At 36.5% G+C, this 71,724-nt stretch overlaps 3 protein-coding genes and 1 non-coding gene across 40 annotated transcripts; 3 read left to right on the forward strand and 1 right to left on the reverse strand.

Moving 5' to 3' along the window:
- The first annotated feature begins 11,833 nt into the window (after positions 1-11,833).
- On the forward strand, positions 11,834-13,687 carry LOC114323093 (uncharacterized). Its single transcript, XR_014329898.1, has 2 exons — positions 11,834-12,540; positions 13,064-13,687. It is a non-coding gene; the product is annotated as an uncharacterized LOC114323093 (transcript).
- Positions 13,688-14,192: 505 nt separating this feature from the next.
- On the forward strand, positions 14,193-26,215 carry LOC145789179 (putative LRR receptor-like serine/threonine-protein kinase At5g10290). Of its 27 annotated transcripts, none has more exons than XR_014348007.1 (9): positions 14,193-14,813; positions 14,910-15,011; positions 16,164-16,210; positions 18,253-18,532; positions 18,635-18,731; positions 20,775-22,284; positions 22,424-22,525; positions 22,864-22,931; positions 25,726-26,184. XR_014348007.1 is itself a non-coding variant. In XM_082901006.1 (9 exons), the coding sequence occupies exons 5-9, from the start codon at positions 18,642-18,644 to the stop codon at positions 25,733-25,735; spliced, it is 417 nt and encodes a 138-aa protein (XP_082757132.1). In that variant the 5' UTR covers positions 14,196-14,813; positions 14,910-15,011; positions 16,164-16,210; positions 18,253-18,532; positions 18,635-18,641; the 3' UTR covers positions 25,736-26,215. The 27 variants fall into 27 exon arrangements, 17 of the variants coding, with proteins under 17 accessions (XP_082757157.1, XP_082757155.1, XP_082757132.1 ...); XM_082901006.1 differs by having other exon boundaries at positions 14,196-14,813; positions 20,775-20,873; positions 22,424-22,573; positions 25,726-26,215; XM_082901038.1 differs by having other exon boundaries at positions 14,196-14,813; positions 20,775-20,873; positions 25,726-26,215.
- Positions 26,216-30,746: 4,531 nt separating this feature from the next.
- On the forward strand, positions 30,747-42,820 carry LOC114296708 (uncharacterized). 2 transcript variants are annotated; one of them, XM_082900909.1, is made up of 12 exons: positions 30,747-31,160; positions 32,047-32,343; positions 32,472-32,530; positions 32,628-32,696; positions 33,293-33,395; positions 33,494-33,579; positions 34,180-34,282; positions 34,381-34,452; positions 34,833-34,897; positions 38,882-39,233; positions 40,354-40,667; positions 41,718-42,820. In XM_082900909.1, the coding sequence occupies exons 1-12, from the start codon at positions 31,086-31,088 to the stop codon at positions 41,926-41,928; spliced, it is 1,806 nt and encodes a 601-aa protein (XP_082757035.1). In that variant the 5' UTR covers positions 30,747-31,085; the 3' UTR covers positions 41,929-42,820. The 2 variants fall into 2 exon arrangements, with proteins under 2 accessions (XP_082757035.1, XP_082757039.1); XM_082900913.1 differs by having other exon boundaries at positions 34,836-34,897.
- Positions 42,821-45,563: 2,743 nt separating this feature from the next.
- On the reverse strand, positions 45,564-55,458 carry LOC114297160 (K(+) efflux antiporter 2, chloroplastic). Of its 10 annotated transcripts, none has more exons than XR_014348054.1 (8): positions 54,341-55,458; positions 49,799-50,994; positions 48,578-48,631; positions 48,339-48,397; positions 47,519-47,735; positions 47,237-47,293; positions 46,097-46,171; positions 45,564-45,998 (listed from the first exon to the last, which is right to left on the reverse strand). XR_014348054.1 is itself a non-coding variant. In XM_082901076.1 (7 exons), exons 1-4 carry the CDS (start codon positions 54,494-54,496, stop codon positions 47,723-47,725), a joined length of 282 nt encoding a protein of 93 aa, XP_082757202.1. In that variant the 5' UTR covers positions 54,497-55,458; the 3' UTR covers positions 45,564-45,998; positions 46,097-46,171; positions 47,237-47,293; positions 47,519-47,722. The 10 variants fall into 10 exon arrangements, 4 of the variants coding, with proteins under 4 accessions (XP_082757202.1, XP_082757198.1, XP_082757220.1 ...); XR_014348053.1 differs by having other exon boundaries at positions 48,578-48,703; XR_014348056.1 differs by lacking the exon at positions 49,799-50,994 and having other exon boundaries at positions 48,578-48,703.
- Between the last annotated feature and the right edge of the window lie 16,266 nt (positions 55,459-71,724).

Genomic DNA, 71,724 nt, shown 5'->3' on the forward strand with positions numbered 1-71,724 from the left:
GCTTGCTGCTTTGTGTTCTCTGGTTCTATGCTCGGGCCCGACATATAGTCGATCATAATTGTCCTTGTTTTTCCAGTCTGCATTGAACTTGCCAGGTTAGCCAACGCGTCGGTGTGGGTGTTGTCATCTCGGCTAACTTGGAGTAGTCGGCAGTTCTGAAATAGGGCTGCCAATCTGATGACCTCTTTTGCATATGCCGACATCCTTTCGTCCCTGGCTGCAAATTCACCTGTGGACTGGTTAACAATAAGTTGTGAATCACAAAAAACTATTACCTCATCTGCTTCTGCTGCTGCTGCCAGTTTTAGCCCTGCAATTAATGCTTCGTATTCCGCTTCATTGTTTGAGGCCTTGAACCCCAAACGGATGGACTGTTCTATTATTTCTCCATCTAGAGATATCAGCAGTACTCCTGCCCCCGCTCCTTGTCGGTTCGAACTTCCATCGACGAACAGTCTGAATGAATCGCCGATGTAGATGCTGCAGGGTCTGAGTTTTTCCTTCCTTTGTTCTTTTGCCCTAGGCTGGGATTCTTTTTGCTTGCTGGGACAATGCTCATCCTGGCTCAACGGAGCCCGATGTTCGATGGTTTCGGGTGTGAATTCTGCCACGAAGTCGGCCAAAACTTGGCCTTTAATTGCTGTTTGTGGCCTGAACTCCAGGTCATACTAGCCCAGGGCTACTGCCCATCTTGCTACCCTTCCTGTTAAGTCTCCTTGTTGCAACAAGGACTTCAGTGGGTGCTCTGTTAGGACCACAATCTTGTGCGCCTGAAAGTAATGGTTCAACTTCTTTGAAGCCATTACTAAGGCTAGCATTAATTTCTCCAATGGTAGATACCTTGTTTCTGCATCGGCCAAGGTTTTACTAACATAATAAACAGTTTTTTGCTCCCCTTTTTCTTCTCGGATTAGTACTGCACTTACTGCGTGTTCTGAAACTGCCAAGTACAAAAACAGTTCTTCCCCTAGTTCTGGATTGGAAAGAACCGGAGTTATGGTCAAGTACTTCTTTAGGTCGGTCAAAGCGGCTTCGCATTCTTCTGTCCACAGAAAGTCTGTGGCTTTTTTCACCAAGTTGAAGAAGGGTCTGCATTTATCTAAGCTTCTGCTGATGAACCTGTTTAGGGCTGCGGCCCTTCCAGTAAGCATCTGAACCTGTTTTGCCGACGTCGGGTTCTGCAGCTCTAGGATGGCCTTGATTTGGTCTGGGCTGGCCTCAATGCCCTTTCTCGTTACCAAATACCCTAAAAACTTACCTGATCCAACTCCAAACGCGCACTTTGATGCGTTGAGTCGGAGCCGGTATGTTTTGAGTATATCAAAGACCTCTTTTAGGTCGGCAAGATGACCCTTAGATTCCTTGGTCTTCACAACCATGTCATCGATGTAGACTTCTACCGTTTTGCCAATTAGGTGCTTGAACATTTTTGTTACTAACCTTTGGTAAGTTGCTCCTGCGTTTTTTAACCCAAAAGGCATTACCTTGTAACAGTACAGGCCTTTAGGGGTGATGAACGTGGTTTTCTCCTCGTCTGGAGGGTACATGGCAATCTGGTTATACCCCCTGTATGCATCCAGAAAACTCATCCTTTCATGCCTTGAAGTAGTGTCTACGAGCTGGTCAATATTGGACAGAGGAAAGCTGTCTTTGGGGCAGGCTTTGTTGAGGCTGGTAAAGTCTACACAAACCCTCCATTTGCCATTCTTCTTCTTCACCACTACTGTGTTGGATAGCCAAGTTGGGTAGTGAACTTCTCGGATGGCCCTGGCCTCCAGAAGTCTATTTACTTCTTCTTCTACTGCTTTGACGTACATCAACGTCGGTCTTCTGGCTCGTTGAATCACAGGTTTTGCCGACCTGTCGACATTCAGTCTGTGGCAAGTGACCTCGGGGTCAATGCCAGGCATCTCGTAAGGTGTCCAGGTGAACACCTCAATGTTGGCTCTCAAAAAAACTTCCAGTTCTCTTTCCTCTTCTTCGGCTAAGCCTGAGCCGAGAAGAAAGAAGCGTTCTTCGTCGCCCTCCTGGACAAGGATTTTCTTTAGTGTCTCTTCACTCTTTTCGGTTGGATCCTTGCCGACATTATCTAGGACCTCCATGTCCTCGTCTTCAATCTCTGCCTCTTTTGGCTTTCGAATGCTGCAAGTAGTCTTCATTGCTGCCATGGAGCAAGTTTTTGCCTGCAGTTGATCTCTTTTGACTTCTTCAATCCCATGCTCTGTTGGGAATCGTAGTAGTTGATGCAGTGTTGAGGGAACTGCCCCCATTGCATGCAACCATGGTCTTCCCAAGATGATGTTATATGGCGAGGGTGTGTCAATCACCATAAATTCTGTCTTGATCTTTTTAGTACTAGCTTGTACTTCCACGCTTGCTGCGTCTAGTGGCCATGTCGGCGTTCCATTGAAGTCGACCATAGGGTTGCTGGATTGTTCCAGGTCATCAGGGTGAAGGCCCAGCTCCTTGTAACATCTGACGTACATGATGTCACAAGAGCTGCCTTGATCTATCAGGATGCGTTTTAGTTGGCATTCCCCAACCTGGAGGGATACTACCAAGGCATCATTATGCGGATGTTGGACCAACTCCAGGTCGGCTTCAGTGAAAGTTATCATCGGTCCTTGGCATTTTTCAGGCCGAGGTCTTTTGTATCCAACCTGGTTCACGTGCTGCAGGTGTTTTACTCTTTGGGTTTCTCCCCGAATGTCGCTTTCGTTCACCTTTGAGTGGATTACATTAACCACCCGTGGTCCTCCTGCCTGTGGTTGCTGTGCTGAGGGAGGCGGTGCTGCTGGTGCTTGAGGCAATCTTGCCTGTTCTTCTCTTTTCCTGGCCTCATCGACAAGGTCCCTCAGATGGCCTTGCCTTACTAGGTATTCTAAGTGTGCTTTTAAGACTCTGCAACCCTGAGTTGGGTGTCCTTCTTCATTATGGTAAGCACAACGCCTACCAACGTTTCTTCCTATAAATTCCCCTGGTGCTCTTGCCGGTGCCCTGAAATAGGGTTGATTTCGTATTTGATCCAGGACTTTATGGATAGGGATTCGGAACACCATCGTCACTGCCTGTTTACCCTTCAATTCTGTTTCTTGTTTGGTCGGCCCGTTGGTACCTCGGCCTCGCTTCGGCGAGCCATTTCCCTTCTCCTGCTTCATCTCTTTGTTTCCCGACGTATCTTCCTCGGCTCTGGCGTACTTCTCGATTCTCGCCATGAGTTCCTCCATGCTTTTTGGCAATGTTTTTGCCAAAGACTTCCATAGTGGACAGTCATCTTTCAGGCCATTCTTGAAAGACACGACCGCCACTTCTTGGTTGCATTCGGGTATTCGATTGAACACCTCGTAGTACCTCTTCGCGTAGGCCCTAAGGCCTTCTTCCTTGGTGATTCTTAAAGCCATCAGGGCGTCGACCCTCAAGGGTTGTAATTTATTCGTTACAAACCTGGCCACAAACATCTTGGCCAGGCCTTCCCATGTCTTTACGCTTCCCTTCGGTAGTTTATGGAACCAATCAGATGCAATTTCCCCAAAGGATGAAGAAAATACTTTGTAGAGCAACGGCTCGTTCCCACTGTATAATGCCATTGAGTTCAGGTATAGTCCAACATGAAAGTTGGGATCTGACTTACCATCATAAATTTGGAACCTTGGCATACTGAATCTCTTTGGTGCTTCAAATTTGTCCAGTTCCACCAAGAACGGTGTTCTCGGCTTAACTGGGGATGTCACCTCGACTTCAACATTCTGCTGCCTCCTTTTGAGGTAATCCCTCAAGTCTTCCTTACTCCTACCTGGAGCTCGGCTATCTCTGGACTTCAATCTTTTTGGCACACTACTTTCGGCCTCGTGGTGGGCCCGTTTCGATCTTTCTCCATAGGTTGTGTCAAAGCAGAGTGCCTGCCCTTGAACATGCCGATGTTCTTTGGGCCCTAGATCCTTCATTCGATGTGTCCTTCGGGACTCTTCTTGCCTCGGCTCCTCTCGTCCGACTTCCCTGGAAGGTCGGTGTGAGTGCCTTCCACTCCTGGTGTGCTGAGGGGCTTCGGGGATTGCTTTCCTTCCTCCCTTCTGGGTGTTAATTGCTGGCATCGGCGTATCTTGCAGTGGGTATGGTGGCTGCATAACATTGTTTTGCATCATGAAGTTGACCACTGACTGTAGGTTTGCCAACTTGTTTGCCAAGTCTTTTACTTCCTCATCTCTCCGTAAGCACCTATCCCTCCATACCTGAAGGTTATCTTCGTTATAATACTTGCTTTGGTCTGTTCGCTTCGAAGTACCGCCCTCCTGGCCGACGTCTTTCTCTCTGTGACCCTGGTCATGATTTTCTGTACTGTGGTTGTCTCCTTTAACGTCAAGATCAATTGGTCTGTCGCCCCCAATGTTTTCCCTCTGTCCGTCACTGGCCATCTATTCTTCTAAGATTCCCACAGACGGTGCCAAATTGTGTGGGTAATTTTCTGACCACACTGCCCGCCTAGTAATCAGCTGGAGAGCACCGGCAGAATAGATGGCTTCAGCAAACCTGTAACAGAAAGAAAAGGCTCCGGCGGTGGCTCTTCCACCCGGGGGCACTCCGACGATCAAGTCAGTATATCTCTCAAAGATAATCAAGTGCTAAACTCACAAGCTTAAGTATAAAACTGTGTACCTTAGACCCGCGGGGGTGCCTCTCTTTTATAGTTTACTCAATCCAAGTCCCACTAGAAGTCTGATTTCTATGGACTCCAATTCAATGTTAATTTTGGACTCTTCAAAAGATAAAGATAAACTCCCTACGAGCTTTATCCTTATCTTAGCAAAGTCTTCTCTTTTATCTAGGACTCTTACCCCGTATCCATCTATCCGCCTATCTCGGATTCCGATATCTTCGGAGATCACCTCGGCCTCGCCAAAGATAACCTCGGCATAACTACCAAGACACGTGGCACCTCGGCTGACACGTCGGCGTCACCATGCCACGTGTTGGTATTCAGAAAATACATCCCCACAGTATGATAGAATGTGTATTGGGTGAAAGTTTATAATTTAAATTTACTTAGTGTGTGTATTGAGAAAAGATGTGAAAAGAGAGAAAGTAATATGTGAAAATAGAATTTCCCAACTTTGATAGATGAAATGTACCCAAAAAAAAAAAAAAAAACGAAAATGCCTAAGACCCCAGCTGGGGGTGCTGGGGGTCGTGCGTGTAGCCCACTGATTGGGCCAAAAAAAAAACAATTTTTTTTTTTTTCAACGAATAAGGGGCTGCCACGACATTGGGAGTCGACCCCCACTAAAGGTATGAATCACGGCCCTTTTTATATTTGTCAAAAACCTTACAGATAATTTACCCTTTTACTCTTGTGTTTTGTTAATGAGTGTGTATATACATGGTGCACGTGCAATGGAGTTTGGGACCCACAATTATTAGAGAGATAAAAATGGTTGGCATCCGGAAGATCCACTAAGCTAGCCAGCTGACTCCATATCAATTCAATTCTCACCACTGCAGTCATGGCTTCTCAAAAAGAGTCCATAGACATACAATTTTAAATTTTGGGTTCCGATTGGTAGCTCGAATAACACGGCTCGAAATTTGGCTCGACACCAAAACGACTTCGTTTTGGTGTCGAGTTTTTTTTTTTTTTTTTTTCTTTCTTCCCTGGTTTTGTTGCAGAACGAAGAAGAAGAAGAAGAAGAAGGGAGAAGAAGAGAAGGGAGAGGGAGGAGGAGGAGGAGGAGGAGGGGAGGGGGCCATAAAAATCGGTTGGAGGAGGAGGGGAGGCTGGGCAGACGACCGGGGCTGGCAGACGACGGTGGTGCTACGACGTCGGCGGGGCTGGGCGAGGCGACGGTCTGCTGCGATGATCGGCGGCGGCGGTGGCGGTGGCGGTGGCGAGGCTCTGCTTCTCCTCTGCTTCTTCCCTTCCTCCTCTCTTCTCTCCCTCTTTCTCCTCTATTTCGTCTCTTCTCTCCATCTTTTTCCATTTCGAGCCGTTTCGAGCCTCTAAAAGTCGAGCTACGAGGCATTTTCCTTAAATTTTTGTGCTTTCATTTAATTATTCAATTACACTAAGAATTTCTCAAAATGAGTTTATTCCATCATCTGTAAAATTTGTACATTTTAATTTTTTTAATTATAAAAATTAATCTATTCCGTTTTATGTTTTTGCAACTTATATGGTTTTATAAATAATGGGATAAGCATATACGTTATAATTAAGGGAGTGTTGTTATAATTAATTTTTTTTTTTAACTCTTTTTTTTTGGAAAATTTTTTTTCTATAAAATTTATATGGAGTTCTATTAACACATGAATCAATCTCTTCACATGGTATTAGATTGATTTCATATATGGCTTCATCCTATAATTTAGTGCAGGCTTAATATTTCTTTTTTTTTGTTATCTTTTGGGTTAAGTTTAATGTTTCTTTTTTCTTATTTTGGTCAATGTAAGGTTAGAAAATATCTATATATTTTTATTTTATATGAAAATAATTTTCAAAAATTTTAAAAATTACTTTTTTGGAATTTTTTAAAAGTGGGTTATTTAAAAAAAAATCTTAAAAACAATTTGAAGAAACTAATTGGTCAAACAGTTTTTGAAGTTCTTAAAAGTGGCTGCATAGAAAACAAAAATTTTGAAGGAAAAAAGTTAGGCAAAATAGAATCAGTGGTGGATGAGTTCTTTTTTTTGAACTAGAGTGGTGGATGAGTTTGACTTAGAAATGTTATGAACAATAATGGCTTTTAATTTTGAATAGGACTAACTTCTTTAAAATTTGATGAACACTTGATGCTTTTCATGACGAACACTTGATGCTTTTCATGACGATATTTATTTTATAAATTAATAATTTAAATTTTGTCGAACTTCTTATAAATCAAACTCATTATTTAGTGAGTTAATAAGTGGATAAAATTTAAATTATTGATTAAATACAATCAACACTTGTTTATTCTTTCTCTACATATATAATTAACGAGGGGTTTCGCAAGTGTCCGTTGGCAGGGGGATGGATTCAGGATTATAATTTTGAAGACTACTCTATATAATTTTAAAATTATCTAAAAAAAAAATTTGAAATACGAATTTTTATAATTTTAAATTTTTTAATATAATATATGATGTTTTTAAAATTTTTAGAAGTAGCCCCTAGATTAATCATTGTCTGTCGGGGTTGCAATCATATCAGACATTCTTTTGAAATCATCATTATCATATATCATATCAGTGGATGTTTGTTTATAAAGCCATTTGTGCATGGGGTTTAAGCCTCTAGGTCCTGCGTTCAACTCTACTTTGGGCCAATCTCTTGGGTGTAGCACAGTTGGTTAGGAGGTTGACTTCAAGGATGTCTTATCAGTTACTTGGTGTGGGTTTAATTCTCCCCCGCTGTGCGAGTCCTGACTTAAGCGGAGCTTGTCTTGGGAGGTCGGGACAAGCTTCCAGGTTATAGTCTCTTACTCGGAACGGACAACAGGACACCCTGGTGATCTCCTCAAGGGGCGCTACCTTGAACCTGAGGGAGAGTGGAAGGATTTTCTTGTAAAAAAAAAAAAAAATCATCATTCTTTGTTTTTGTTGTATGTTCTATGTTGTTGTTGAGTTATACATACAATTCTATTTGTTAATTAAACCTGATGTGTCTTCTTCTGGTTAAGGAAAAGAAAGAAATAAAGAAAGAAAAAAAAAAAAAAATCTTAGGGGTTGTTTGGGATGATCTAAATAAGTGTACTTTTTATCTTTTTACGAAAAGATGTGCAAAAAAATAGAAAAGTGATGTAATAAAAAAAAGATCAAAAGATGGATTATATTAGAGTTGTCAAACTTGGCCTTAGTATCTTATAAACTCAAAAAATATATTGACTATGTTTTTAGACTGAAGAGGGCTATCTGGGCCGTGAGGCTCATCACGTGTCCCATTTCAATAATTTAAATTATTTATTTTATTAGGCACTTTATATATTTCATTCACAAAAAAAAAATTTAAGTTGATTGATAATAGTAATTTGTTTAATTTATCGTGTTTTTTATTAAAAAAATGGATGACAATTGTGTTTTTAAAAACTAATTAGTGTGTTGGATTTTAGTTTTTTGAATTCTGTTTTTTGAAATTTGAGTTTTTTGTTTTTAGTGAATATTTTTTAAATTTTAAATAATTTTTTTACTTTTTTTAGACGCACCTTACTTAGATGTTTCTCAATAGTAAAATATTTATGAAAAAATATTTTAAAAATTTAATAAATATACAAAAATACAAAAAACGTATTGAATTTTAGTATTTTTTTTAAATATGTTTTTGGGTATTTAGTGTATTTTTTAAAGATTTTTTTTCATAAATGTTATACTTTTAAGTGTATTTATGTTAAGTGTGTCTAAAAATTAAAAAAATTATTTAAAATATTAAAAAAATTATTTAAAATATTAAAAAAATTCATTGAAAACATTAAAATACGAAAAATAAAAAATTAGAATTTTCTGAAAACTCTTTTCTTAAAATTAGAACCAAACAAGCCAAATCATACTCTTTTTTTTTTATGACAAAAGTAACAAATTGAACAAGTGACAGTTATCGGATCGATCTATTTTTTTTTTTAGAAATAAAATATATGAAGTACGAGACATAATGAATAGTACGGTTTAGATTTTAGACTGAAGAGAATCTAACCTCCTAAAATTTAATATTTATGGCCAAGATTTAGTCAATATATGGCCCCACAATAGTAAGTTCAAATTTACACCGTTGATATAAAATTCTTAATACTTTTTTGATTTTTTTTTTTTTCTAATACTATAGACCTTATTGGACACATATTCCGTTAATATAAAATTTATCATTGATGTATAATTATTTTTCTGCATTTACACTTAATAATAATTTTTTCTTAGTATTTAATGTGCAAAATCAATCACAGAAGTTAAAGCCCCTAGTCATGCTGTTGATTAGTCAACATTTTCAAAGCCAATTGTGCAAAATAAGTTCACTCTTTGCCGGGGGTTTTAAGATGAAAAAAAAAAGGTAAATTGCACTAACATTTTTTGAGATTTGATTCAATTATATTTTATCTTTTGATATTTAAAAAATTACATTTTTCACTTCTATGATTAATAGTCTTCTTTTACAAACTCTCTGTATATATAAAAAGTAATAACTACTAATAGAAAAATAAAGGAAATCACATTTAAAAAAAAAAGTAAAGTAAAGTAAAGTAAAGGAAAGGAAAAAAAAAATCCAGAGAAAGTAAAGTAAAACAAGAAAAGAGAGAGTGAATGAGTTCAATGTTTTCATTCCATCTAAATAATTACAATGACAAGAGATTAGTGTAATTTCTCAAACGTTAGGAGATAATATGTATTAAACCCAAATATCAGGGGTGTAAATGTAATTTATCTAAAAAAATGGGTTTGTCATACCCGACTTGGCCCAATTGACCGATGTAATGTAAGCATTTCAATCATAGTGGGCCTAAGCAATGGATCGGTCTGTGCTTTAATTCGGCCTGAGAGCCAGAAAAGGATTTGTGATTTTGGTACACTACTGCAATCCTGATAAAAAAAACTGAGATATCACAATATATAATAAATATAATTAAATAAAAGGGAGATTTGGTGATAGACCCTTCAGTGTCTAACTTGTCCTTCAAAAGGACAATAATTATATAAATTTTTTCAAAACCCTCTAGTAATTTAAAACTTATTTATTTTACTATAATACCCTCATATATATATATGTGTGTGTATTAACTTGTAATCACTTTCTCTCATTTCAATCTCTCTTCTCTCTGTCTTGCATTTATCACTATTCTCTTCATCGGTGCCATCGCTACTCTCTATCAGCACCACCGCCGCTCACCATGGAACTCTTTCTCTACCGTTTTCATCACCACCATCATTTGTTGCATTCACAACTTCAGATCTGAGATCATTCACAATTGTCGTCATTGGAAAATGACGATTTGCGATGGTTCGCAAATCTCAAATCTGAGATCCTTTATTTTCTCTCTCTCTGTGATTTTGATGGTTCGTGCTCTCTCTCTTCTTCTTCTTCTTCTTCTTCTTATTCTCTTGATCCTCTGTTTTCGAACTCTGTCTCTCTATCTTTCTTTCTTCTTCTCATGATGCTTTGTTCTTTCAACAGTAAAATTTTACTCTGGTTCATGACCCAAAACTCTTCTGTAAAGCCATCATCGTAGCTTGTTTCACAGTCAGAGTAAAATTTTACTGTTATCAAGCAGATTAGTATGATATTAACCAAAGTAAAATTTTACTGTTACGAAATAGAGTACATATTAAATGAACGAATCAGAGTCAAATTTTACTTTTAGATCTATGAACAAACAAACGAAAAACTCTTAATTTTTCATTGCAATATTTCAATTTCTCATTTTTCTATCAAATCTAAGGTTTTTTAATCTCCGATCTGAAGTTAATGATCTCAAATATGAGTTCGTAGGTATCAAATCTGAGATGGTGGTGGTTTAACAGTAAAAATGGTAGTTGCTGGCCGACGATGAGAATGAGTGACACTAATAAATGATGAAGAAATGGTATAATGGTCAAATAAAATATTCAAATAACAAATTTTGTCATTTATATAGAATTTTATAATTATAAGGGGGTTTTGAAAATACTAATTTTTTTTCTGTCCTTTTAACAAGAAAATGAAGCTAAGAGGGGTTTATGACCAAATCTCCCTAAATAAAAAGAGAAGAAACTATAGATCTCAAAGCGCAACCAAAAAAAATAAAATAATGATAAATAGAAGTTTCAGAGAGGGAGAGAGCAGAGCTTTTCTCTAGGGAGATTTTCAGCGATGTTTTGGTGGTTGTGTGGCGATATTTTGATGATTCTTTTTATATTTTTAAAGTATAGATTTACATTCTTAAAATATAGATTTATAGTTTTAGAGTGTAGATTTAGATTTTTTATATATAAAATGGGAGTTTGAAAGTTTTTTTTACTCTATTTTGACATAAATTTTTAAATTTTCTAACCCTACAATGGTTCCCTCATCTCTTAAACCTTCTCTCATACCATTGTGGGTGTACCTTCTTCTCAATTCTACCTTCTGACAGTGTTCGAAGTATGGCGGTGGTGGTGCAAAGTTGGGCAACAGCGATAGGGACGACGTTGATGGAGACATCGGGTTTTCAAGCAAATCTTACTTGATTTGATGTAGATCTTGCTTTCCAGATCACATCGTAGTTGGTCTTTTTTAACGGATTTGTTATTTTTTTCATTTTATTGTATGGTTTGTATGCCCTTTGAGATCTTATTTTGTATATTGTTGATTTTAATATAAATATTTTTCATATTCTCCACAAAAAAAATAAAATAATAATAATAATAATAATAAAAAATAAATAATACACACTATTTTTGACGTAGACCACTTATAAAATGTCACTTCGTAAATAAATTATGACTTGAGAAACATCTATCTGACCATTTAATACGTCTAACCTAATCTACCCTGACGTCAAATAAGCAGCTTCGATGTAATGGGTGACGAATGGATATAGGTCTAGTAATTTTTTTAAAAAAAATTGTGCTTCGATCAGTTGGCACATTTAAAAGTTTCAATTTGTCAAATTCGAATTGACTGTGTGGAATTATAATTTTTTTTAAATATTGATACATGTATGTATTATTTATCTGTTCAATAAATTAAATATTAAAATCTGAAAGGGATATTTTTCACCTTTTAGTAAAAATATAAGAATTATTTTTGTAAAATTAAAATTTATTAAATCAGCCAATTCAATTCACCTAATCCGTTCACGAATTTCGAAACCAAAAGTAGTCGGATGCAAATAAGAATTTCTCAGCCCAAACTATAATCTGACCGAACCCAAGCTCTCCTACTCTCACCTCATTTCAGCGATTTACACCCTATTCTAAAAATTGCGTTAACAATCCAGATGGTTGTAGGCCACTTATCTCTCACCTTCACATATTGAAAAACTTCATCAATTATCAAAAGACTCCATGCTCACCCTTCATCCAAATTACCTCAAGCCATGGCAGTGTCACCCATCAACACCAAACCAACCCAGAAATCCCCGCTTCTCTCTCCTACCCAAATCCAGAACTCTCCATTCAAGAACCATCACATCAAACACCCTCCATGAAAACAACCAAACAACACAACCCTCCTCAGCAGGCAAAATCAAACGCCTAGTTCTCAGCCCAGAGGGCAGAACCAAACTCAACACCTACCCTGACCGAGATTTCTATGCCTTCCCTCGCTTTGTCACCCATGTCGACGACAACTTTATTGCCACATTGACTGAACTTTACAGAGAAAGGTTGAGCCCTGGCTCAGAGATTCTTGACCTTGCTAGCTCATGGGTTAGCCATCTACCCAAAGAAGTTGAGTACAAAAGAGTGGTGGGACATGGGCTCAATGCACAAAAGCTTGCCAAGAACCCAAGGCTTGATTATTTTTTCGTCAAGGATCTTAATTGTGATAAAAAACTTGAATTGGAGAGCGGCTGTTTGGATGCTTTGTTATGCACTGTTAGCGTGCAGTATCTTCAGCAGCCAGAAAAGGTAATTCACGAATCACGATTAATGATAGGAACACAGAATCTGATCATAGAACTGGACATAGAATGCTATGCTATGTAACTAATTTATGTGTATGTGTAAAGTTCAACTGTTAATTCACCAAAATTGATATGTGATGTGGCTTTAGTAATTCAAGGGGAAATTGAAGTTCATCATTCTCTGAAATTGCTACCCTCGACAATTTTCTTCTCTGTCAGAATGATAAATGTAAGAGAGACAACTTTGTAAGATTAACAAATGCCTACAATAGAACTGAAACTTGGGAAAGATTTGGGTGGTTTGGATCTTTTAAATTCAGAGTGTCAGGTTCATTGTAAAGCAAAATATTTGTATTTACGATTTCCATGTACATATTTGGTTCAATATAAAATCTACTTTACAATTAATTTGAATACGAGTAATTCACTGCAGGAGTAAGGCCTAGCTGAGTTGAGTGCAAGTTTTGGAACTGAATTTCAAGACTAACTATTAGATGTAATGTAGACTAAAGTTAAATATTTTGCAGGTGTTTGCATAGGTGTTTCGGGTGCTGAGGCCAGGTGGAGTGTTCATAGTTACCTTCAGTAACCGAATGTTCTATGAAAAAGCCATCGGTGCATGGAGAGAGGGGACTGCGTATAGTCGGGTACAACTGGTCATGCAGTACTTCCAGTGCATTGAAGGATTTACAAAGCCAGAAATTGTTCGGGAATTGCCAGCCACCGGTGGTGCTCAAGAGGACAGATCGCCTTTCGGTTGGATCATGAGATTGTTGGGATTGTCCTCTGGGTCAGACCCTTTCTATGCAGTGATAGCTTACAAGAACTTCAAACCCATACACGAATGAATCCCTTTTATTTCTGAGAACACATATCAGATTGCTCATCGCTGAATACAAAGTCATGTGTCATGTGTATTTATTAATGTGTGTGCTCAAATATCTTTTGTGTTTAGTGTTAAAAAAAAGTCGTGTAAAATTTCGTTTAATGTATAATAGTACTCTTAAATACTTGAATGTTTCTTCATTGTGGGAGAGATTTTGGCATTAACCATCATCCAACCTCTGCTAATAGTTCAAAAGCAGACAATTATAAGCTTAACAAAAAGCAGTCATGACCAGGAATGCAATCTTCATGATTGAATGTAAAAACGAGTCCATGGATTGAGGAACACAAAGTTTTCGTGTGCCAATCAATGTATTTTGTCATTTGTTCATTGTTATTTCCATAGTTCTAGCTATATAAACATACTGTCCTTTTTTATTTAAGGAGTACATGATTAATATGACATTTCAAAAAATTAATAAATTAATCGTCAAAATGACCAATAGTTAAGTAGTTTTAACGATAGATCGTGCAGGCTTCAAGAATGACTCAATGATATGATGAGAAGCACATTCTAAGTTATGGGAATGCAAAACTCATTTCAAACCCCTGTACATGTTTTCACAGTAGATTATTCTCATAACTGAAGTGTTAGGGAGAGGGAATGAAAAGAAAATTGAGGGCTTGTAATGAGAAGAATTAATATTTCATGGGCCTTCAAAGTATTACTCATAAATTACGGGTCTTTTTGAAAAAAAAACAAAAAATTGGGGGTAGGAGATCATCCCTCTCCAAACCTAGAATATCTTATCCCTGCAGTCCAAACTGAGACCAGACTGTGACCCTCCCTCCCCCTTATCTTCTCCCTCTCTCTCTCTCTCTCTCTCTCTCTCTCTCTAACCCTCTGTAGAAATGACTTGTGGTGCTATCAAACCATTGTCAATGGCCGAGTGTTGTATAATAACCTCTGTTCCAGCACTATTCACTTCCAAAACCCAACACCCATTACTCTCAATCCCCTAAAAAACAATCAAACTCACCCATCTCTCATGCTCATTATCATCTCTTTCTGCTTCATTCCCTTCATCTTCATGGGTCTCTCTCAGACCCAAGATTACATCATCATCATCATCGGGTGTGGTCTCGTTCGTTGCGCAGACCTCAGATTGGGCCCAACAAGAGGGCGAAGAACAGAACCCAATTGATGGGTTCAAGTGGGGAGAAGAGACTTTGGCGGAAACGGAGGCCACTGCTACTTCTTGGGAAGGTGAGGGTGGAGAAGATAGAGGAGAGGGAATCAGAGATGGTGGGGTTTTGGAGGAGAGTGAAGAAGAGTCCTATCCTGAGCCATCTGAAGAGGCTAAGATTTTTGTTGGGAATTTGCCTTATGACATTGATAGTGAGAAATTGGCTCAGCTTTTTGATCAGGCTGGTATTGTTGAGATTGCTGAGGTATAATAATCTCTGTGTTTCTCTGTGTGTGATTATTGGAAATTGGGAATTTTGAGGGATGTGATTATGATGATCATTAGGTGGTTTTGATTGTAGGTAATTTACAATAGGGAAACGGATCAGAGTCGAGGTTTTGGATTCGTAACAATGAGTACTGTCGAAGAAGCTGAGAAGGCTGTTGAGATGTTCCACCGTTATGTAAGTTTGATCCTTTTCTATTCATCTTTTTTGGGTTTCTCTGTTTGGCACTTCAATTTGGAGTCATGCTAAAGATAGAATTATTTGTTCCTTTGTCATTGTTATCGGTAAATTATATTTCAAGCTTGATTCTTTTATGAAAGATTTGAATTTTTAGTTTGCTGTAGTGGATAGCTATGTGCTAGGTATCCAGTTCTCTTAATTGCAATGTGGTGTTTTGACAACACATTAAACAACACTTTAAATTGACAATCCCACTACATCCCCTAATTTTGCACCCCCAATGACGTGACTAAGACCATGTGAGCAGTCCCACACTCCTCTCTCTCATCTTCAGCCCCTCTAATTTCACGTCAACAACTTCTTTGTGAAAGTCTTGGTTGGCCTTCCTATTATGCATCTTTTTTGTCATCATTTCATTCTGATTTTTAAATTCCTTTACCTTTTTGGTGCTTAATTTATTTAGATCTCCTGATAGCTCAGTTTGCGAGTACATTTTCTTTCACCATGTTCTGGCTAACTAATTTTGGTGCTTAATTTATTTAGATCTCCTGATAGCTCAGTTTGCGAGTACATTTTCTTTCGCCATGTTCTGGCTAACTAATTGTAGGTTTAAGGGTGTGTCTCCTAACAAGCCTTTGTATCCATAGCCCATAAATTTGCAGGCAAATATATGGTTGCAGAAAATGGGTTGGTAGCTTGATCGAAATACAATGATTTCAATGGTCCAACTGTGCTTCAATAATCTCTTCTTCTTGGATTAATTTATCAAAAAAAAAAAAATCTCTTCTTCTTGGATTAAAAAAGAATAGGGATAACAAAGAAAAAGTACTTTCAATCTCTTGGTTGAAGTCACTGTCTATCCCACCTACTGTTTGCTGCCGCTAGGGGACAGTTCTCTAAAGAATGTCAAAGCTAGTTGCCATGGGGGTCCAATGGTGAGCTATATATGGCTTGCTATTGCTATATTTTGCCTTGTAGTTCCAAAAATTCTACTCCAGTGGTAAATTATATGGCTTGCTATGTATCACCTATGCCTAAACTTAGCACTTAATATAGCACCTGGTTTACCTATAGGTAATATCTTTGTCTACATCTTGATGTTCTTATTTTATGCTCTCTCTGGTTTTAACTTTTAGTTTGTGAATATAGGTATATCATATCTTGAGAAGAAAGAAGTCCGCACCCGTCTAAGAGAGGTGAGTATAGTCATGTATGTCTGCACCTGTGGTTTGATTCCTAGATTGTAACAGTTGTCATACTTCAAAAAATCCACACCCTTAATAACACATCATAAAATATCAATTAATGAAGCTCATGGATACATAATGTGGTAAACTGGCAGAATTTTCATCTAAATTCATGAATTCCTGATAATTTAAAGAAACATTTATATGGGTATTTTTTTTATCTATTATTATTATTATTATTATTATTATTATTATTATTATTATTATTATTTTCAGATTTGGAGGTAATTTGGTAACTTTCTTTTTAATTTAGAGAATGAACTATTTAGGTGGTTGTTTATGAGAATTATTGCGCCCTTCCCTTATTTGGAATACCTTCAAGTTCTACTTTGTCTTTGAAATGCTTGTTGGAATTTCTGGAAATTCTAGTAACTTTTTGGCTTTTTGGCTAAAATGGAGGGTTCCCAAACGAGGCCTTAGTCTAGCAAGATAGTCTTATACTTCTATGTAAAGTTAGCTTGCAGAGACAACAATACAAGTTTAGATAATGAAATTTCTCTTACATTTTTAGTGGTGGTGAGACTTCATTGAATCCTTCTAGATGAGATTCCTAGAAAATCTCAATGAGATTCAAAGGTTCTTCTTATATGTTTAAATTCCAGAAAGCCTCTGCATAAATAACAACCACATCTATCTTTTCTATCACCTTAATTGAGTCCTTAAAACCCTTAGACCTTGATCCAAACCCTAACCTTTATATTCTAACTCTTAAGACTTCTCTGTTGTCCAGAAAATTCTAGATTTACCCTACAGCCCAGAAAATCCAGTAACTTTTCTCCTTAAATTTCCAATTCAAAACGGCATCAAAGCTCAATCATTCTGACCACTATCTATGCTCAAACCCTCAATCCAATTTCCAAACCCTTGACCATTCCAAACCCACGATATTTAATTATAGGGGCATCCTTAATCCACAGGGGCTAAGGAAAACAACTTTTTCTTCTTCTTATATTTGATAAGATATGTCACAAACTAACCTAAGAGGCAAAAAGCTCTGCATCATCATTTTCATGGTAAATTGATCCAGGTCGAACTTGACATGTAGACATCCTAGAAATTAAGTTGAATAAGTCAGAAGAGAGAAATCAGATTGTGACAGCAGTATAGAACACTTGAGAAATAAAAACAAGATAATAATTTAATTGTGATCTAATTTATAATCCTCCGACACAATATTAGGAAATTAATTTTACCCAGCATCAGAATAAATTCCAAGCTTGAGGCCTTTATCATGTACATAGTCAACCACAGATTTAATTCCCAATGGAAAACTTTCTGATTCGGGGACTAGTTGACCCTGCAAGACCAATTTACAATGAAAAAAATTTTATTGCATACCTGGCTTTAAAGTTCAGTTTCTACTATTTCTGAGCTTAACAACCAATATATTTATATCAAAACTGGCCTTTAGATCCAAAGTAAACATTACTATGTTTTAAAGAAAGAAACAATATTTTCCTAATGGACCGGAAGGTATATTGTTCAGTTCTTTTTTTAGTCCAATGGTGATGGACACAATGAGAGGATAGCTATAAAAGTGGGACTGACAATTCCAATCCCAAGTCTCTAGCACCACCACCAACAGACTTTACCAATTAAACTAGATGGAAAACATGGCATAAATGTAGTAGGATTTAAATTGACCTCTGAATTTCGTTCTTGAGCCGACCAACAATCATCTGATTTGAAAAAAAATTATTTAGTATGAAACAGAACCAAGTTATGAAGGGGAACAAAACAAATAGATCATGTGAATGAATACCTATGTTAACATAAACACAACCTAAATTAGCCAAATCAGTTGCGATAAGTGCATCAGCTTTCAAAGAGGAGAACATATGTTGGTATTTGTGACATTGAGTTTTTGAAAACAGGATAAATGAAAGGACATATTTCTATTCACGCATTCAAATTTTAAATACTTTTGACAGTCCATAAGGGCTTTTGTTTGGGCAATAATAAGTGGTTGGTTCTCATGTGCAAGTTTTTAGGAGCCTCTGTTTTGTGTAAATAACGCCTCAACCCTCAAAGACCCTCAAATCAGAAACCCTCTGATATATAGAGTTACTGAGGTAGACAGAAAATAATCTTGTGAGGTGTATATGAGGTTTTCCTATCGCTTATATAATCTTGAAGGAACAAGTAAAAACTCAAGGTGATCAGTTGCAAACTCAAGGTATTCAGTTGCAAGCTCAAGATGCTGTAATAAACTCTTCAAAAGAGCAAGTAGCATTTTTGATGAGACAGAGACAATGTTCTAGTGGTTTGCAGGTATAACTACAAGTAAACATATTTATCTAAATGATGTATTTATCATATGTCATCCTTTTCTAAATTTATGCATACTCATGTAAACTTTATTGTATAAATTAGGCGACAGATGGATCTAGTGGCATTTCGAACCAGGCTTCTCCACAAATACATCAGAGATCCTCTTTTGGGAGTCATGAAATGCAACCTTTTAATCGGGGTAAGTCATCCTTACAATACACATACATTGACACAAATTTAGAACCAATGTTAATGACTTCTCTACCAATAAATTGTTAGTTGGGTTGGACAAAATTGGGATTTGATAGGTTGACTTTCTACTTTGCTTCCTTTACTGGTATCCGTAAAAATACCAAACAAACCAGTGAAATAGAGAATTGGGCAATCAAACAAATTTGAATATCAACAATGGATCAAACTGTAATATACAATTAAAAAATAGACCCTTGGATGTTGCTATTGGTTGCTTGATTTAGTGATTGTTACTAATGTTTGGCTTTATTGGCTGATTCAGTCTAAATGTCAACCTGTTGGCATCTTATCTTTTATTTAGATATGTTTTAACATCCTAGCTTTGGAGTCTGCCCTCAGGATATGTAAGGAAAGAGAGTCTTATATTCAAGGGCACATAGAAAAAATAGAGAGTATTATAGATAGCATGAGTAATAACTTCTTTTCATCTAAAAAAAAAAGAACACTTGTTTGTAAGAGTCTTTCAATTGTAATGTTTATGTTTATGGTATATGAATAAAAGTCCATTTTCAAAATCGTTGTTCTTTCATAATATAATCCTCTTCTTGAGTGATACACTGACTATGAGAGATTGGGAGTAGGGTGAGGCAATGAGGCTATTAGTGATTGCCTATAGGCAAGAGACCACTTGGGAAAACAGAAGCTGAAAGCAACATCCAAACTTAAAAGGCCTTGTGGAAGGTGTTCTTCATCAGAGTTCTATACTTAGTAGTAATAGCAGAGGCGAGGTGGGCACATATTTAGATATAATTTCCTAGACATTAATAATTGTTAGTTGCTTGTTTACATGTTCTAAGCCCTTTACATGTCTTCACCCATATCTAATCTTAGAAATCAACTTGCAGTGCTTAAAGAACAACAAGAAGAACTGACTGCACAAATTGAGAACAATTTGTTTCTTAAATCTTTATCCACCTTACACTTCTGCATTACTGTATTTTTTCTCTCCATTTGTTGTTGTTTTCTCTCTAAATGGCTGATCTATCTTAATATGCAAATATGATCTTCAACTTGAGTATGGTGATATTTTTTGATATGTAAACCACATACTTACCAAAAAGATAAGACTTGTCGAGAATTATTTGTAGTCTAAATTTTCTTTATAGATTTTGAAATTAAAAATGATACTTATGCTCATTCAATCATTTTTATTGTAGGAAATAAGACAACATGAAAGCATCAATCAATGGACGTCATTTCTCGATTTGAACATTTTTTATGGAGGTCTTTATAAAATGGCGTCATGAGTAATACTTTTGAGTACTATTGTCCTGTGACAAGTTTATATATACCTTTTAGATTATGGTGTGGGCTATTAGTTTGTTAGAAATATTGGATCTTTTTTGTATTACAGGCTTATGTAATGAACCTTTTAATTAAGGTGTTTTGGATATTTTGGGATTATAAAAATGCTGACTCTTTTACCTTTTACAATTATTGAGTATTGAGCCATTAGAATAAAATAATATTTTTATGGATATATAATGTGAGCAGGGATAAGTGAGAGACAACCATTAATGGTTAGTAAATCATTGAAAATTTCAAGCTATATATTATTGGTAATTGAATAGTAAACATAGCATATAACCGTGGTTAATAACTGCCGCTGCAAATAAAATTCAAAAAGAATTTTATGGTTATAGCGACAGTGTAAAACTGATGGAATAGAGTCAAGATATAGTGGTGGTTCACAAAATGTCGCAAAAGTGAAGGATATAGCAGCGGTCGACCCATCACTATAAAGTTAGCAAGTAATGGGTAAATTTAAGATATAGCGACATTTATAACTATCACTACATCGGCCGTCGCGATAAAAATAATTATACCAGCGTTTGAGGAAAACGTCACTATAAGGATATGCCGACGGGGCTTTTGCGGCGGTTTGGCCGTCGCTATTGCAACCGCGGGTAAAGATTTTCTAGTTTTTAGCGACGCTTTTTCTTGGCTTTAGCGGCATTTTGGGCCGCTGCTAAAAGTGAATTTTTTGTAGTGCTCTCTCGCTTTTGTCTCCATCATCGTCGAGTATAGGAGCATCACGGCCATCGCACACGAGCACCACCGTCAATCCACCATTGGAGCATTATCCCAAGTATGTCCTCTCTCTATCTTTCAGTCTCTCTTCTCCTAATTTCAACCTCTAGGGTTTTCTTCTTCCATTTGCATACCTTCGTACATACCCAACCCCAAATCGATCCACCCATCACCATTGATGAAAGATTGTTATTTTGGTTTTTCTTTTTTGTATACATATGTATATAAAATTTGAATTTGGGCTTTGATTTCGACGAGATTGAAGAGGTTTTCCATTGGGGAAATTGTTGAGGTAGAGTTGAATAATAAACCAAAGTTTAAGAAGAGCAGTCGACAAAGGAGTTGAAGCTTTACTTGTTGCTCTGTTTTGATCTTAGGATTGTGGGTTTGATGGCTACGTTTGTTCTTGTTTATTATTTAGGTTTTTATTTTTTTATTTTTTTAATGCTTCTGCTGTATTTTGGTGTTTCTGCTATATTTTGCTGCTTCATTTGCTCATTTGTTTGAAAATCTAATCTAATTGGAGGTACGTAGTGTGTGGCTTTTGACATGCTAATGAAGGAGCATTGTTTTGAATTTCAGCATAGAATTAAACATAAGTGAAATTAGAGATGATGTGAAACTTACTAATATAGATGCATATTGGAATTTCTTGGTCTTCATTCTTAATCACTGTGCTCTGTACTTGATTTGGAATTTCTTTTTCTTCAATTTGGAGAAGCTTGCTATTATATTCGATGATGGTTTGAATTACTTGACTGGATTTTGGAGAACTATAAGGCTACTTGACTTAGTTATACCTTCTAAATGGGCCTACAAGTAGCAAAATAGTTCTTGGGTTGTATATTTCACTTTATTTGTAACATTGTAAGGCGTTGGAACGAGGTTTGAAGAACTCTATATTTGTTGTATGCATAAGATTACTTTTTAGCCCAATATACCTTATCCTTTTCTGCAACCCTGCAAGGAAGCTGCAGTCAGAAACTTAGCAAATAGAACCTAGAATAAATTCGGCTACCACCTCTTCAACTTATGGTTGCTTTCATTAAACAGAAGGAAGTTTATCAAAAGCAGTATGAAAAGCTGGGATAATATGGTCTTAAGGCTCTTAATGGATCCCGCCACAATTGCCTTTGTCACTTCCATAATTTCCAGTGACTTTCGTAATTGCCCTCAGTCACCATAAACCAGTTGGCATTCATAGAAGCTTTAACATAGAATAGAAAAATGTTTCAGGGTAATTGATGAAGACAATCTTCTTTCAGTTATTTCTCTCATGTTTTATTTCTTTATTTATTTTTTGAATCTCTTGGTTTTCACATGAGACCTCAAAAATCATGGATTTATAATCCCATGACTTGAGTGGATTTTAGTTTCATGATTTGTCAAACCAGTTGGCATTCTTAGTTGGTGAATTATTTGGTCATGTACGGAAGAGGCAGCCTTGGGTTGACCTGAAGATTGTCAAGGTAACATTTACACATGGTAGTATATATATTTGATATGAAATGCTTTTCTTAGTTTTTAACAGATGATATAATTTCAGAGGCTTATTGAGGTATTTCAATAATCTTTTTAGTTACATTTCTTTGTTGTCTTTTGGTATAGCAACTCATAGATGCACACTTATATGCATTACTTGGGAAAAGGACTGCAACAGATGATGAAAAGCCTATTAAAAAGAAGTGTGAGAAGCCTGTTAACGTTGAGGTGGGCACAGTTGCATGCATCTTTGTTGCCCACAAATATTACTTATCAGTTGAGTTAAAGTTTTCTCACGTCTTTTGATCTATTTTCATATAACAAGTGGTGAAGCTATCAAATAAATAGCAAGAATCATTTAGGTAGTCTTTGGATCAAGGATTTGATGAGGAATTTGTGAAGGGGAAAGAAGATGGAAGGGAAAAGTGAACAAAATTTAGCTTGTATTTCAATTGCTTTTCCCTTTGTTTTTCCTTTCCCTCCACAAATCCCTACTTAAATCTTTGATCAAAACACACCCTTAACTAGTTGAAAGTAATAATATAGGACTTCTTGTTTGGAAATAGGAAAGGAACTTGCTTGTGATGCAGAAGTACTCCGTGCACACCATCTTTCATCCTAGCACAAAGGCATTGTAAGTCAGATCATAAAGTTAGCTTTGGAGAGTTGGCCAAAAAAATGCTGATGAGAATTCATAACATTTGGGGGAAAAAATAATATTCTTACATCATATTTGAATTGGAGTGATGGCCAGAAAATTTGGAGTGATGGCCAGAAAATTCAGAGACCCCTCCCTCCCCCCCCCCCCCCCCCCTCCCACACACACACACACACACACACACACACACAAAAGAGAGGATGTAAGTTATCCTTTCAATTATCATTGAACATGTCAAACATTCTATGCTACTTTTTGATGTTATGGAGACACCAGTCAAACACCACCAAAAATTGTAGAGCAATACTTAGTCGAAAAGGGGTGTTCCGGGGGCAAAAATTCAAAACAGTCCCCGAACCACCATGTGAATCTCACATACAGTTTCCCCTTGACAAATAGGACTTGTGATAACTGACGGAATGTAATTCAGACCAGTAGGTTGGGAGTTAGAGCCGAAAACACCTTAAACTTAGTCAAAAAAGGGCGTTTCGCGGTTGAAAATTCAAAACAGCCCCCGAACCGCCATGTGACTCTCACGGACAGCTTCCCCTTGACAAATAAGACTTGTGACAACTGATGGAATGTAATTCGGATCCGTAGGTTGGGAGTTAGAGCTGAATATGCCTTAGAACTTAGTTGAAAAAAGGCGTTCCGAGGGTGAAAATTCAACACGCCCCCGAACCACCGTGTGGTTCTCTCGGAAAGATTTTCCTTGACAAATAGGACTTGTGACAACTGACGAAATGTAATTCGGACCCATAGGTTGAGAGTTAGAGCCAAATACGCCTTAAACTTAGTCAGAAAAGGGCATTTTGGGGGCGAAAATTCAAAATAGCCCCCGAGCCACCGTGTGGCTCTTACAGAAAGCTTCCCCAGGACAATTACGACCTATGACAACAGACGGAATGTAATTAGGACCCGTAGGCTTGGAGTTTGAGCCGAAAACGTCTTAAACTTAGTCAAAAAAGGGCGTTCCGAGGGCGAAAATTCAAAACAGCCCCCGAACCACTGTGTGGCTCTCACGAACAGCTTCCCTTGACAAATAGGACTTGTGACAATTGACAGAATGTAATTTAGACCCGTAGGTTGAGACTTAGAGCTGAATACGCCTTAAACTTAGTCGGAAAAAGGGCGTTCGTGGGCAAAAATTTAAAACAGCCCCTGAACCACCTTGTGGCTCTCACAGGCAGCTTCCCCTTGACAAAAGATGGAATGAAACAAAAAACAGAAGAAAAATAAATTTGGTAAGGATGCTTCATTGCATTGTTTGGGATCGTTTTGGATCGTTTTCCCAAAACGCATGACTTGTTTAATGCTAGACTTAAGTCCTTATTTTTTTTTTGTGAATTTCATTTTCCCCGAAGGAAAAACATGGGAAATATATGATTAGAGGATATGATTAGATACAAGTCTTTGTTTAACTTTGTAAAACCATTTTCCATACTTGCATTCTATAGGTTCACCTTCTAAATAGGACAATTACCCAACTTGCAGGAATGGTTTGATTTTCTTTTATATACTCTTCTTATTTGCTTGATTTGGATCTTCTATCATGTTTTTTAATTATGTGGTTCATGGAAACTGAGTTGATGTTGAAGAGCTCCCTCCGCAGTAATGCAGAGAAGTTTGAATTTCAGGCTAAGATGTCTTGGCTTATGGACATCATTATTAACTCACTTTACAGCAAGAAAGATACCTTCTTTAGGGAGTTAATTTCCAATGCTTCTTATGCAAGTGTATTTTTCCTTGGAAATTTCCTTAACAATGATATGTTTATATCTATGTTATGTTAGGCATGAAAGAGGCTGGTTTCATCTTTTGCTATTGGCCGAGTGATATCGATCCAAGTTGAACTTGGAGCAAATTATACTTGTCAAGGGAGTAAAGTGAATTTTGCCCAACAAAAAAAAAAAAAAAAAAAAAAATCAAAATTAATTCTATTGTGTAAATTATGTACCTCATATTATGTTGTATTATTATGCGATATCTGGAATTTTCTGGAATTTTATTTTCATTCATTAGTTGTTGATCACATTAATTGTTCAATCTGTGAAGTACTAGGCTTCTACATTAAAGTAGTAGTTTATGTCAATGAAGTTTATGTGATTCAACCATTGTTGATCAATCTGTTAATGAAGTTTTGTCCCATGCTTCTACATTAATTGTTAAATCTTTGAGTTTTGCATTATAATTGATTAACACTCACTGTGCTTCATTGTTCTGTATGTCATCGTGCTTCATTGTGATGTACCTCACATTAATTATAAAGATTGCCACTTCATTGTGCTTTCTGGCCCCTTCTTTGCGTGGGCTGCTTAAAAGCTTGAAAAATCATAAATTTATTTTGTATAAATCAGGTACAAGTGAATGTAAAATAGTTTGTTTTTTGTTTGGTTTGTTTAATATTTTTCCCTAATCAATTTGTGAAGCATCTTTGATATCTACAGGTAGATTAGATTCTTTTGAGAAAAGCAAAAAATGCTTATTAGTATATAAAAATTGGATTTAATGAAACAATGCCAAAGAAATGTTATCAGTTGAATTTTGAGATTTTATTAACATAGTTTATAGTTCATAATTTCCTTTTGTTGGCGCATTATATTTTTGTTAGTTCTTCAGTGTTTGATATATTATCTTGTCAATGTGTATTAACCTCTAGCTTTCTCATTAACTCTAAATCTTTGGTAGATATATAATTGAGGTATTGATTTTGTTGTGACTTAGGTTTTCTGGTAATTTACTGATGGATTCTGTTTATTTGTATGCTCAGGCGAAGTTGACAAAAGAATTGCATTTGGCCAATTGAGAAGATTTGCTTGGCGAGAATTACAGCTAGTTACAGACGACTTTAATGAGAAAAATGTCCTTGGAAAGGGGGGTTTTGGAAAGGTTTATAAAGGAGTGCTTTCAAATAATACTAAAGTGGCTGTGAAACGATTAAATGACTATGAAAGTTCTGGTGGAGACACAGCATTCCAGCGTGAAGTTGAGATGATAAGTGTAGCAATTCACAGGAATCTATTACGTTTGATTGGGTTTTGCTCAACACCAACATAACGCCTTTGTTGTATCCCTTCATGCAGAACGCCTTTTGATTTATTCTAGTGAATTTTTGAAGTCTTTTGATTTTATATATAGCTGTGTATAGATGTCACTGGTAGCTCATATGTTTAAATATGTTTGTATGAAATTATTATTTTAAGTTGGAATATACTTTGTTTGCAATGTTGACATTTAAAAGTTATTCTTTTGTTTGGATAGTTGTAAGTGAAATAGATGCAGATTGTGGAATGAGTGATAATATATATATGTATTGTTTTGTTTGTATACATGTTACAGGTTGCATGGAATACATATAGGTTGTGGACAAATTAATTTTTTTAAAAAAAAACAAAAAACAAAAAATTATGTTTTTGGCTACTAAACAATTGGTAGCCAAATATGGAATAAATATTTTTAGCGACTAAATAGTTAGTAGCTAAAAAAAGAATTAAATGGAAACAAACCTTTTGGCGACTAAATATGTAGTAGCCATAAACAAAAGACTTTAGGCGACTAATGATTTAGTAGCCAAAAAAAGGAAAGAAAATTAATTGGCAATTAAAACTTTAGTAGCTAAACAAAAATTAGATTTTAGGCTACTAAACCATTTAGTAGCTAAAAGAAATAAGATAAATAAAAAAGAAAATTAGTGACTAAAAGTTTGGTCGCCCTAAATGGTTAAGTTTTGGCGACATTAAACATAAGTCGCTAAAAATATAATGTTAAATTTATGATGAACTTTTGGCGACTAATTTTTTAGTCGCCAATTGAATAGTTTCAGTAACTAAGGCCAAGTTTGGGAACTTGTAAAAAAGCTAAAAAGTCAAAAAGTTACTCAAAAAGTTAAAAAGTTAACACTATTCACCAAAAGTCAACAATTACAGCTGCACAACTCTCAATTCGAATTTTTCCCTACAAATCAATTTTTACAATTTTTTATTACACATTTTTCCATAAAAAGTCAAAAAGTTAGCCCAAACATCCATATATTCAACCTCAATTTTTTAGTCCAAAAAGACAAAAAGTGCACTTATTTAGGACACCCCAAACAACCCCTAAATAAGAATCAGCAAAAACTGTCAAATATAATCCATAAATTGGAAAAGTTCATGTTGGTTTTTTAGTGTTTCATTTAAAACAATTGATCCGGATTCGAAGGATAAGATTGTTCAGTTCGAAATCCTAAATTTGCTTTTAAAGACAAACGGAGACAAAATCAAGCAATGCCAAACAAAGAGAAAAGTCTTAGTTGTATTAAAGCAAAAGCAATTACATCGAATGACCCTTTTTGGGTACAAATTCGAGCTCATAAAAGTAAGGAATAGAATAAATAACAAGATCATGGACTTTGGTCCAACTATGGTCAATGAATTTTTGTTCTTTCTTTATTCTGTCCTCTATTTCTTCCAGAATTGGCTGCTGAAGTTAATGTGCTCTCACTTGATAAAAGAGTTCTTCAGCCTTTTATTTCGAACAATGTTTCTTTCAATCCATGTTCCAGCTCGTCCATATTCACGTCATCCCAGTACGCAGAATCTTTATTCTTGAAGTTATCGAATTCTTCAATGAGGTTGTCTGCTTCGTACTGGGCATGAACTCGAAGGGATGAGAGTTGGTCCAAAGATTGAGTGGTGGCCACAGAAGTTCGATGCCAGTGAAGAAGCAATGGGAGTTGGTGCAAAACATGTGAAGCTCTACTTGGGCGAGGGGGTTGAGGACGTGACCCCTAGTCAGAATGTCACAAGCCCATCGAAGGTTCTTAAGAGGGATGTCGTCCTCAAGAACATTGAAAAGCAAGTGAGAGAAGGCCGCAAGCAGAAGTTGGGCTTGATTCCGCTCAGTTGGAGTAGGGAAATGTGGAGGCTTGTAAGGAGGAAAGACCTTATTCGCAAAGAGGGCAAGCCTCAGTCTCTCTGTCCAGCATGGATTTGGCGGAGGAGAAGGTATGGAACCTTCCACTTCAAGAGAAGGAGCAAGGGCAGAAGAAACAAGGGCATTAATATAATCGAGCCAGTCAGAAGAGCAAAGCTTCACCTTCTGGGCTAAAAATAATAGATTGTACCCTTGTGCCTCTTTTGGGCGTCGGGTAGCGTGCACTATCTTTGTAGGCATGGGAGATGTGTACCATGCTACAAGCAGATTGTCCTCCAAACTGCGTCATCGGTCGATGGGCACGTAAGGGTAAACCACCGAGCTTCGCGCATAGGAAGGGAACTCTAAAGGATCAGTGAATTCGACAAAGTGATGGTTAATTCGCTCCCTTAAATCACAGGCCTCAGGTTCCAACCAGCTTGCCCAGTCAGAAACCCCAGAGGAAGAAGAAGCCACAGCCTTATCCCATGCAGAGGATTGTGAAGAAGAACTTCCCATGTCCATATTTGCAACTTTCTGAATCAAAGGATTGAGGGCAGTTTGTTCGTAGTCCGAGGGTGAATCAGAAGAAGAACTTCCCATGTCCATATTTGTAACTTTTTGAATCAAAGGATTAAGGGCAATGTGTTCGTAGTCCAAGGGTTGATAGTTTGCAAAGGCTTCCATGACTTAAATATAGAAAGGTGGGTAAAGGTGGCTAATTAATGCATTGAGGTTCTTTCGAGGAGGAACAACATCATCAGATGACTCTTCGTGTGCTCGATCAATGGAGGAGAAAATTGATTCGGCCATAAAAAATGTATCAGTCTATTCGAATACTAAGCTGGTGGGGGTGTTCAAAAGATTGAAGGAGAGTTTAATGTAGATGATGAATGACAGTTGCATTTTTGGAAGAATGCAAAGCCCATGCACGTTCTAAGACGTGGATAAAAGACCTTGATCCACTAATATCACCAAGTATTGGATATATTAGTGCGGGGAGTAATGTTGGCTACATATTTTGTATAAGCCAATTACAATTCGACGCGTGGCAGAATAAGGGTAATACAGGAAGACTATTCAAGTCTTCAATCATAATCGTACACATGGCAGTTAGCATTGGTTATTACGAGATTTGAGTAGCATTGGATCAGCAAAGAGATTCAGAATGATGTGGCTTCAACGGTTACTCACATTCAAATTCAAAATTATGAGGGAAGCCTAACTGCAAGTGATGGCATAGTAGAGCTAATTATAAGGCAACATGATTAGCGATCATGGAGGAGCAGTTCGACGGTTAGAAATGCAGTTCGATAGTCATCCTTGAGAAGTATGAATAGCAGAGAAGGCCCCAGAAAAAATCCCCAGACTCAGATCCAAAAAACCAGTCTTATTCTACTTTATTTCCTTTCCAGTTTTACATTTCCCTTTCTTTATATTTCTGCACTTTAAAATTTCTGCACTGTACTTCATTCATAGGAGTAGTTTCAAGTAGATTGTTGCTGTAAACCTCTACGAGGCTGAGTTTGGATCATTGTAAGTTTTCATTTTAATGAAATGCTTCAATTGTTCTTCATTTAATTGTTATTTGCTTAATTCTCCTAAATCAAGCCACCAGTAAAAGTCCTCTTCATTGAGGCTGAAAGAACTAAAACACAATCGTCTGATAATTGGTTGGCCATTAATTTTCTATAAGGACTGATTGATCCTTGTCAGCATGCTCATAATTACAAAAGTAACATTCGAAAGCCAAAAAAGTCAACAACTATGTAAGGATTGAAAGTTTAAAAAGAATATAAAAAATAGATCCAATTGAAAAATAGATAAGTTTATTTTAAATAAGAGAGTTGCGCTATATTTATCAGTAAATAATCCTTTCAAAAATTAATCCAAGTTTTTCTCAGATCAAAAATTAATTCAAGTTAAAATTAATTTTTTTGCAATGCAACTAAAAAGCCATGGAACACCCAAAATAAAATTTTAACTAGAATGATATGAATCTCGTGTAAAACTCACACTCAAAAACTGACTTGTAAGGGGAGAATGTTTAAGAGGCTTAGGTCTCGTTTTCGTTTGGAAAGTGTTTATTTTAGTTTTAAGTTAAAAAGTTATTAAAAGATTAATAAATTATTAAAAAAAGTTAAATATTCTTTTTTTCTAAAATAAAAAAATATCATAAGTATATCAATTTTTTTACCTCATATTTTAGTCCAAAAAAAATCAAAAATTATAAAAATAAAAAATTCACAAACGAGGTCTTATATGCACGGGTGATAATTCGGTAGTCCGAAAATACGGTCACGTGGTGTTTCATGGTAGTATAATTGGTAGAAAATGTGGAATATTAATTATTTGTATTATGGTAATATAATTAGTAGAAAAGGTGGAATATTGATTATTTATATTGGATAATTGAAGAATATAAAGAAGTATAATAAATGATGATTGGTAAAGGAATATAGTTACGTGATACTTTAAGACTATTATATAATTTTCCTATATGGACATTGGCAAAGCCTATGTTAACCAATTTGAGATTGTAACAACAAATAAAAATCCCATCCAAGAAGAATTATTTGGTTTCTTTGCATTCTAAATTCAAATCTCCAAACAAAATTTTAAGAATTTTAAAATGAAGTTGAAACAGATCAAATAAATTATCACAAATCCTAATTTAAAGAAAATATATCAAAATCAAATTAATTTAAGGGTAATTAATAAACAAAAAAATCAATAAGTATGCAATGTAAAAAAATGTTTTCACCAACTCCTCCCCCAATTTTTAAACTATTAATCAATTGACCTATCTTTTAAAATAAAACCATCGTGAATGTGAAGGCAAACTAGTGACACTAGGCCATGAGGACTGCTGTGCAAGGAAAAGAATAAGGAGAGGAAAGAACAAGGTAAGGAGAGAATAAGGCAAGGTTTGAACAAGGAAAAGAACAAGAAAAGGAAAGAATAAGCGAGGGAGAGTAGAAGGCAGGGTTTGAACATACCTGTTAGGAGCCTATAATCTAAATATGGAATATATTAACAAAGTGAATGAACTGCATTCTCGGAGATTCCAAGATTTAGAAGAGCAAAGACGACCCCATAAGAGAATAAAAAAAAAAGAAGACCCTATACGAAGAAGATACAGAGAGAAAGAAAGAGGATTCAGGGAATCATAGGGTAGGTTTCTTTGGGTTTCTTTGAGTTTCTTTGAGTTTCTCTCTCTTCACTGCAAAGACAGAAATGGGTGAATCGCCAACTTGTCTTGTTCGATCCTTCTCTCAACCTGCTGGCACTACTTCCACTGAACCCGAAGAGGTTTGTCCAAAAAACACAATCTTCTTCATTTTCACAGAAAACCCTAGTGGGTTTTGATTTTTCTGACATGGGATTGCTATTTCTTTGTCGTTTTTTTAATATTATTTTGACAATACTTGATTTGTTACTGTTCTCAGTATTTGGTTTTTCATTTGAGTTCTTGATTTGTCCCTTTTGCTAGTTATAGTTTCTTCTTCTTCTTCTTCTTCTTCTGATTCTTCTTCTTCTGATTCTTGTGCTCCTTTCTTTACTAATAACTGCAATCATCAGCCAATTGCATGGGAATTTCATGTAATGCTTAGTCAATGTTGTTACAGCAAATTACGCCCGTAGTCTTGTAGTTTGTTTCTTGTGTCAATTTCGTTCTTATAGATAGTTCTAATTTGATCAATTCTACCCTTGAATTCTTCACATTTTGTGTCAGTTTAGTGTAATTGATAATGCCCATTTAGAAATTGAACTGAAATCAAAGGGCAAAATAGTCTATTTCAAAGTGATTGATGGATTAAAATGATTAATTCCCTTTTTAAATGTACCATTTTCTCTTTGATTTTTGTCTAATTTCTTAGCAGATGTTTATCAATTGAACTAAATTTACACAATGTGAAAGGTTAAGAGGCAAAATTAATACAATGGGAACTACAATGACTAAATTGACTAAAGAGTCAAATTATAGACACAACTGGTATAATTTGCCCATGTTTTATTAGAATCACAAAATAATAGGGTACCTTGTTAAAATGTTTCTATCACATGTGTTCTTGAAGTAGATTATATTTGGAGTTGGGTATGTATGTCTTTGCAATTCTATTTAAAATATATTAGTGGATACATGTGTAAGCTTTGATGATTTTACTAAGAAACACTTGAAAGAATCTCATTACAGGGAGATCCTTATTGTGCCCTGACAACATCAATCTCATTTCGGAGGTTCATGTTGGAATCATTGGCGTGTGAAAAATGGTCGTGTTTCTCTAACAATCAGTACTTGGAAGAAGCTAAGAAATCTTCTAAGCCACGTTTAGTTGCCCAGAGGAAAGCTTATTTCGAAGCCCTTTGCAACAGAAATGGTGCTAAGAAACCTGCAGCATTGCTTGAGGAGCAAAATGCAGCGTGTAATGAACCAAATGTTATGGAAGAGACATCCAGAGACAGCTCAAATCCTCCACGAATTCCAACTACGGTGCTTACTTTACTTCCTTGCCTTCACCTCATTCACCTTGTTTGCTGCTTTGTGCATGTGCAATAGCGTGCTAGTGCACACTGTAACACATAGCTGAGATAACGTTTTTGGTTTTTGGTAAACTGCAGGCATCAGCAAATGGGTTATCAGTGCATTCTTCAACAGCTCCTCAAGAAGAAAGAAGAAGGTTGTTTGTTAGCTTAACCCTTTAAAATTGTGCCATTTTTCTACGTGTATGTATATTCGTCTTCTTTCACTAAAATGTTTAATTTCATGGTTTACAGAAGTAAACCAGTGGATGATTGCTCAGTTTCTAGAAGGAGGATAGCAGATGGGAAATCACATGGGATAGAGTAAGATCTTAGTTTGTCTATGTTGTGGATTGTAGAGTTTTGATTAGATGCTCATATCACTATCTACTGAGTGTAAAGATTTTGTATTGCATACTAGGAACAATAGCTCCAAGAAAGTTCCAAAAGTCCTGCTAGTATTGTGTTTCTGGCACAAGGTATTGATAAGACGTGGATGCAACCTAAAAAAAGTAATAATAATAGTAATAATAAAAAAGTACTCCCAGTTTAGCGCCCATAGGATTGGGGTCTAGGAGGCATAGATTGGATACAAGCCTAACTTTGGCATTATTTGCACAAAGTGGTTACTCTCATGGTTGAACCCACAAACTATCTATCCAAAATGAAGTAGCTTCCCTTGCACTTTCTGTTATGCTGCCTTCTGTTTGTTACTACTCATGCCTAATTTATTTCATATTAAATACATATGTCAATGCCATCCTTGCCAGTTATACCATTACAGTTTATAGGAACCAATTTTGCAATTCAAGTATCACTCTTCCTCATCACATGTGAGAAAACCTAAACAAAATTTCGTGCAACACAATTACTCTAACGATGTTATGCAATAATTCTAAATTTTATTTAACACTATGCAGCCATTTGAAGACCTCAGGTGTATCTGGACCCAAAGCACGACGTCCCACAGTACCCTCCCCTTTTAGCTTGAGGTGTGAAGATAGAGCGGCAAAACGTAAAGAGGCAAGTCCAGATCCATTCACTCCATGTATATCTGCAGTTTTATTCATTTATTGTTATGCTGATGTTTTTTGCTATCTTTTTATCATTTGCTGTTTCAGTTCTTTCAAAAGCTAGAAGAGAAGACAAATGCCAAGATCTTAGTTTCTGGAAGGAGGATAGCAGATGGGAAATCACATGGGATAGAGTAAGATCTTATTTTGCCTATGTTGTGGATTGTAGAGTTCTCATTAGATGCTCATATCGCTATCTACTGAGTGTAGAGATTTTGTATTGCATACTAGGAACAATAGCTCCAAGAAAGTTCCAAAAGTCTTGCTAGTATTGTGTTTCTGGCACAAGGGATAGATAAGGCGTGGATGCAAACTAAAAAATGTAATAATAATAATAATAATAATAATAAAGTACTCCCAGTTTAGCGCCCATAGGATTGGGGTCTATTAGGGGTAGATTGGATACAAACCTAACCTTTGGCATTATTTACACAAAGTGGCTACTCTCATGGTCGAACTCACAAACTATCTTTCCAAAATGAAGTAGCATCTCTTACACTTTCTGTAATGCTGCCTTCTGTTTGTTACTATTCATACCTAATTTATTTCATATTAAATACATATTTCAATACCATCCATGCCAGTGATACCATTACAGTTTATAGGAACCAATTTTGCAATTCAAGTATCACTTTTCCTCAGCACATGTGAGAAAACCTAGACAAAATTTCGTGCAACACAATTACTCTAACAATGTTATGCAAGAATTCTAAATTTTATTTAACACTATGCAGCCATTTGAAGACTTCAGGTGTATCTGGACCCAAAGCACGACCTCCCACAGTACCCTCCTCTTTTAGCTTGAGGTGTGAAGAAAGAGCGGCAAAACGTAAAGAGGCAAGTCCAGATCCATTCACTCCATATATATTTGCAGTTTTACTCATTTATTGTTATGCTGATGTTTTTTACTGTCTTTTTATCATTTGCTGTTTCAGTTCTTTCAGAAGCTAGAAGAGAAGACAAATGCCAAGGAGGCAAATAAAGTGTATCTCCAAGCAAAAAATAAGGTCATCTCTCGACCTATATTTTAACGGTGATTGGATTAATTGATTGAATTTTTTTTTTCTTCTTTTTTTGACACAAGCAATGCAAATGAAATGCATACCTCTCACAGACCTGAAGAACTAACAAGAGCAAGTGCCTAAATGTCTTGGTCCGGTTTCTAAGTAATTCATGGACGAAATAATTGAGAAACACAAATAGCCTCAGTTGATCTGAAGTTGTTGGGTTCAATAATTCATGAGAAATGTTTAACAGAAATTGAACCCCTTGGGTGTCATAGGGGTTCAATTTCTGTTAAACATTTGTCATGAATTCTTAAAACTATTTGCTTTTCTCTTGTACCTTCCCTGCCAGCACTGAACCTGTTAATGTAAATTCTTTGTAGCAGATCTCACTGACACAGCCTATGCAGGTTAAGATGAAGTTAGTTAACCTGGGACATGCTCAGAGGTAGAATCTCATGACATTCCGTCTTGTTATTTCGATTTTTGGTTCTGCTATTTGTTAAAATCCACCTACTCTCCACCTACTTCACCCACTTAAACCTACTCCACTAAACCTAACTCACTACACCACTACCACCTCACCTACTCCACTAAACCTTCACCCACTTAAACCTACTCCACTAAACCTAACCCACTACACCACTACCACCTCACCTACTCCACTAAACCTAACCCACTACACCACTACCACCTCCACTTCACCTACTCCTTACCTACTACACACTCACCCTCTTCTATATATAGGAATCATGAATCATTGTAATAGATATCAATATAAATCAATCAATAATAAAATCATCAGAAACATTTATTCTCTCTGTATTTTTCTCTTTATACATTGATTTTTTACATGGTATCAGAGCAAGGTTAACAACCTAGTCATTCTGCTTCACCGGCGGGCGGCAGCCTCGCCTTGGCCGCCCGCCGGACCTCTACACATACCTTCCATCCGCTGCCACGAATCCCATAACTGAATCATCGGAATAGTCGCCGTCGTCCACGGCTTCACCAATTTTCTGCTGACCAGCAGGCTGATGCCCTCCTCAGATGCATCTGCATCGCCTCCAAACATCTGGCTCAAAAGTTCTTCTGGCATGCCACCTCCAGCATGTGTTATCCTGAATTCCAAATGCACAAGCTGAACAGATTGTACTAAACGATCTTTGGTCAAATTAGCAGCAACAACGATCTGGCCTCCATTTGGTGTAAAAGTCACCGACATTAACAAGAAATCGGCTAGGACCTGTTGAAGCCTCAGACTATCTCCATACAGGGTTTCAGACATGGTCTCTTCTGTTAAATTATTAACTATTCTAATACCTTTCCCATTGCTCTTCATTGTTACTTGGCTAATGGAAGCAACCAATACTTCATGAAGAGTAAACTGAACCATCTTAAGATCGGAGTACCCGTCAATGATGGAATCAAGATCTGTGTCATCAAGAATTTTATTCATCTGACTCTGGCACTGGGCACTGGTACACAGAAGCTGTGTCTGTCCTTCTCCCAACTCCGTTCCCTCCATCAATCCACGGCTTCACCGGCGAGTCGAGCTGGCTCATTCAGCCTTTACAGCTGCACCTCCATCAGAAGGATCTGCAAAACCTTTGGCCTAACCATGGTTCTCTTTTTTCATCTCTCTTTCCTTCTCTCACTCTCTCGGCAGCTTTAACAAAAACAAATAAAATAAACAATACTCACCAACAACAAATAACATAAATAAATATATCAGCACATGCATCGAACCTCCTCGGGCCACCCATTCACTATTCTTATTTTAACATATTTTCCATTTTAACATATTTTAACATCTTTTCCACCCAACACCATCATCACATTTTCCACTTTTTTTTTAAATATATATATATATATCTATTTTTCTTTTTCTTCTTTCCACATGGCGAAAAAAAAATAATAATAAATAAATAAATAAATAAATGCTGTCTGTCATCTCCATCATTTGCCTTCATTTATTCCACCCACCAAGCGCCTATGCTTTCCCCATTAATACATTTTTTATTTTTATTATTCTTATTATTCTTCCCACCTTTCTGTTTTTTTTTTTTCATTATCTATTCCTCATCACCATGCTCTTCAACAACAACAGAACACAAAATAAAATAACATAAAAATAAACAAACATAAAAAAAAAAAAAAAAAGTACAAATTTGCACACCAGCTCATATTTTATTCATCTCCGGGATCACTCCCGATCACAATTTTACACTTAAAAAAAAAAAAAAAAAACAAACAAACACAAACAAAAACAACGGCTTTGTTTTCTTTTCTGCAGACGGCCACACACCGACATCCCTTCTCTACTCTGCCGCCGGTCTCTTCTTCTTGCCTCCGTCCTGGACGGCCCTTGCCGGTGTTGCCTCCGTGTTTCCCACTCCACTGGGCATGATCACTACTCCCTGCTCCTCTACTGCAGCATATGGCGGCCCTCCAAATCGGAACATCACGGTGGCCTTCCGCTTCAGCTCCTTGTTTTCTGCCCTTAGCACACTTATCTCTGCTCGCGCATCCTTATACATGCGTTGGAGCAGAGCCAGTTGGGCGTTTACATGCTGCACCTCATTTGTCCTACTCTGCAGCCGGTTCGACAAATTTGTGACCGCCGTCATGCTTTCCACACATGCCTTCAAAGTATACTGATTGGCCTCCACATCTGACTGCACTGCCATTCTTTGCTCCACCGACCGCATCGGAAAGTTCAACGGAGCAAACTCCGGGGCGCTTGGTTGAGTTTCCAGTGCCACCGCACCAGTTCTCTCTCTCGTTGACTCGTTGAGGTCGGGAAAGAGGGTGAGCAGCCCGCGGGAAGACGATGAAGCCATTTTCTGGGCACCAGAGTGTTACACAGTATCTCTCTCAGAAATCTCTCTCAGAATATCTCTCGCAGGTTTTTTTTGCCTCAGCCTCAGCCTCTGTCTTATAGCCGAGGCAGCCACGCGCATCGCGCGCCTCTTACCACCAGCCGACAAATGGGCACGCAAGCCAAGGCGCCCACGTGCCTCGCCATCATGTCCGGCACACCTTTTGATGAATTGGGCACACCTTTTGAGGGTGCGACTTTTTAGGGGTCCGACAAGACTCTGTAAACTGTCCCGACATTGATTCCGGTTAGCTCCTTTATGGGTCCGACAAGACTCTGTAAACTGTCCCGACATTAATTCCGGTTAGCTCCTTCATGGGTCCGACAAGACTCTGTAAACTGTCCCGACATTGATTCCGGTTAGTTTCTACAAGGGTCCAGCAAGACTCCGTAAACTGTCACAACAACTGTCACAACATTGTCTGCTACAACGGTCCGACATGACCCCATAAACTGTCTTCTACATTGGTCTGACACAATCATCCAGTGTCTTCTACACCGTTATGACACCACCATACAGTGTCCTCTACATGGTTATGACACCCCCATACAGTGTCCTCTACAACGTTATGACACCACCATCCAGTGTCTTCACCAATGGTCTGACACGACCATACAGTGTCTCTTATCCTCTTTTATTTTTATGTATTTTCTTGTTTTGTTACTCTCTCCAAACTCAAGTTGGTTAGTTCCTATCCCCCTTGAGTTTGCAGGGGGCTGTTAAAATCCACCTACTCTCCACCTACTTCACCCACTTAAACCTACTCCACTAAACCTAACTCACTACACCACTACCACCTCACCTACTCCACTAAACCTTCACCCACTTAAACCTACTCCACTAAACCTAACCCACTACACCACTACCACCTCACCTACTCCACTAAACCTAACCCACTACACCACTACCACCTCCACTTCACCTACTCCTTACCTACTACACACTCACCCTCTTCTATATATAGGAATCATGAATCATTGTAATAGATATCAATATAAATCAATCAATAATAAAATCATCAGAAACATTTATTCTCTCTGTATTTTTCTCTTTATACATTGATTTTTTACACTATTTTTCTTTCTATCATCGAATTTACAAGTACTTGGTTATTCATAAACTTTCTGGATATTCACTAACAAAAAAATCCTGGATATTCTGCTTGTCTTGTTAATTGATGTTCTGGTCTTTTAGATTGAATCTTAGATGGGTTCAGTCATTTGGGTTCAGTTAATTGATATTTGTTTTTCTCTTTTGTGGGTTCTTGGAGGCTGAAGCCAGAAAAAGACTAAACTATTTTAATTTTTTCCTCCTTCATTTTGTAGTAATTTGTGCCTTGTTTACTGTTAATATTAGTCTGTTTTCTTCTTCAAATATGAGATTTTGGAAATTGAGAAGATTCAGTGAATTAGATGCTTGGCATTACCCTGGATTTGTACTAGGGCCTTCTTTAAGTCTAACAGGAGTTTTGAGTTTTTGACCTTCAGTTTGTAATTTTCCACATACTGCTTTAATCACTTTATTTACCATGTTCTTTATTGATTGTGCAGCGAAGAAACAAGGATGAAAATTGGCAATGGAGTGCGAATGAGGTGGGAAAGGTGCTGTGAAAAACTGAAGCTACAGGAAACTTGCTACTTTGAGTGGCAGAATTTGATAGCAGAAGCTTCTAGAAAGGGATTTGTTGGTGAGGAAGAGAAGCAGTGGGACTCCTATAAGATCTTGGATGAACAGCTCGAGCAGGAATGGTTGGAGAGTGTTGAACAAAGTAGAAAAATGGCAAGACTGAAAGGTAGCAAGAGAGCACCCCATTCTCTTGAGCAAAGGAGGAAAATTTCAGAGGCCATTTCTGCCAAATGGGCTGATCCTGCAAGGGCATATGTTGCATTTTCTGCTGAGAATGTATGTTGTTTGTTTGGCCTAGTCCATCTTGTTTGCTTTTCATCAAGTGATCATTTAATTCACTTTGTCTAACCCTCCAAATACTGAAAACATTTTCTGCTGATTTTTGGTGTTTGGTACAACAGAAAATATTTGGGTAGAAAATATTTTGGGTAGAAAATATTTTCCACCACCATCACCACTAAAACCACCACGCCACGGCCACCACCACCACTAATTACATAAGTTTGAAGAATGTAATGAAACATAGAAAAATGTTCTCTATGGAAAACATTTTCTGGAAAAGAAGGTTTCCGTGGAGAATATTTCTGCTGAAACAAGCAAAGCATAAATGTTCTGAAAAAGGGGTGGTAGCCTAATCCTATCAAGCTCTGGGTTTTGCTGCTATTCCTAAATGGATGACTAACTTATTACTAGTACTAGCTATGCATATGCCCCTTAGACTACATTAGCACGAAAACGGTGTGCAAACAGCTAATTGATGGGTATTTGAATTGAATCCAAGTACACAGAAAAAAGTAGAATATTTGATGGACGAACGAGGGATCCTTTTGAGCGTGTTATAATAAGAAAAGCCTTATATCTTGAAATTAATTCATGAAGTTGATGATAAAAATCTATAACATATTATTGGAGCTTAACATTCCAAGATATCGATTTGTAGATGTTTCAACCTACTTTGTTTTTTGTCTTGTGATACACCATTGAATGTCCAATGAATAAATCCTTATACCCTCTGTTTTCTGATTTAAGACTTGAACTTCTATGCTACTTTTTACATAGAATTTCTCCAACTTCTTTTTTGTTTTTTTTGCCCTCTCTTTTATCCTGTGTGTAAGTTCCCAACATCTACTGATTATTTGTGGAGAGAGAAGTATCAAACGATTGGTAAGTTGGACTGAATATAAGTTTTCCCTTTTGGGCCCAAGGCTCACTTGTGATTTGTGGTGATAATCTGTATATTTCATTGCAAAGTATCAGAAGAAAGATAGTAATATTTGTCCCACTGTAATTGAGATAGTCATTATAAGTTAATAAACCCTTTTGACTTTTTTTTTATATATCACATTAAATTTGCCAAAACATGGTTTGTTAAGCAAGTTTTATCTTTTCCCACTAGGCATACCGTGACAGGGTTTGCACTGCCCTTTATAAATGTCATGGCACACCAGTTGGAGCAGAAAGGAAGCGAAAGAGAAGGCCAAGTAGTGAGAGACAACCCAGAACACAGAATCCCACAAAGAAGAAAGCTAATGACACTGATAATTCCACAGGGAATGTGACTGAAAGCCAAAAGCGTCGTACTAGGTTAAGAAGTAATATGCCCTTATTTAAGGATCCTTTGGCAAGCTCCAAACTAGAGATGATAAAGAACATTAGAGCAGAGAGAGCAGCTGCTGAAAATAAGAAGATTGAAGCCATTGAACGAGCAAAGTAAGTGCCAATTCTTCTTCAATTATATTGTATTATATATTTAACAAGGAATTAAGAGAATATGGAAGCAATCCACTGCTTGTTTGGTGCAGCTTATGGGGACTACTTATCAATTATTTTATTTTATTTTGGGAATCTATGTGAGAGTTTGGTATAGCTTCTACTTACAACTAAGAGGACCTCCAGTCTTTGATCTTTTTTTCATCGAATTTGAATGAAAATTTGATTAAAAGCTTAGTGGTTGTTTGGCATGTGCTAAAATAGCACGTGCTATTTTAGCACATTATCCTATTTAGGTCACAATTATCATATTGAAGTCACATCATCTCTCTACCACATCACTTCAAACCCAACTCATATTTCACGTTTGTACGTAAAAGGTCAAAAAATATACTAATCTAGCACTTCCCAAACAACCGCTAATCTGATACAGAACACTACCATCCTTTCTCTTTTTTCATTTTTCATTTTCATTTTTTGGTCAAATATTTTTGAAAATTTTCGATCTTCTCCTAAAAACTTGTTTTAACCATTTTTGGTGAAAGAAAATCATCTCCAATCCTTACTCTTTTCAAAATTTCATCAAATTTGAGTAAAAATATGACTGTTGGGAATTTGGTGAAAGATTTGGTTCGTCATTGATTTGTGAAAAAATAGCCTCTCACTTGAGATTTGATGAAGAAGTTGGAGCACACTTTTAACCATTATGTAAGATGCTCTAACAAGCCAAAAATATCTTAAATAAACTGAAAAAGCTGATTGTTGAGAAACTGAGGAAGGATGCATTTAATTTCTACTTTATGATTATTATCTTTTAGCTTATAAGAAATTGTACCAAACAAGCCTGAGTCACTAACAATCGGTGGCTGGCTGAGTTATTGTTTGTACCTGTACATCTGTCACTACACATCATATGCAGAAGTGCAGAAGTCAGAAATGAATTGCAAACACCCCCCCTCTCAATTGATGTCGAGTCCCTGTTGATATGTTAGGCTGGTTTAGCTATGATTTATCTGAGGATTCTATTCATAGATTTATAACATTTTACAGGTTATTGAAAGCTGAAGCTGAAAAGGCTGCAAAGGCTCTTGAGGCAGCTGCAACAAAGAGCCCTCTCGCTCAAGCTTCCCTCATTGAAACTAGGAATCTCATAGCCAAAGCAATTCAATCCATAGAAATTGGACAGATTGATTCTCATGGGAATGGTAGACACCCTTCAATCGCCTTAGCAGAACTGGTCAACCAGGCTGAGAGAAAATAATCTAGGTATTCAAGGTCTGAGCCAAACAGATCACGTAGAAATCAATCATTGTGTTTGGTTCCTATTTTTTAATTCATTTTTTTGAAAATTTTGGAGTTTTTGTTTGGTTATTTTGAAAACCAGACAGTTTTTTGAAAACTAACATGGGAGTATTTTTTGATGTGACAATTTTTTTTAAAAAAAAAATTTATTTCTCTCCTTAAATTGTAGGGAAACTTGAATATGCAATAATGCATTTTTTTTAAAACCAAGCAAAGATTCTTTTTCAAAATAGAGTTTTCAACTCACTTTTTGGAAAAATAATTCAAAAAAATGGAACCAAACATGATGAGCCCAAACAGTAGAATCAAGTAAGAGCGATTATAACGACTTTGGTTGTGGTAAATTCAACTTCCACGATTTGCTTAATGGTAAGGAGGAACTTATCAAACAAGCATGAGTGATTATGGTTTGCCTCCATCAGAACTGGATGGTATAATAAAACAATGCAGCTTCACTGAGCAACTGAGTCAGCTTGAACTGAATGGGAATGGAGCAAAATTTCAGTCCAGGAAAGTGGAAACACCACCCAATTTCGTTGCAGGCTGGTTGAAGTGGTGGATGGAGTTTAGGCTAGTGTACAAAAATGTTGTGAAGTTGGCCGAGTTTTCATCTGTTAGAAGGTAAATTGACTTACAGTTCACATCTTGATTGTTGCGGCCATTTTGGCATGAGAATGTTGCAGTTTAACCTTGTACATTGAGGTGCTACTGCAGTTGTCATGTGAGTTTCTTCATATTTATGGCCAACTACTATATGTATCATAATCACAATTTCCTGGGTTACTAAAATTCTGGTTGGAAGGATGATATATTAGTGTAGTTATTGCTGTAATGCATCTTTGCAGTTACAATTGAATTAGGCACATCCATGTCATTGCAGACCTATATAATTTTATTTTATTTATTCTGGTTTTGTATACCATTTTATTGTATCCATGTTTGAGTTATGGAAATAATGGCCTTGCAAAAAGCTCATTTTAGATTATATAATTTTATTCAAAATCTGACACAATTCTCTCTAATGACGTTTTGATACATTTGGTGGGTGAGTTTGGATTTGTTAAAGTTGAAAATCTTAATAATACATTGTCAATTTGAACGGTTTAGATGTTATTTGATCATATGATTACTTGTATATGATTAACTTAATTTTTTGCATTAGCTTGTCACATGAGATAAACGGTTTAAATCACTAATATAGACATCCCGATTAGTCTTACAATGCACCAATTTCACAGGATCATCAATTTTAGCAAATCTAAATTCTTGGTTGATTTACTTCATATGACAGAGTTGTGTATAATTTTGTGACCAAATTACGTGAACTTAAATTTTTTTCTAATGTAATATTTGATTTATTTGAATGAATGTGGAATCGAATGATAATTCTATTAGATTGTTTATTTTCACGTTTGAATCACTAACTTTTATTTTTTACTTTTTAAAGGCATTCATCCAATAGCAAATGAAAAGTTATTATTTCATAAGGTAACAAGGAATGAGCATTTTTTTTTATTACACTTTCATTTTAAGAAACCAAAAAAAAAAACATTTTTTTATATATAAAACCCACAAATATCACAGAAAATGCTTAATTTTTAAGAAAATATTATTCTTAAATGTGTGTTTGGTTAGGCTTGGCCGAACAAAATTTCCACCATTGTTAAGGTACGAGAGCCGTTGTTATTAAAGTTGATTGGGCAATATTTTCTTCCACCACTTGCGTTATTCTCTGAAATCGCGTCAAATTTATGCATGTTTATGTGAGTCTTACTAGAATCTATAACTTGTTTGCTTAGAAATATAAGTGTCTATATTTTTTCACCACAACGTACATTTTATATCATTAATTTTATAATAATGTGAGTTATTACATATCAATTATTAATTTATTTAAAAATTAATATATGAGACTCAATTCCTGTCCCTATATGAGTATAATTAATTTCTTTTTGTGTGTGTATATTAACTTACATATCTTATTATATATGTACATGTGTGCTTATATATATATATATATATGATAAAAAAATTTATTCAAATTTTGACTTTTCTAATGATAAAATTTTGATTTCGTCCATACTACGTAAGAAGGATTACTTGAAATGTAAGAAACACTTATCAATGTTTTAATGGATTAAGGATTAAAGCAACCTGATATGTAAAAGACACTTATTAATACTTTAATGGATTAATGTCATTCTTAGTCATCAAAAGTAGGGATGAATTCAAAATTCAAATGTTATTCTTATTAATACTTTAATGGATTAATGTTTTAATGGATTAAGGATTAAAGCTACCTGAGCACTTTCCACATCATTAGAGTTGTATTAGAACTTTCAAATATTATTTTTTTAAATATATTAATAATTACTTTACAAGGGATAATTTTGAAAATTTTTAAATTTAAAATTTTGACTTTCAAAGTGGACATACATTTTGGGACAACAAAAAATGTAATAATGGACCAATAAAATAGGATGGAGAGAGTATCATCGGAAGAGTCAAAATTTGAATAAATTTTTTTTATCATATATACGAGTATCCTTGTACATATACAATAAGATACGTAAATTATATATATACACACGCACAAAAAAAAAAAAATATATATATATATATATATATATATATAAGGGTTAATTACAAAAGAACTTCAAAATTTCCCGCATTTTTCACTTTAAACTGCAAAACAATTTTTCGTTACTTTACACAGACAAAGATGAACATAAGAAGCATGTTGAGACACAAATGAAACTCTGAACTTTAACTTGTCTAAATTGAAATACTGGGTTTCAAAATAAAAAATACGTAAAACCTTAGATTTTTTATTTTTATTTTTAAATTAATTCATTTTTTTTAGGTGTTCAAGATTTGGGCCTAGTTTGGGTAAAACACCAACAAATTTGGGCCGGAATAGGTTTCAAAGACAAAAAACTATATGCCTTACTTTTTCGTCTTTCTCATAATTTTTAAAATTGAAAATTCAAGATTTATTTAATCCTCTTAAAAATAAGATTTATCTAAAAGCAGTGATTTCATGAAAGAGGATTGATTATATATATATATTTCCTTTGGACTTTTTTTGAGAAAAATATTTATATATGATTTTTTTTAGGTTAAACATATTGTTTTGGAAAATATATTTTGGCCTACTACTCATTTATTTGTATTAAAAAATAATTTCAAGTAAGAATATCGAATTTTGTTATAGCTACAATTGGGAGGAGGAAACTCAAATCTCCACATTATCAATGGGCATCTTCAACTAATTGATGTGTCATCAATGTACTGATTTAATAAATCTCACCTTTGATGTCCTATAACAAATACATTAGTAACACAAATAATCTAAGATTTAGTCACCGCAACATAACTAAAATTGAAATTATCCAAACAAGCAATTATTAATACAATAGACAAACAAAAAGGAATCCAAACATGCAATAAGTTCCTGCCGATGAACATCCAATGCAATCAACCAATCCATAAATCTACACATTCTCACAAAAATAGTTTCTCTATATGTAGCATCATATCATTTTGACCATTTGCATTATACAACATGATCAAAACTAACAGCTAAGAAAGTAATGTAAGATTATGGAATGCAATGTGATTAGTGAGATAAGAAAGTCCTTTTAGACAGTTTTACGAGGGCCTACCAAAATTTATCAGATCAAAATACAATTGAAGAAAGAAAAATAACAGCCACCCCTTTCACGCAGGGGGCATTATTAGAACAAAAATGTCCATGTGACTAATCAACAAATGCGTTTGCTATTGCCACTAATTCAACTATATTTCTATACAATTTATACCAAAGGGTTCAAGTAAACCGCTATACAGTTCATTGTGATATGTTTTTTAATATTATTATGTCAGTTCTTATCTTCGGGTGATGGGTTATATTACCAGTGTTCCTTCAGTGATTTGATTATCATCTGAAGAATCAAAGGGTTGAGATTTGGGTTTACTCATGATCCGAGAGTATCCATAACCGAGAGAGCCTCCACTTGCTTCAGAGAGCTACATGCAATATTTGATTGTGGTACCTCAGTCAAAATCCAGCATGATCAAAACTAACAAGACTAACCGAATTACGAAAACCAAACATTAATAAGTACCTCGGTAAGCTCAGAAAGATGGTGGGACCTAAACTTGTTGATAATAGCTTTTATTTCTGACATGGGCAGTTTAGCCTAACAAGGAAAAACAAGATAAAGTAAGAACATTCGAAAGATGCCAAACCAAAATAACCAAACTTCTGTAATGTTTTTGACTTTCCATAGCACATGCTAACAATTTCACAAGCAAGCATCAGCCAACAGTAGTAACTAGGGCTGCAATCGAGCCGAGCCAAGCCGAGCTTTAGTATGTTTAGGCTTGTTTATTAAGATTTTAACGAACTCGAACTCGAGCTCAATAAAAATTTAACGAACCGAGCTCGAGCTAAGTTGGCTTAGGCTTGACTCGAGCTTGAGCCTGTCATGAGCCTTAACGAGCCAAAAAATTTATAAATTCATACTTGCGTATGAGACTAAAGTTACAATTAAAACTTTGATTATACAATTTTATATACAATATATATAAACATTCTAAAAAAAAAGTCAATATTTTACCAAAATAATAATATCTACTACCACTATTATATAAATGTGCCATCTATAATTAAATATTATTTATATTTATATTTATATTTTTTAAATATATAAATAACATATTTATCTTATTTTTTATACATATTTTTATATTATTTAATATATAAATAATAAATATTAAACGAACCAGCTAACGAGCCGAGCTTTAGAATGTTTGGGCTTGTTTATTAAAAATTTAACGAGCTCAAACGCAAAAAAAAATTAATGAACCAAGTTCGAACGAGCTCCTACCGAGCCGAGCTTGTTCACGAACAGCTATGTTCATTTGCAGCCCTAGCAATAACAAGAGTTTGAGTTGCTGCATTGCAGCTGGCGGATCCATAAGATCAGATCCAAATGCCTTCAGTTTTCAATGCGTTAACTGAGTAAAATGCGTTTGTGTGTGTGTGTGTCTCGTGAAAGTGAAATTATATCATATAAATCACAAAACACTTTGGAGAAGCAACAGCCGCTTCTACTTTACGATCAAAGAACCAGCATGGACATAAAACAGGTGCTCAACAATGAAGACGATGTACACAAATAGTTAAATTGAGACTTAAAGGTAAGCATGTAGCAAGTCACTAATTCAAATTAAAATATCCAATAAGATGCACTGTTTTTTACCTGTGCAAGAACAGCAGCAGCTAGTTGGAGACTAGGTTCCAAGGTCTCGGGGACAACCTGTAAGAGTTTCAACTAAAACTCAAGATATGATGTAATTTGAACAAAAATTTGATCTTTACATAGATAATGCAAGATATATTAGTACTGATAAAAGATTTATACACAAGTCAAACAAGAATAATGAGATCCTCAAACATAATCCTAAAATAAAATTGTAAGATTAACCTATATAGGCAATTAGGAAGAGTGAAATAACTAATGAAAATAGCAACAAAAATGTACCGTTGTTGCTTCCGCCTTTTCCAAAATGAGGCCATGATCAACGTCATGAGCACAGACAAATGTCTTGACATTTGGGAAATACTTGCTCAAAGCCCACACTGTTCTATAGTTTGCACCGGGGGTATCTAAAGTTATTGCTGCTGCACATGCTCTTTCAGCACCAACTTTATGGAGCACCTCATGGCCAGGAATACAAGCAGCATGTCAGACAATGAACCTGCACAAAGCATATTTAAGTTTGAGCAGGATCATCTATCCCTCTCGACTACCAGCATCACCAAAATACACAGGAAGATCAAGTGCACAGCCAACTACTACTCAGTCACTGAAATGATGGAAAATCTAAAATCAGTTATCTGGATACTGTTGTAAAGTATTCTCATAACCATTTAACACATTCTCAGTAAGTCATGGACACGGTACCTTTTCTTTTTTGCCAATTTGCATTTATGTTAAAATGTTCACAGAGATTCAGGGAATATAAGTAAATATAGGAAAATATGGAACCAAAGGCTGGATAATCCTGGATATTCACTTCATAGACTTGAAATCCCCATGTTGTCCTTGGCAAGTAATACTAGATTTTATCATAAAAAATGGACGTCATAAAAAGACAAAGAAGGCATACCCCCAGAACAGAACTACATGAAATAGTCATCAAACTGGCATAGATTACCCAAAAGGAACTAGAAAACTCACACATCCCACACTCATATGACTAAGATTTTCAGCAGAATATTCAATCAGCAATCCCTTCTCTCTCTCAGCCCCAAAATTGACTTTATTCCAGGAATATCAATTCATTGTGATGGAAGCATACCTCCTCACATTAAGAGCAACAAATGGAATAAGTCGTTCTGAAAGAAGCTGCGCAATGATCTGAAAGAACAACATAAGGAAATACGACTCTTAGACAAAACATGATACATACATCCATACATGAACTACATTATTTTTTGGGGTACGAATCTATAAATAAACTACATTAAAAATGGATCCACCACAACAAATGATTTAAAACAAATTCATCAAAAAAAAAAATGCAAATAGTGACAATACCTGGCCAACACGTCCAAATCCACAGATAATGATATGGTCTTGCAAATCATCTGTCTGGAAACAAGCCAAAGGAAATCAACGATCAATACATTCAGTGAATATTTCGGTGTAATAGCAACATCAACCCTATATCAAAAACAGACAATTCATCCCATGGTCAGATGTATGGCTGCACTAGACATTAAAAACGATTTAAAATTATTGAATAAAAATTTAGTAGATCCTAGGTACAGTTGGACATACTATATTCAGGAGTTTGAATAGATTTAATAACGGATCATATCTTATACAAATATTGCAAGACCAAACTTAGTTTAGTGCGCTGACTTTATGGCAGCCAGTGGTTCTTCACCACCTTCATCCATCATCATCAAATATTTTTGCATGAACTCAAAATGGCAAGACTTCGAGAAGTAATATAAACACAAAATACCAAATGCAAGCGAGTAAGTGTTTACCAAAGATTTCTCAAATGCATAAGCACAGTGAGTTTATTGAAACCTAAGATCAAAACAAAATTCATACACATACATGGTTCAACATTAAAAAAGGCTTCATGATGTTGACAAAGAGACTTTTGAGAGCACATCATAAATATTTCCCCACATTCTAGTGCAATAACTAATAAAAATTCTTATAATACTTTTTTCTTTTGTTTTTTCTTTTTTTTTGGGTACAAAAATGGATATGCAAATAGGCTACTCCAACATATCCGCCAGGGAGTATTGCCCTTAGCACCTACATCATATCTGCAGGGAACTCCATTGCACTTACATTGGGGCTGAAGCTTAGGCCCCCCGCGTGCTCCAGTGCTAAAGAGTATGTTTAGTCCCAACAAGGGACTATGGAGACTCGAACCCCAGCCTTGAGCGAGAGATTCGAAGGTCTTATCTACTGAACCAACCCCTTGTTAGTCATACAACAAAAAAAATAAATAAAATAAAAATAAAAATTTCTTTTTTCTTTTTGATTTGCGCCTCCCATGATATAGTTAGAATGATCACTAGAAAATCTATGCTTCATTTTCCTAACCATGCTGAGTTTGAAAAGCTAAGCTACCTAGTAAGCCAATCCTGATTGACAAATCATATCCATAACTAACATAGTACCAATGAACTACAAATTATTATCTAGTGGAAATAAATAAATGAATTGAATTCTGTAAACCACCAATATAAATGCTTACTCAAATATCATCAAACTTGAAATTATGAATTCTACCTCACTCTCTAGAGGCTATGAAGCATGGACACTCCAAAATCGGTGCCGTGGCGGTGTCTGATACACGGACACGCCAGGGACACGAGGACACATACGGGACACGCCATTTGGTGTGTCCCTTTAATTTAATGAATTTTTTTGTAGGGGACATGGCGGGGACACGCATGTCCATATCAGGACATGGCATGGGACACAACGGAGCTAAATTTTAATTTTGTTATATTTATTTGGGGTCCAAGTGTAATATTTAAAAAGTAAAAATAAATAAATTAATTAATTAAAAAAAATCAACTTGCCCTAATATAGTCTATCAGTGTTGCTGAATTGAAGAGTAATCAATCAATTGAAGAGTATCATCAGTGCCCTAAACCAGTCGATCCACCACCTCCTTGAACCAGTCGATCCAGTCGAAGCTTCATCCAGTCGAAGATCGAAGACCTCCAGTCGAAGCTCCATCCAGTCGAAGATCGAAGCTCCATCAATCAATCGAACAGTCGAAGACCCTAGACGACTTCGAAGGTAAACCTCTCTCTCTCTCTCTCTCTCTCTCTCTCTCTCTCTCTCTCTCTCTCTCTCTCCTTGTCGAAGCTGAACGAAGCTAAAGACTTTTTTTTTTTTTAAATTAGATTTATATATATGTACAGACTGTTTTCAACCTTCGAAGACTTTTTTTTTTTTTTAAATTATAGGTTTATATATATATATACAGACTCTTTTCAAATTGAAGAGTGTTTATAGGTTTATATATATATATATATATATATAATTTGAACTATAGGAAAAATATATAATACATATTATAAGATGATATATACTTATACATATTAATTAAAAAAAATAAAATAAACACATATAGGTAAAATAAAATAAAATAAATTAATTAGAACACATTATTTAAAAAATATAATAATAAATAAAATAATTAATGTGTGTTAAAATAAAAAAAAAATTATAAAAAAATTAAAAAATTTGTCGTGTCCCCATTTTTCAGAAATTGCCGTGTCCCGTGTCCGTATGCGTGTCCGTGTCCGTGTTCGTACTTGTGCTTCATAGTCTACAGGTAACAAACTCCACACATCATGCAGCTCAAAACGAGAGGCTAGTAACTGGCCTCCGGCAGCTAACCATGGGGTGAGGGCAATTGATACCCCTACCACAAGAAACAGCAAAGACGACATCTGACAAGACATTATACCCTGCAAAAAAAGGCCAATTAGCAAACAATTAGTTGTGCTAACAATACTAATGGCAATAGTTACCATTTATATTGTTTTGTTTTATTTATCTAGTGTGGGAATACCAGTCCTACACAGTTTATTTATCTACTGTTATGTATTGAAGTTCACAAAAACATATATGTGTGTGTGTGTGTGTGTGTTGAAAAATAGGAATCAAAAGTGGAAAAAAAAGACCTAAAATAATAAAGGGATAGCATGAATTTCAGTCAATAATACTGGCTTCCATTCAATACACCACCACAGATTTGGTTAGACTCCCATTCACAAAATCAAACTCTCAACACCAATCCAGTCCTATGATCCTTTAAACATAAAATAACCTAAGGTTCACCCAATCTTGGTGGCCTATGTAACTTTGTCTAAATAAAGCCCACATCATTTTCAGACCTTGCAATGCTAAACTGACCTAAATTTAGTACTATATCACTTTCATATACTTTTGAGCAAGTGTTAAGTACTTATGCTGGTGCATTCTACTAATCAAAGACAAATGATATGGCATATCATCAGTGCATAATGGATAACTCGGATATGGGTGTAAGGTGCAGGTATGTGTCTAGGTGTTGGATTAATCTAATTCTCATGTCCAAGGACACCACAACATGACTAGATTTCATATTTCTTAAACATTTGTTTGTTTTGAATTTTTTTAGTATAGAATGGTATTTGGAACCAAAAATTGTTATGAATGAAATGAAGGTCTAATGCATAGTGATATAGTAAACTCAAACCATTTAGACATCCTTGTTTGGTGCATGTCCAACTATACATGTTGGATGCATTTCTCATATGGAACCCTTTCCCTTACACACGTGGCATGTCTATGTATCAAACACATCATATGGCTTGTCAAATTATTAATTATTATTTTTTGCAAGACATGTTGAGAATACTTCATGGACACACGTCCTATGTCTGGACAAGTCTCTTAGAAAACTGATTTGGGGTCAAAGTAAATATATGGAAATCGATGCTTCTCATATCTCTGTGCCCTAACTTAATATTCATATACATAGCAGATAAAAATATATATAAAATAAATAAATAATTTGTATCCCCCATGTTCATATCTTAATTTTTTTGAAAATTCCATGTCCCATGTCTGTACTCATGTCCAGGTCTCTTAGGCTGCCACTATGAAACCTAAAAGGATAAGCGAAAGCATTTCACTTTCACACTCAAAGATGGTAGGAGACTATCTAGAATGATTTGCAATTATAATAATAATAATAATAATAATAATAATAATAATAATAATAATAATGTGTCACAAACTCAATCGAGATATCAAATCCATTCATACATTAGCACCTTCTTAATAAGCCAACCAAATGGAAAACCACAAATATAAATTTTTTACTTTAAGCTCATATGACGGAAATCCATCTCTTGGACTGTGTTTTGATCATGGATTTGGGTTTTCAAATCTCCATCCAAATCCATGATCCAAACAGAGTCTTAGTCGATGCATAATACACATGGAAAATCATGGGTGCCTAAAATTTTGGATTTTAAGTTTTAGGAGACCTAAACCTCCAAGATTGTCCTAAAATGAATTTTCCTCCAGTATCAACTTTAAGGTGAATATACAATTCACACACCTTTTAGCTATGACATGTATGCACATATATACACATTTAAACAAGTAATTTATGTCTCACAAACTATGAATCCTATTATATGGATCACAAACCCCAATGCATTTGTAACCACAATATGCACACACCTTTTAGCTATGAATCCTATTATATGTGATTCTCATGTTCGCCTAGTTACAAACCAAATATTCATATTAAGTAATGCTCACTCACTGAAAATAAAATAAAGTCAAGTTTTTATTATGTGGGCCCACAGACATGATTGAATGCAATACCCAGGAATTAGTAAAATTAAACAAATAAATAAAACAAAACAAAAAAAGTAAGGCTGTGTTTGGAATGATTTCCAAACTATAATTCTATCCAATGTTATCAAACCCGGACCGGACCGGACCGGCCAGTTGGATCGGTTGAACCGAGAACCGGGCCTCGTTCCGGTCCGGTCAACCCCCTAAACCAGGAGTGGGGCCAAAACTGGGAAAAACCGATGACTCAGTGGTCAAACCGGCAAAACCGGTGACCCGGACCGGGTCGAGAGGGTCAGACCGGTCCTTTTTTTTATTTATTTTCTTTCTTTCTTTCTTATATATTTCAAAAGTTTGACTAAAAATTATTATTTTAAGAGTCTCCTCTCATAAGGAAAAGTCTCATTGAAAGCTTGAGAAGATTATGAAATTCTATTCCTATTTATAGGAAAAAAAATTTCAAAGAGAACTTACAAAATTCTATGTGGAATTCAATTAAATTATTTGAAACATATTGATTGGAGGGAGAGTTGAAAATTTCATTTCCCTCCAAAATTAAATCTAGCATTCAATCAATTTATTTGGAGGGAATGTTTAAAAAATTTAATTTCTTTAAAATAAGTGACTTTTTTTTTATCAATTATGACTTTATTAAATATTATTAATAAATACTATGCAACAATTTTTATTTTTATTTTTATTTGATTATTTATATATTTTTTTATTTATTTATAATTTATAATTATATTTTTTAATTATATAATATTAATTATGACGTCACGGTTCGACCGCTTTGTCCCGACGGTTGAACCGGTGACCCGTCCACCCGGTCCCTTTTCCGGTTCGCTCACCGGTCCGGTTTTGAAAACATTGATTCTATCCACACATTCTAACTTCATGTTTGGATATGACTTTCAAACTGTATTTCCAAAACTCTATAGAAAACTGTCTCAAGCGCGATTTTCAAAAAAAAAAATCAAATTTGGCCTAACCGGTCATCCCACAGGATGTCCCACTAATCGTCTGGCCGGTTGACCGAAATAGTGCAAATTTTTTTTTTGGCACATGTTAATTTTTATATATTAAAAAAAAATAGTCTCCAAAATTTTAAAAAAATTTTGTGCGATTTAATAGAATTTTGATTTGTGTGTTTGAATATGAGTTGTAAGTTTTTGTATAAAATATCATATGTCACATCAAAAATTCTCCACTCAATTCAAAACTCTTTCACCAAACAAATTTTCTACACTCAAATCATAATTTCAAAATTCACAAACTCAAAATACAACTCCTACTCTCAAATCATATTTAGAAAGCTCTACCAAACGAAGCCTAAAGCTTCGCTACATAAACCATCAACTATACAACAACGCTCAATTAGTAGACATTAATATGTGTTTGGGAGGACAAATCAGACAGAAAAATTTGCAAGAAAAATATTTAGTTCATAGAGAGGAAAACCTGATTAACAGCTTCACCAAAAGCCACAAATGCGAACTCTCCACCCGGAGCAAGTAGAAGGCCAACTCTTATCGCAGATATGATTGAAATACCAAAAAGTCTACCTACTACAGCAATATCCCCAGCCAGTTCACCATGCAAAGCCTTGCAATACATATACAATACAACACAGTATTAGAAGCCAAATTCTGAAGCAAAAACATAGCCACAATACTCGAACCCATCACAATCTGAAGAACAAAAGAAAATGACTTCCACACATCACTGAAACTGCCTAAGAAAGTCCCCAAGCAAGCCCACACAACCCTAATCACAGCCCCAAAAAATAGCATCAAATACAACGAAACTAGTCTCATCCCCTTCATCAAATACGTGCTCCACCACAACAGCTCGAACCCCCAATTTGATTCCATCACGACAATCACACACGCCAATGCCCAATTCACTTGCAAAAGAACTAATACCAGTAACAAAATCACTGAAACCACAACACAAAAATCCAGAAAATAATTCGAATTGTAATCAACATCAAGGCTTAGAATCTCAACCAGTTGGGCAACAAAATCACAAAAGAGGCAAAAACTATAAAGACGACGATTTAAGAGACGACTGTTGTGATGGCGAGGGTGATGAAGGAATAGAATAGGGATATGATGGCGGAGGCGAATTTGACAGGTCTACCGTACAAGTCGTGGTAAGTGATGTAGGTGATTGTGCTTATTGCGTAGAGAGAGAATAGGGAGACAAAGAGGGTGAAGATGAGGGGGAGAGCTAGGGTGTGGAGAGAGTAATCAGAGATTTGGGTTGGGTGGGAGGGGAGCATTCAGATTTGTTTGGGTTGGGATTGAGAGAGAGTAGTTTGGAAAGTTGGGTAGATGATGATAGAGAAAGAGATGGGGAAGAGGAAGAGAATTGTGAGGGCGAGGAAGTGGCAAGAGTGGGCTTTGATGATTCATTTTGATTCAAAGAGGACTCCCAAGAAGTTGTGGGTTGGGGCTAGGGTTGCCATGGGAGGTGAGCTTTAGAGAGAGAAAGTTGAGAGAGAGAGACCAAGTCTAATGGTCAAATCAAACGACTAGGTGTAAAATATTTGGGGGGTATTTTTGACTCTTTGGGTTAATTTGACAACACAGGTAAAAATTAAAAGTCAATTTTTAATCTATTTTGAACTAACCTATCACCCGTGCTATGCACGGGATAATTATAGGAGTAATGCTAAGGACCCCCAGTGACTGGGCACCCCCAGCACCCCCAGTGCCACATGGCACACTGGCTAAAGTCTAAAAAAAAAAAAAAAAAAGTTATTTTTTAGCCAATCAGCAAGGACCCCCAGCACCCCCACTAGGGGTCCAACGCATTTTCCTAATTATAGATATTTATATTTTTTTTAGATTTTTTTAATATATAAATTATGTTTTTTAAGATTTTTTATAAAAATAATTTAATAATTTTATCACTAACCATAGTATATAAGAGAAGTTGAAAAGGGTATTGCAGTAACTATACACAGATTGTATCTATAATTATTTGTATGAAGGGATTTTAAATGTTGATCAGGAGATTTTGACCAAATCAATAAATGTAGGCATGTGGAAAGACACGTGAATTGAAAAAAATTAATAAATGCTAATCAGGGGATTTTGACCAAATTAATAAATGCTGAGTTTTTTTTAATAAAAAATTAAAAAATTCAGATTGGATATTGAAGCTCCCACAGGCCTTGGGGTTAAAAACCCCATTTTGCTTAATATAGTATAGATCATATCATCTTTTATATTTTTTATACTTTTTTTTAAAAAAATCAAAAAATCAATTTTTAATCATCTTCCCAAAACACCCATTTGTTTCTTCGGTCAAGTAAGTTTAAAATGGCACCGTAATATGAAGTTTTGAGGGTTTAAATAGTGCAAATGAAACTATAAGACCATCTCCAATGTTGCATCAGATTGAGTATCAAATTTGAATTTGATGAAAAAAGTCACTTTTTCTCTCTCTAATAGTTTCACCAAACTGATATCAAACTGAGAACGGAGCAAAAGTTTCATTAAATTGAGGATTCGCGTGAGATTTCACCATTTTACTGTTCAGTAACGTTGGAGTGGGGCCCATCGGTCAACCGACCGGACGTCTGGTCTACTTCAATTTGCTTCAATTTTTGATTGGCCTGCGAACTGGTTGAAATGTTACTGAAACAAAGGGATCTAACAAAGGAAATGTTGATTTTCTACCCTTCAACAAACTGACTACTCACGATGATGATGATAATGTTATCCCACAATCGAAACTTGGGTAACTATTTGTTCTTCCCCAAGAAATTGATTAGTCTTAAGAGCTTTCTTTATTGAATTTCTTGAATCTTTTGTGTCTGTATATGAATGCATGTTTATATACACACATATACAATATGTTCTTAAAAAAATTGCTTGCATGCAAATTCCATTGAAGAATAACAAATTTTTTTATCAGTTAAGTATACTGTGAGTTTTTTCATTCCAATTCCTTCCCTTTTCTCGGCTACCTAAGAGAGACTTGGGGTTTTCACCTTTGTGATCTTTCTTTTACAATCTTTTGCACTCATTCAATGATAAAGAGTCACTAACAAATTAATTTGTTGAAGTAAGTCCTGGTGTTTTTTGTTCCATATAGCCTTTTTGTCTCATTTGCAGAATTAGCATTTCCTGATTGAATTTGTCATAGGAGAGGAATTCGAGACCAACTACCTTATTCATGAATTCAAGCAGGGAAAAAAAAAAACATTGAGTTGCCTACCCGGTCGACCGGCCGGTCGATCCACCGGACGTCCCCTTCGCTTTGATGCACGCTATAGTAGAACAATTGGAGCTGCTCGTATCAGATTGAGAAAATTACCTTTTTTTTATTCAAATTTGGTGAAATTTTTACTGAACCGTTGGAAATGCTCTAAAGGGCTTCTAGTTTTTTCATCAAACCACAAGGGGCTAATGTAATTTATTTATTTATTTTTATCTCATAAAAAAAAATTAAAAAATTAAAAATTTATTAAAATACCCAATTCTCAAACGGAAAGACTATATTTAATTAAGAGATTTAAGAAACACACCCTAAAAAATCTTAAATTTGGGTTCAACTCTAATAATTCAGTGTAAGTTTAAATTGTCCAAATTCAAATATAAATTGATCGGTTGAGGGAACGTCTCGACTCAATTTGAAGTATGGAGAGATCAATTGAAATATGAGTCTGAGATTGACACCAGTCTCTCTCTCAACTCGTTTGGACAAGTTCGACTTTGAGTTTAGCACAAATAACTTTGGGTTATATTTGGGTTGCACAAATTCAAATATCAAAAAAAAAAAAATGTTTATCTTAAACTGATATATTTGATCTTTAAACACTATAATAAAAAAAAATCTTAAAAATTACAAAATATGAAACTCTAATATGAAATTTTGTTTATGTGTATCAAAGAGTAAAATTTAATCCAAATAGTAATATAGTAGTATGTGAGAACCCTTGCATAAGTATTATCCGAATTAATTCAAGTGGACAAGTTTAATCCAAACCCCAACCAAATTAAAAATTATATTGTCAAATTCTTTTAAAAAAAAATAAAATTAACTAGACTCATGTTGTTGGAGTTAAAACATTACTAGTGAATATAATATAAATGTCAATAAATAAGGATATTTTTCTGATCAAAAAAATAAAATAAGGATACTTTCAGTATGTTTTATCTGACATAGACATTCTTCATCCTTTTTTGTCATTCACTTATGTAAAATTAGTCCAACAAAAACAATTTGAATAAGATGGCTTAAGAAAATCGGGTCATTCCAAGCTTCAATCAAGTTGCCGCTTCACAAAACTATAGATAGCCTAAACTTGGAACCTTGGTTTGTGTCAAGCATTAAACAAGGAGATACCATGGTTTGTGAAAAGCCTAGCATACATAGCCTAAACTTGTAACCCTAATTTGTGGATGCATCAAAGACCATGATTATCAACCTCTGCTATGCTAACTACATTGTTGATGCATCAAGAGTGGTGTAGGCGTTGTACATCTCTTTGAAATGTTATATGCCCTGTTGTTCTCCTTTTTCTTTTGTAATGTTTTCATCGTTCTTCTCATCTCAAGGTAGTGTGAGATTTGTACATCATATTTTGGACACTAAAATTATACTTTGAGAAATCCACACGAATGGGAAAGTTTATGACCTTGTTTGGTTTGATTTTGGGAGAAATGTTTTGTAACACTTTTTCAAGAATAATTAAACCAAATAGATTTTTTCAAAAAAACTCTCAGAAATGTGTTTGGTTATCCAATTTTCAGGATTACTTTTTAAACATGTTTGCAAAAAAGGCAAATCAAACAGGTTTTTGTATTTTTATCTCAAAAATTACTCTACAAAAAGGTAAACCAAACAAGTTTTTTGTACTTTTTTATCTCAAAAACTACTCTACATAAAAAACCAAAGTTATTTTAGAGAGAATATTTGGAAAAAGACAAACTAAACAAGTTTTTGTACTTTTTATCTCAAAAACTACTCTACAAAAAAAACCAAAATTATTTTATAGAAAATATTTAGAAAAAGGCAAACCAAACAAGCTTTTGTACCTTTTTATCTAAAAAACTACTCTACAAACACAAACCAAATGTTTTCTGCCATTCTAAACTATATGTTCTACCATTCTAAATTAAAAATTATGACATGCAAACTAAGGTAGCGTTTGATAGTGTTTTAGAATTATAATTTGAGAATAGAGTTGTATTTTGAGTTTGTAAGTTTTGGAATTATAATTTAAAAAGACAAAATTTGTTTGGTTATGAGTTTTGAAAAAAATGTTCAATTGAATTTTGAATTTTCGATGTGACATATAAAATGAGAAAAGAGTTTTCAAAACTTAATTCAAAAACTTATAACTCATAATCAAATACACAACTCAAAACTCTATTGAAAATTCTATTCAAAACTCATAACCAAACTCTTTTTAAAATTCAACTCAAAAAAATAATTTGTATATTTAAAAAATATCAAAAATAAATATAATATATATATACTTTTTTCCAAATAACAGGTGGCGATTGAAAATTGAAAAAAATAAAATAAAGTATTTATCCGATCAACCGACCAGACATCCGACTTTAAAAAAAGTACTGTTCCGGGCAAACGACCGCGTAGATCTGACTTACCAAACATGTTTTCTAAATGTGTTTTGAAATTGATTTGAAATCATAATTTGAAAATTCTTACCAAGTATAGAATTAAAATGTAAAGATAAAATTAATTTTGAAAAATCTTACCAAACACAACCCCTGGTGGTTTAAGGGATGTTTTATATCATCCAACAAACATGGATGGAAGGAATAGATGTCTTGTCTAGGGTGTGTTTTTGACAGCATTGTACAAAAGAAGAAAAAAAAACAAGAATTCCAAGGTTATCTAAGCCTTCGTTCGATGTACATTGATATTTTGATTTTTTAACTTTTTAATTATTTTAAATTAAGGTTAAAAAATTTCGTTTGGAATAAATTTTTTTAACTTTTTAAACTTTTGTAAAAAAAAAAATAAAATGATTATAATTTTAATGTGACATTTTATCTTATTGAACTAAAAAACCTATTTTATCTTTTTGTGACTAAAATAACTCCACCCCAACCTAACCCAAACCAAACCTTCATGCCAAACATAGCCTAAGCCTAGCTCAAAAACTAAAATAATAAATAAATTTAATAAAGAAAAGTGAGCTGTAATTCACCAAATTGATTAAAGTGACACTATTTGATATGAAATTTTCAAAAATAATTTTTTAAATTTTCAATTCATATTATTATATATTTTTAAATATTTTAATCAACTTTTTCAGTTTTTAGATTTACTTAAACTTTAATATACTTAAAAAGTATAAAATTTATGCAAAAATCTTTAAAATAATTATTGAATATAACTAAATACAAAAATATACTAATTTTTTGTATTATTTTATAAAATTCACAAATATTAGCATATCTAAAAAAAAAATTAACATAAATTTCTAAAAAAAATTCTCTAAGAAAAATACAAAAACAAAAAAAAAATAAAGTACTTCCATACAGTAGTCAAAAGCACATCAAAATTTTGATTAGCAGCACATAAAATGAAACAAAGGGGCACTCTCTAGTAGCCACCCTTTAGATCGTTAACCACATCATAAGGTATGGGAGTGACGGTCTCTATCGTCGCACCTTCAACCATAAAACCAGGTTTAGGGCCCTCTGGCTGCCTCTTGGGAGTAATTCTATTTCCATACACTATTTACACTTTGTGAACATCTTTCTTAGTACATACACTTAATGAATTTATTTATCTTTTGTTTTACTCATTCTACACACAAAATGTTCCAAATATGCCCATGACATATAATGTGTATAAAAATTTCAACACATTAGGTACACATACCACAAAAAACATAAACTCCCACCACACCCCTAAGCCTAAGTCAAAACCTAAACCATGCCCAACACACATGACATTTTTTCGGCACACTCCAGCAATTTTCCAACCATATTTACTAAAGTATGCCAAAAAAAAAAAAAATTTAAGTCAATAATTTTTAGTATTATTTTACTATTATTCTTTAAAAACTAATATTCTGTTTAGTTTTAAGTTTTCAAAAATATTTTTGTTAATTTTAAAATCTTTTTTTTTTTAGTGTAAACTTTTTACTAAATAAGTGCACTTTTTGTCTTTTTATGAAAAGATGTGCAGAAAAGTAGAGAGGTGATGTGATAAAAAAAAGATAAAAAGATGAATTATTTTTGGGTTGCCAAACTTGGCCTAAATAATTCTTAGTCGCCAATTGAAGACTTTTAGCGACGAAATAATTTATTCGCCAATATCTTTCCCGACAATAATCTAGCGACAAAGCTGACGACCAAAAAGTTTAGTCGGCAAAATGTTTTGGCGACTAAAATAGGACTTTTGGCGACTAAAAATTTAGCCGTCAAAAGTGTAATTTGTTGTAGTGTGAAGATAGGGAAGGTACATTTTGAACGAACCCAGTTCATCTCAGCTCTCTCTCTCTCTCTCTCTCTCTCTCTCTCACACACTCTCCCCCCTCTCTCTCTATCAGGCTTGTTCGTCTTTCTCCTTCAACAATTGTATGTGTTTGGGTTAGACTTCGTTCCATTTAGGTTCATTCAAATCCATCAAGAGCTAACAGGGGGCAGGAGTTCGTTCGACTCATAAAGGTTTGTTCGAATCTTCATCACCTGGTTCATTTCTTTCATCTCAGAAGTTTAACAAAATCACAATGCAAAGAAGATGAAAATGACGAAATTGAGTGAAGAAGATGAAGAAATTTCTGTGAAATTACATCTGGGTTCATCTCTTTCATCCAAGTATTTATTTTTGTGAAATTACATTCCTAAAATTGCTTGAAATTAATTGAGATTCCTTTTGCTTTGTTTGAGAGTGAATGAAATTTGCGAGAAATTGCTTTAAATTTTTTTCTGAAATTGTTTGATTATTGTTGTTGTGATTATTATTTAATTATTATCTTTATTGTGATTGTTGTTGTTATTGGTTTTTAATTTTGTTAAATATATATATATATATATTTTATGTTTGGGGGGTTTTCCTTTTCCATATCCAAAAATCTAGAAAATAGTAATTTTTTTATAATTGTTGTATTGTTGCTGGGTTTTTCTCACTATGTTTGAACGAAGGGCATTTTCGTCTTTTTGCATGCAAGAGCAAGGGTAATATGGTTATTTTGTATAGGCTACTAACGTCGCTTTTGTAAATTGACAGAATGAGAAAATTTTGATATTAGCAAGTAAAATAAAAAATATTACTGTAATTATTAAAACTATAAATAAGATTTTTGTATTTGTCAGCAAACTTAAGAATAACTTACCTTTTTACTTTTGTGTATTGTTAATGAGTGTGTATATACATGGTGCACGTGCAATGGAGTTTGGGACCCACAATTATTGGAGACAGAGAAATGGTTGGCATCTGGAAGATCCATTGAGCTAGCCAGCTAGCTCCATATCAATTCAATTCTCACCATTGCAGTCATGGCTTCTCTAAAAGAGTCCATAGACATACAATTTTAAATTTGTGTGCTTTTATTTAATTATTCAATTACACTAAGAATTTCTCAAAATGAGTTTATTCCATCATCTGTAAAATTTGTAAATTTTAATTTTTTCAATTATTAAAATTAATCTATTCCGTTTTATGTTTTTGTAACTTAGATGGTTTTATAAATGATGGGACAAACATATATACGTTACAATTAAGGAAGTATTGTTATAATTAATATATGTTTTTTACTTTTTTTTGGGAAAATTTTTTACCATAAAATTTATATGGAGTTCTATTAACATATGAATCAATCTCTTCACATGGTATTAGATTGATTTCATATATGGCTTCATCTTATAATTTAGTGCAGGTTTAATATTTCTTATTTTTGTTATCTTTTGGGTTAAGTTTAATGTTTTTTTCTTCTTCTTATTTTGGTCAATGTAAGGTTAGAAAATATCTATATATTTTTATTTTATATGAAAATAATTTTCAAATTTTTTAAAAATTACTTTTTTGGAATTTTTTACATGTGGTTTATTTAAAAAAAAAAAAAAAAAAAAAAAAAAAAAAAAAAACTTAAAAACAATTTGAAGAAACTAATTGGTCAAATAGTTTTTAAAGTTCTTTAAAGTGGCTGCATAGAAAACAAAAATTTTAAAGGAAAAAAGTTAGGTAAAATAGAATCAGTGGTGGATGAGTTTGACTTAGAAATGTTATGAACAATATTGAGAGGGTAATTTTTGAAGAAAATTGGACCGAGCTGTAAGATGGACTTTATGGCCCAAAGTATGAAGAACTCAGTAAAAGGTCGTAATAACATTCCGGCCCAGAAGAAACATAGTTACTCCGGCCCGGAAGAAGTATAGTTACTTCGGTTAGGAGAGGTGTAATTACTTCGGCCCAAGATGGTGTAAAAGCTACACCGGTCTGAAGGTAACTTGATGTTAGTCCGGTCACACAGTTAGTCCGGTTGCGGTGTATTATTGTTAGATCGGTCGGAGCTTGCTACTTAGAAGCTTGGTCTCAGCATACCATGGTTAAACGGGAGAAAACCGAACTAAGGATAGTTCGGCCTACTCTGTGGCTCAGCATAGCCAGTGTTATTTCGGTCACATTGAAGTTCGGCCGTGGTGAAAACCATCCCACTTGGTTTAAGCAGTGGGGGAGGGTGTAAAAGGATAAGCATTATCCTTAGGAATATGAATCCTAGGAGGACTCTGCATGGAGAAATAAAAGTCCTACTAGGATTATGCCACTCGAAACCTATAAAAGCTCACAAGCACCACCTTGGAGGAGGTAATTGAACACAATTCTTTCTGAGAACATAAAACTTTGTCTATTTGTCAAGCTTACTGACTTAGGCATCGAAGAGGTTTCCGGCACACACCCGCCGGCTAGCTCACGTTTGTGTTTTCAGGTGATAAAGCGACGTCGTACGGAGGAGCGTGGACTTGGTCAACAGGATTATACGAGGAGAATTATTTCCTCCCCGTACAATTGGCGCCGTCTGTGGGAAGAACAGACAAGAACAAAAACCTCTTGACTAAGCTTCTCCTTTTCTCATTCAATGGCACACATTGAAGACTTGCCGCAGTCCGCCGTCGACGGACTAACTCCAGAGGGGGGCGCAAGGCGTGAAGGATTACCTTCTGTCCCTCCCATGGCGGACTTGGAGCCCCAAAGACATACCTCCAGGAGAGATGCTAGGGGGAGACGGACTCACAACCCCCGTCAATCCCATTCTCAGAGTCCTGACAGGCAAAGGAGGAGGATTGATCCTCAAGCCCTGGAAGATCGCGTGAAGGAACAAGATGAACTAATTCGGAAGATGGCGGCGGACATGGAAGCATTAAAATGCCAGATGAAGGCTAAAGATGTGGCGACAGGAGAGGGACGCAAGCACAAGACGCCCCCTCGCCACTCAGAGAATCGTAGTAGGAACACTACACCCTCCCAAGGAGAGAGCAGAAGCCTCAGGACAGGCGACACTCATTCCTTATCTTCCAGGACTCGTCACTCCAGGTCTGAGAGGACGAGATCCGAAAGATCATACATTGAAGGAAGAACGTATTGGCCTTCACATTCACACCAAACCAGATCTAGACAAACAGAGCTGCCCAGGTCATCCGACTTACGAACCGTGCTCGAAGAAAAAGCACGATGCAAGGAGGATGCCAGGACAAGGGATCCACACCGAGTTTCGGCCTTACAACGGTTGGCTCCTCGGACGCATGGAAGCGTCGAGGTTGGAATGCCAATACCGCGACCGGCCTATGAACCGACGGACAAGGCATTGGCAAGACTACAGACTTCGCCGTTTGTCCCAGCAATCGAAAATGCGCCCCTACCATCAGGCTTCCTTCAGCCGAAATTCAATACATATGAAGGGAAGACGGACCCGTATTCACACCTGAGCCACTTTCGCCAAGTCATGGCTGTGTACAGACGAAACGAGGCCTTAATGTGCATACTCTTCCCGTCAAGTCTTGGCGACCTAGGCTTGACTTGGTTCGAAAAGCTCCCAGAGGGCAGCATAGCCTCCTGGGCCCAATTGGCAGAAGCGTTCGTAACGAGGTTTCGGACAAATAATAAAACACCGGTGGAGATAGACCAGTTACTCTCCATCGACATGGGCGAAAAAGAGACCCTCAGATCTTACAACAGTCGCTACTGGGAGACATTCAACCAGATTGGAGACTGCCCCACCAATCTAGCCATTGCGCAATATAAAAGAGGCCTACCCGTAGGGAACAGACTAAGGGATTCGATTACCATGACGCCACCCCTCACCATGGAGGCCCTGATGGAAAGAGTGCATCAGCACATCAGGGTAGAAGAGGATGGCGCACGTGCAAAAGCAAAATCTAATACAATCATAGTACCAGAAAAGAAGACCTCAGCAAAGGTCAATACAGTAGATCGGCAGAATAAAAACGGGCGTGGCAGACGAGATAACGGAGAAGACCCAGACAAAAGATGGTTGAGAATCCGCACTGCCATAACAACGGTGTTCAAAAAACCAATATATCGGATTCTGAGCGAAATAAAAGATGAGCCTTTCGTCAAGTGGCCAGCCAAGCTAGGGGAAGCTCAGAAAGATTACGACGACAGATCACGGTGCACCTTCCACAAAGAAAAGGGGCACCGAACTGAGAATTGCACGCCACTGAGACAGCACTTGGAAGAATTGGTGGCAGCAGGCCACTTGGACGAATACATTGAAGGAGAAGCGCAACCGGCCCCCCAAGATCATAATGACCATCCCAACAGAATGCCAATCAATGCACCACCTCAACGCATTATCAATGTAATTCATGGAGTTTTTGAACCTGAGCGCGTATGTGAGCTCAGAGGTTCAATCAAGAAGGCTGAACACTTCAGGAAAGTATTAAGTGCCCAACCTGCCATCAAGAAGGGGAAAACAGAGGCAACAAACGTCATGTCTTTTTCAGATAAAGACCTGGATCGAATATACTGTCCTCACAATGATGCTCTGGTTGTCACTCTCCGAGTCAAAGATTTTGACGTCAAGCGGATTCTGATTGACCAGGGTAGTTCATGTGAGATCATGTACTACGACACATTCAAGCAACTGAAGCTGCAAGACAAAGACTTGGCACCTGCAGTTTCTCCCCTGATTGGATTCAACTCCATGCCAGAGTGGTCCGTCGGCAAAATAATCCTTCCAGTCAGAGCTGGAAGCGTAACGAAACAAGTGGAGTTCTGGGTATTGAAGGTCTCCTCCACCTACAACATCATCCTGGGCAGAACATGGCTGCATGCCATGCGTTCGGTAGCGTCATCATACCATCAGGTAATGAGGTTCCCTAACGACACCGGTATAATTGAAGAAGTCTATGGCGATCAGATCATGTCAAAACAATGCTTCGCCACAGCGAATGGAAGCCGAGCTGCTAAAGGATACGTTCATTCGGTGGAATAACCAGAAAGTAATGAACTATTCGCGGACGTCGGCAAAGAGGCTGATCAGAAAGCGGTGGAGGATTGGTGGAGGTAAAAATAGATGAGAAGAACCCGGATAAGTTCTTCTTGCTTGGCTCATCATTGTCCAGCACTGAGAGATTAGAGGTCTTGGAATTCTTGACCTCTAATATCGAAGTGTTTGCCTGGATGCCCTACGACATGCCAGGCATTGATCCAAACTTCATCAGTCACCAACTCAATGTCCACCCATCCGCCAGACCAGTCATCCAACGCACACGCAGATCGGCACTCCACCACGCCGAAATAGTGGCAGAAGAGGTAGGCAACCTACTGGAGGCAGGAGCAATAAGGGAAGTGCACTACCCAAGATGGATCTCCAACACAGTCGTAGTGCCAAAAAAGAATGGTAAATGGCGTGTCTGCATCGACTACAAAACAGTCAACAAGGCGTGCCCAAAAGATAGCTTTCCTCTACCAAGGATAGATCAACTGGTGGACCTAACGGCAGGGCATAACCGACTTAGCTTTCTGGATGCATACAGAGGCTACCACCAGATCGCCATGCATGAACCAGACCAGGAGGTCACATCCTTCACAACACCAAGGGGGTTATATTGCTACAAGGTCATGCCCTTTGGCCTAAAGAACGCAGGGGCGACATTCCAAAGGATGGTCACCAAGATGTTCGAACCATTGTTAGGCAGAACAATGGAGGCTTACATCGACGACATGGTGGTCAAAAGCAAGGATGAGAATGACCATCTTAAAGACCTAGACGAGATGTTCCAGATCCTGAAGAAACACAAGTTGCGCCTCAATGCGTCCAAATGCGCATTCGGAGTTGGATCTGGCAAATTCTTGGGCTTCCTGGTGACCAACCGAGGTATAGAAGCAGACCCCTCTCAGATCAAAGCAATCCAGGAGTTGGAGAGACCGAACTCAGTCAAAGAAGTGCAGCATCTCACTGGTATGGCGGCTGCACTCAACCGGTTCATAAGCAGGTCATCAGACAGACTACGACCATTCTTCCAAACTTTAAAGGCCAAATTTGAGTGGGATGAAGAATGCGACCGAGCTCTGGAAAGCTTGAAGGAGTACATGTCTTCCCCACCACTACTTGTTACTCCAGTACCTGGTGAAGAACTCTTTTTGTACCTGGCAGTCTCTCAACACGCAGTCAGCGCAGTGTTGGTTCGTGCAGAAGGAATACAACACTTGCCCATCTTTTATGTCAGCAAGACATTATTGGGAGCCGAAACAAGGTACTTGCCCCTGGAGAAACTGGCATTAGCATTAATGATGGCATCCAGAAAGTTGGCGCACTACTTTCACGCCCACACCATAGTCGTCCTCACAGCCTTTCCATTAAAAGCTCTGTTCGAAAGGGCGAACTTTAGTGGGCGAATTTTGAAGTGGGCAGTAGAGTTGGGACAATTCGACATCAAGTTCCAACCCAAGACCGCAATAAAAGCCCAATCTTTGGCAGACTTCGTCGCAGAGTTTACTCTTAGAAGTCATCATATCTGCCCAGTCGACCTAACTGACACAACCGAACTAGGGACGGAAGTTGACGCCGGAATAGCGCAACCCCTAGTGGAAGGCAGTCAACCAAGCACCAAGGCAGACCATACTAAGGACAACAAGGGAGAGACAAACAAAGGCTCACCGGCAGTTCAAACAGAGGACAAAGGACAGACAGCCAACATGGACCTTGAAGAAAACACCATTCTTGACCTCATGACATCATCTGATCCTTCCACTTGCTGGAAACTGTTCGTTGGAGAGATGTGGAAGCTCTTTGTGGATGGAGCATCCAACCGACATGGCGCAGGGCTTGGCATAGTCCTCATCTCTCCAGACGGCCTGGTTATAGAGCAAGCAATCAACCTTGGCTTCCCAGCATCCAACAATGATGCGGAGTATGAGGCGCTTCTCGCAGGACTCAAGTCAGCACACTTCATGAAAGCAACCGAACTAATGGTATACAGTGACTCTCTGCTGGTGGTAAACCAAATTTCTGGCGAATACGAAGCAAAGGACGACAGAATGGCCAAGTACCAAGAGTTAGTCAGAACAGAGATCAAGAAGTTTGATGTGGTAAGGATAGAACAAATTGGCAGGGAGGAAAACAGCCGAGCGGACGAGCTAGCAGGCCTTGCCTCAATGGCAGATACATCAATCCCTCATCCATTACTCGTCGACTTCTTACCAAGACCAAGCATAGAAGACCCCGAAGCAGAAGAAGTATGTTGCACAGAATTAGGCCCTTCTTGGATGGATCCCATCATCCTATTCCTAAAAGACGGCATCCTACCAGAAGAGAAAAAAGAAGCCAACAGAATAAGGGCAAAGTCGCAGCGATTTTGGCTATCTCCATCTTTGGCATTATACAAGAAGTCGTTCTCTGGGCCTTACCTCAAATGCGTTCATCCCAGCAAAGTAGAAGCATTCCTGTTCGAAATACACGAAGGGGTGTGTGGAAGTCATCAAGGGGGAAAGTCGCTCGCTTACAGGGCTATTTCGCAAGGATATTGGTGGCCATATATGCAAGCAGACTCAGAGAAATATGTGAAGAAGTGTGAAAAATGCCAGAAATTCGCACACCAAATACATCAACCAGCAAGAGAACTCCTACCCTTAACTAGCCCATGGCCTTTCGCAATGTGGGGCTTGGACATAGTAGGACCACTTCCAACAGCACCCGGCGGCAGAAAATTCTTTCTCGCAGCAACAGACTACTTCACAAAGTGGGTGGAAGCAGAAGCATTGGCGTCAATCAAAGAAAAAGATGTGAAGAAGTTTGTTTGGCAGAATATCATCACTCGGTTTGGCATACCAAAAGCACTAATCTCAGACATTGGTACTCAGTTCGACGGCAGAATCTTCAGAAGCTTTTGTGAAGAGTACAAGATAGAGTTCTACAATTCCACACCGGCATATCCTCAAGCAAATGGGCAAGCTGAAGCATCAAATAAAGTCGTCTTGGATGGACTAAAGAAAAGGCTAGAGAAAGCAAAAGGCAAGTGGGCAGATGAACTCCCTCACGTCTTATGGGCTTACCGCACCACGCCCCGGCGATCAACTGGAGAAACACCATTCTCCTTAGCTTATGGAATGGAAGCGGTGATCCCACTAGAAGTTGGCCTCCCCACAATTCGAAGCGAAAATTTTGATCCAAACTTAAATGGAGAAGCCATAGCCTTAGAACTCGACCTTGTAGAAGAAAGAAGAGAAAGAGCACTAGTCCACATCGCCTCATACCAACGAGAGTTAATCAGAAAATACAGCAAAAAGGTTCATCCAAGACAATTCAAGATTGGGGATTAGGTACTACGCAAAGTAATGGGAAACACCTTGATCCCAGGAGACGGCAAGTTAGGCCCAAATTGGGAAGGTCCTTATAAGGTGGTTGGGTTAGCAGGCAAAGGGGCATACCACCTAGAAGACAAGGATGGCAAGGCAATCCCTAGGCCATGGAATACGGCCAATCTCAAGTTGTTTTACTTTTAGCTTTTCTTTTTCAAACATATGTAATTTTCTCTTCCTTCAATAAAATGAGAAATTCTTTTTAGCACAAGTTGTTCCTTGTAAAAGTTAGCTTTAGTAAAGATTAGGCGCATTGCAAGCATTTTTCATTCTAAGTTAGCCAGAAAAACTAACTTAGAGGTTGGCTGGAATAAACCAACACCATCCCTAAGCCCAGGATAAGGATCCAGGCTGCAGGACATTTGGTCGGAATAACCAAATACTATAAGTTAGCTGGAAAAACTAACTTCGATGGTTGGCTGGAATAAACCAACTCTTGTTACTCTTCAGCCAAAGTAAGTGTATGGCTGAAGAGTGGTTGGCTGGAATAAACCAACTCTTGTTACTCTTCAGCCGAAGTAAGTGCATGGCTGAAGAGTGGTTGGCTGGAATAAACCAACACTTGTTACTCTTCAGCCGAAGTAAGTAGAAGGCTGAAGAGTGGTTGGCTGGAATAAACCAACACTTGTTACTCTTCAGCCGAAGTAAGTGCAAGGCTGAAGAGTGGTTGGCTGGAATAAACCAACTCTTGTTACTCTTCAGCCGAAGTAAGTGTATGGCTGAAGAGTGGTTGGCTGGAATAAACCAACTCTTGTTACTCTTCAGCCGAAGTAAGTGCATGGCTGAAGAGTGGTTGGCTGGAATAAACCAACTCTTGTTACTCTTCAGCCGAAGTAAGGGCATGGCTGACGAGTGGTTGGCTGGAATAAACCAACACTTGTTACTCTTCAGCCGAAGTAAGTACAAGGCTGAAGAGTGGTTGGCTGGAATAAACCAACACTTGTTACTCTTCAGCCGAAGTAAGTGCAAGGCTGAAGAGTGGTTGGCTGGAATAAACCAACTCTTGTTACTCTTCAGCCGAAGTAAGTGTATGGCTGAAGAGTGGTTGGCTGGAATAAACCAACACTTATTACTCTTCAGCCGAAGTAAGGGTATGGCTGACGAGTGGTTGGCTGGAATAAACCAACTCGTGTTACTCTTCAGCCGAAGTAAGTGCATGGCTGAAGAGTGGTTGGCTGGAATAAACCAACACTTTGTACTCCTTAGCCGAAGTAAGTATATCGGCTAAGGAGTGGTTGGCTGGTAAGCATAGTTTAACCATCTAAAACCGAAATAACAGTTGGAGTAACTGAAGCATTACAAAGTACAGGCATACCCATCAGAACCGGAACAAGAGTTGAAGCAAAATTTTTCATTCATTGAAACTATTACAAAGGATGTTCATAGTTCGGTTACAACGGCAAACAGCAACAAAGAAAAAATACACAATCAGGAAAAAAGTTCTTCAATTTCGGCGTCAAAAGCCGCGTCACCAGCAACTTGAAGACCGGTTGCAAGAGGAAGTTCACTCTCGGTTGCCAGAATGCTTTCAGTTGGAACCATGGTTTCATTTGGTTGTTCGATAGGTAGGTCATCCACCATGGGCTCCAACCGAAGTGATGGGTCTGCACTTACAACCGGAATGTCTTCGGGAGCAGAGGAGTCATCAGAGTCTGAGTCCTCCAGAAACTCTTGTTGCAAGGCATCTGCATACGCCGCAAGGGACTTCGGTATAAAGTAAGCTGGAGGGTCGAAGACCTCGGTCTGTTGATCATGACCGAGCTTCTCCACAGCCGCCCTCCAGCTGCACTTAAAGAACAGCTCCTTCGCGGCGTCACATTGTTTGACATAGGCGTCTTCTGCCTCCTTGTAACCTCGCTTGTACCCCTCCTTTTCGGCCGCCTCCACGCTCTTTTTCAGTTCGCTTATTTCGGTGTCTTTTCTCTTCTCAAGCTTCACCAACTCCCGCAGATATTTGTCTTTCATAACAATGGCCGCTTTCTGCCTCTCCGCTTCAGCCGGGCTAACCAGATCGGCAAGTCGAC

The sequence above is a fragment of the Camellia sinensis genome, chromosome 1 (genome assembly GCF_055761805.1).
Source record: "Camellia sinensis isolate YWXY chromosome 1, ASM5576180v1, whole genome shotgun sequence".
Taxonomy (NCBI): domain Eukaryota; kingdom Viridiplantae; phylum Streptophyta; class Magnoliopsida; order Ericales; family Theaceae; genus Camellia; species Camellia sinensis.

What these genes read in the sequence shown, in the direction of transcription:
- LOC145789179 (XM_082901031.1), top strand. Translation starts at nt 18,500, where the DNA reads ATGAGACAGAGACAATGTTCTAGTGGTTTGCAG. An exon ending in AATGTTCTAGTGGTTTGCAG is followed by an intron (nt 18,533 to 18,634) that starts GTATAACTACAA and finishes TGTATAAATTAG; the next exon opens with GCGACAGATGGATCTAGTGG. An exon ending in AATGCAACCTTTTAATCGGG is followed by an intron (nt 18,732 to 25,725) that starts GTAAGTCATCCT and finishes TTGTATGCTCAG; the next exon opens with GCGAAGTTGACAAAAGAATT.
- LOC114296708 (XM_082900909.1), top strand. Translation starts at nt 31,086, where the DNA reads ATGGGTGAATCGCCAACTTGTCTTGTTCGATCCTTCTCTCAACCTGCT. An exon ending in CCTCAAGAAGAAAGAAGAAG is followed by an intron (nt 32,531 to 32,627) that starts GTTGTTTGTTAG and finishes CATGGTTTACAG; the next exon opens with AAGTAAACCAGTGGATGATT. An exon ending in TTGCATTTTCTGCTGAGAAT is followed by an intron (nt 39,234 to 40,353) that starts GTATGTTGTTTG and finishes TTTTCCCACTAG; the next exon opens with GCATACCGTGACAGGGTTTG.
- LOC114297160 (XM_082901072.1), bottom strand. Translation starts at nt 54,496, where the DNA reads ATGTATTGCAAGGCTTTGCATGGTGAACTGGCTGGGGATATTGCTGTA. An exon ending in TTGGTGAAGCTGTTAATCAG is followed by an intron (nt 48,632 to 54,340) that starts GTTTTCCTCTCT and finishes GCTTGTTTCCAG; the next exon opens with ACAGATGATTTGCAAGACCA. An exon ending in GATTTGGACGTGTTGGCCAG is followed by an intron (nt 48,398 to 48,577) that starts GTATTGTCACTA and finishes TTGTTCTTTCAG; the next exon opens with ATCATTGCGCAGCTTCTTTC.